This window comes from Leuresthes tenuis, unplaced genomic scaffold (assembly GCF_036924035.1).
Source record: "Leuresthes tenuis unplaced genomic scaffold, fLeuTen1.0.hap1 SCAF_11, whole genome shotgun sequence".
Taxonomy (NCBI): domain Eukaryota; kingdom Metazoa; phylum Chordata; class Actinopteri; order Atheriniformes; family Atherinopsidae; genus Leuresthes; species Leuresthes tenuis.
The window spans coordinates 28,226,679-28,283,129 of record NW_027325365.1 but is presented as its reverse complement, the minus strand read 5'-3'; the positions used below and the strand labels follow the sequence as shown (position 1 = coordinate 28,283,129).

Sequence of the window (56,451 nt, the reverse complement as noted above, 5' to 3'; positions counted from 1 at the left end):
ATTCTAATCAAGTGTGGTTACTGCCAGGCATAGATTTTTTCTTCTTTAACTGGGAAGGGAAAGTTCATATTACTATTTTCTCCCTGTAAAGTTCAAGTCATTCCACATGAAGAAATAATAATAATAATAAAAAAAAGCCTTTTCTCAAAGTTTTTTCTTTGCACTTCACATTAAATGTGTAAATTCCCTGGACTGAAGAAAGTTTGTTAGTTTCCATCAAATGTACAACGGATCAAACTCTCCACTCAGCTGCAGAAAGAAAATGTCCCTTTAGACAAAGTAAATGTGTTATTCAAGATCAAAGCTCTGCAAAAATGGTGTTTCTATGGTGAGTTTTCAGTTCAGGAAGACTGGTTAGTGTAGTTGAATGGAAAGTTTAGTTATACAAAAACCTTTAGAAAATCCATCCAACATTTCAGATAATTTGTACTTTATTTTTATCGTTTCACTCCTAACTTCAAAGTTGAGAAGCACAGTACATGACTCAGAGGACCTGACAATAAAAAGGTATCACACAGTCATGTCATCGAAGTGGTGGATCTACAGTGCCGAGCCTTACCTGCGCTGCATGCAGCCGCCTCATTCTCATGAGACTTGATGAGGTGACAGTCTTCAGCATGAGGGACAAGATTACAATCCAAAATGCATTGCTTCAAGACCATCGGAAATCACGTACAGAACAGTGCCAGGCTAAATGCACTTTGTGTTACCTGCTTATGCTGGCTGTGACATCATCAGCTCAGTTGTTGCCAGGTAACAAACTCTCTACAACGCTTTCCAACAGTTTGTCAACTTTTGTTTATGCTTTTTCATTTTATTAGTCCTTGATAACCCCTACAGCCACTGTCCAACCTCCCTCTGAGGATTGATCAAGTATCATTTATTCCATACAGCCACTTCCCTTGCAGAGGCAGACAGCCTCTGGGCAAAGATCTATTCACAAATATGACTTGCAGACTACCTGCTGCACATATCTGCCACCTTGGGCTCTTGTACCTCAGCTTGAATCAGTGTGTACTCTGTAATATTCACTTAGCAAGAACATCCAACTGCTGCAGATCAAATCTGTGGCAAACCTACAACTAAATGTGGAAGAAAAACTGAAAAGACCACAAATCAGTCATGGCTGGTGCTTCGTGTTCTGCTTCACCCCCACAGCTGGACGATAAAAACTTGGGCTTGATGGTCCAAGTTAAGTAACGTTTTTATTGGCATTTTTGGAGAAGACCATAGGTTTTACAACAGATTTAGTTATTTAGAGCTCTAGACAGAGGGAGAGAGCAAAAGTATCATTCTACCATTGGCTCCTTATATTATCAACAGGCAGACTCTTAATCACCATAAGAAAACAAAAACAAGAAAAAAGTCCAACAGTTTTCGTTTTGTAAATAAACATCCAGGGTTGAATCATTCAATCATTTAAGAAACAAAAAGAATAGGTTTTTAAGTTTACATGTTTTACCATTTACTTGGTAAAGGAGTGAAATAATTAAGGAGTGAGGAGGGAAAGATGATCTGAGATGTTTCCACTGGGAGAGTAGAACAGAAGCTCAGCTGACTATCTTAACCAGTCTCCAAAGAAACCTCAAAAAGAAAAAAAAAGTCAATGCAGAGGACAAACAGATGGGGAGGGGATGTCTGGGGTGGGGGAAGGCGGCTACAGCCTCCACATCCTACAAAAAGAAAAAAAAAAAAAAAATCCCCAGTGGAATTTTATGATTTATACACATATGAAAATATAGATGACACAACTGACAAAGGCTTGTGTAAATCTATATATTTCCATTACATAGATACTTATGAAGGAAGAAAAGACGCAGACTTTCTGTTTGTCGCTTGTCCAGGAAGAGAGACTTGTTGGTCCTGGTCTCCAACAACAGCTCTGGTCAGGGATGAGATCAGAACCCTGCAGACACAAACAAAGGCGGCTTCATTACAACAGGTGGTGCTACAGGCTGATGTCTCAAAGCAGTGAGCAGACAACAGGAAACGGATTTAAGAATGAGCAAAAAACACAGACAGAATGTGTATGCTGGAGGGACGACATCCTCTCTTATCTTTAAGATTAGGCTTAAAACTTTCCTTTTCGACAAAAATCTTATCGCTAGGGATGGCTCAGGTGACCCTGAAACATCCCATAGTTATGCTGCTGGGGGACCTCCCATGATGCACCTCTCCTCACTCTGCTCTCTTTACTCTCCATGACATTAATGTTGACATTAACTTGTGTTTCTCTTTCTCAGCAGGTATCCCTGATCTGGTGCTTGTCCCCTCTTTTCCGTCCTCTCAAACTCCAGCTGGTCAGTCAGATAGCCGCCCTTCCTGGTTCTGATGGCCAGCTGATGTATTTTTTTGCATCCACAAATCACTGGAAAGCGTGGCTGATGGAAGGCTGTGATATGCACCGAATGCATGAATTTGTATAGAATAAGTTTTTATTTTCTCTGATGGAGCAGTTCACAGTTTGTGGTGTAGTCGAGAGGGAGACTTGGTTGAAATCTCCACAAATGTAGTACAGTGATGTGTTTGTAGCCTGGCAAAGACAGAAGATGACATCACAGACACCGCCACATAATATATACATCACTACCAGATTAACACAGACTCTTTTGGTCGATAATATGGATGTAAACTCACAGCTATCAGTTCAATGTTCTGGGTGCAGATTTTACCTTCACAGTAAAATGTCCAGGATTACACCATCTGTTAACACTGTGATACCTCCACTTTTTCTGTTCGTGTCCAGTATATAAGACTATAAGACTTGCAATACTATGTTCTTGGTATGCCCACAGTGAGCACTCCAAGCCTGTCCATTTTATTTGCCAGCAATCTCACATTACCCATCAACATTGAAGGCAGAGCTGGCTTAAACTTCCTCCACTTCTCTATGGGTCTTTCTCCTGGCTGACATCCATTACATTTCCTCTGTAATCAGTCTGGGATTTATGGTCTTTTTTGGGCATTACTTGACATTTGGAAAGCACAATCACCTGCTCCTGTCTGTGTACAACTCTTCTGTTGGCATGGTAACTCATCTTAACCCTAACCGTAAGTGCTCAAAAGTCTCATCTGCTTGGGTGATTTTGCCTCATACTTCTGAGCTTCCTAATCACTGGGGACCATCTTCCTGATGTATTCCTGAATCTTTGTCATCGTGTCCTGGACACGCTCTCAAACTCAATGGTCAAGTTTATTTGTAAAAAAAAAAAAAAAAAAAAATGCAAATGCTGTAGACCAACTAACGTTACGGCAGAACAAATACCAAAAAAACAAAAAAAACAATTGAAAGCCAAGCCATAAAGAGGTTTTAAGACAAGACTTGAACTTGTGTTCACAAGTTATCACAAGTATCGACTGGGCTGTCATAAAAGCTTTCTTCTACTTTGTCAGGGATTCCTGCTCAGCTTTGGCATGTAAAGGTCCACCACCTGAGAGAAGGTGTCCTAAACACAGGGGAAAGCATACCTTTTGATGTAAATAAAGTGGATTTTAAGTGGTTACTATGCATTCATCAACTAGTTATGATTAATAATGTTCTACTTTTTAAAAAAATATATAATTTTTTTAACCTTTGTTCAGAAAGCCTAACCTTGACACTGCAAACCTCAAATTATAGACCCACTTTAAACTCCCCATTCTCTTAAAAAAATTATAGTATTTCTGCTATTGTAAGCTTCATTACATGCACAACATTAGAGAAGTACTTTGTTGTGGTTTTAATAACACTGAAGCAGCACTTTTAACAGCTTAAAACCACCTTTAAATTAGACCTAACAACAGCAATAGACATGGTTTACTACAGCGTCACGCACAGATATTCAGCCAAATTCATTAATATTTTATTACTCCCTTACAGGATATTACATCATTTCAGTATTATTATTAAATATATGCTTTTGCTGCAGATAGATGACAAAATAAAATAAGATGACAAACATGTAAAAAAGTTGTACTGTAGTAGAGGAAGCTGTGTTGGAAATCTTCAGAGATCTCCATCAGTGGGTGGGGTGTTGCTTTTGTAGCTTGGCAACAATTTAGCTGAGTTGGCAGTTAACACAGGTGAACTCTCTTTGTAGAAAACATGGACAGAAACTCACAGCCAACAGTTCAACATCTGGGCTGCAGAGATGCTCCTTCTCAATAACATGTCCAGGATTACACAGGATTACAAGCTCTAATCATCCTGCTCCCTCTCTGGCTGCAGTCTGTCTGCCCGTATAGTCTTATAGCTGAGCAGAGAGCTCTTAGAGTTCTTCCTGCAAGAAAGACTTTTCCTGATCTTCGTGCTGTGTCCTCATCAGGGGTCCAAGCTTGCCAGCGATTTCGCACTTCCCATGATGATCCCATTCTCCCCACTCTGTTCTAGCTCTCCATCCAAGACATCTCATCTTCAGCTCATCTTGATTTGGGGTCTTATTCCTGGCATTACGTTGGCTTTGGAAAGCTCAGTTGCTCCAATAGGTTAACAACTTTACTGTTGCCATGGTTATGCATCATAACAAATGTAAAAAAACTGCCAGTTACCAGCAGAAATTCTAAACCAGCATAGAAAAATGTTTCAGAAATCAGGAAAAAGCTCAATAGAAAATCTCAAGATATCGAGAGATGTTGAGAATAACGGATGATACCCAAACACATACACGACCTGTAAACATACTGTTAACGCAAACACATGGATGTCAATTAAACTTACATTAACTGGCAAGTTTAGTATGTCTCTGGCCTTGCTGTAGACTACAAGGTCCTGTTTCAGTTTTGTAGTCACTTGCGTGTTTGCTTCTTAAGTTTTTCTGATACATTTGTCATCACACCCCATTTCCAGATTCAGTCCGACATGGGGTATGTTACATGCACTGCAATATTCCGATGTTAATCTATTACTGCTATTGGGAAAATGTATGGTGCCTTAGACTTGACTTCACAGCAACCTTTGTATTCAGTAATGTACAACTCCAACAAGAATAATGGATTCACCACACCTGGAGGATGTTCAGTTTTAGTTTATCAAAAATGTATTTTTTCCTTAATAAATTAGAGGGGGAAAAAAATGATGGAATCATTAACTAAAAGAATCCCAGTCAGTTCTTAGTTTCTTAGCTCCACTGACTTTCTGCCAGCTTGAATTCTTGGATGACTTCACTTATAAAAAAAAAAAACAATATTCTTCATCAGTCAGGTTCCATCTTTCTTTCAGCAGCTGACAGATCAGCTGTGCAGGACGGAGCAATGTTTTCAGTGTCCACCATAAATTTGAACTCAGACTGAGATCCGGACTCTTTGCTAGCCATGTCATTGAGCTGATAGGTCTTTCATGAAGAAAAATCTGAACTCTTTACTCTGTGAAGAGATGCATCATCATCCTGAAAAATGAGCTCAGCATCATCAAACCTCCTTTTGATTGATGGAATGAGAAGAGTCCATTGTGAATTTCCACTAGACGTAATGGCTGTCACCCCCCCCCCCCCCCCTTGGCCTTTCAATCCCATATCATAAATGATGGTGGAAATGTGTTTGTTTTCTTCAGCCAGTCCTTTTTCAAGGTTCCATTGGACCTGCACCAAACTAAAGTTTCAGCATCATCTCCTTGTCCGAAGCAGATTCATCTTCGAATATTCACTTTCATCCAACCATCCACAGTCCATGAATGCTTCACTTCAGCCCACTGTAACCTTGTTTTCTTCTCTTCAGGTGTTAGTAGTGATGGTTTAATTTAGGCTCTTCTGCATACATGGAATATCTGGACCTAACTGGAGGTAATGTAAATTACAAACTCGTTTTTGTCAGGGGTTGTATGTAAAGTGACATCAAAACTAATACCTTTTTTTTTTTTTAACCATCCTGACAAATATCTCATCATTACTTGCAAGCCACACCTGGTCTCTAACAACTTGACACAGAGTGTATATCATTAATGTCACCATCAAATGGAACAGAGAGATTAATGCAAAGTAAGGAGGGAAAAGCAAAAACTTTACACTAATGACTATGGAAAGGGAAGGTTAATGAAAAAGAAAGTGCAGTAGAATCAAGAGGTGTGTGATAAGAGCCAGTTTATCAGCAACATAATAACATCAGTGTGGAAAAAGCCCATTGTCCAGCCCCAACACAGGAACAGAATAGCACGGCAGCAAAGTTAGTAGTCAAATTCCCCAAGGACGTCTTTGCTTCTGCAAGACAGACCAATTGTTTTTTTGTTTTTATTTATTTTGGATTGTCTGATGTTTTAGGGTGCCTCCAAAGAAAACATTTCCAATTTGATGCTCTTATTGCTATTATTAGATATTTGTAAAGGGGCACTGGGGTATGGGTTAGGAAATAAAACAATATCTAACTTCTACTAGATACAATACTGAATGAATATATGAGCAATTGGTGTCTGTAAAAAACGTCACTTGGCTGTTTGCTACTAACCTTTCATGTTAGGCTTGGGTTTGTCAGTTTGCTTGCCTGTGGGCGTTTGTGCCTGCTGGCCCTGGCCCCCTGAGGAGGCCCCCTGCTGAGCTGCTTTCTGTTTCAGCATGGTCCAGTCAAATGTGTAGTCATACTGGTGGTTCAGAGTCCTAGAACACACAGAAACACATTAACATTGTCTGCACTTTCCCTACAATTGTTCAAGCCTGGTGGGCAAGTCTAAAAAGAATCACCACTAAGCCATGCTGAGGAAAAAAAGATGACATTTCAAGTAACAAGTATATGTTGGCTTTGGGAGACTGAGTCCTGTGGTATTGATATAAAAAAAAAAGTCAATTTATGCCATTTACCTAAATGATGTGCACTCAATACACTGCAGCTCAGTTTTGGAGTCTCAACTACCTTTTGGTGTTATTGACAGCTAATTTCTCTTCTCTTGCAGACTGCTGCATCATGTTTGTGTGTAATGGAACGCAGCAGTGCATAGATGGGCACGAGTACTACTACACTTAACCAATTATGCTACTGTAAGTGCGACAAAAACTTACCAACTGATGTTAACTAGTCTAAAACCAAAGATAAATGGTAGAAGTTAGTCCTAAACATCTGAAAATATGTCTTTATCCAAGACCGATATCAGTCTTCAAGGATGAAAATGAACTATGATGCAGCTCATGACAGGGAAGCTAGTTTCTAGTAGAGTCCTTGCACACAAACATGAGCTACAGCTGAATAAAGATGACTGACAACGGCAGCATCAGAAGACTTCCAGGCCAGAGCTGTCGATTTCAAAATACATACTGACAATTGACTATTTGAAATATTGTGGAAGGACAGCAAAGAAGAAAAAAATAGAAATATTGTCGCATGGCGACAGCATGGATGTCAGTATGCATCTTAAAGGTTGCTTTGTTACAGCATTTATTTTTATAGCACAACTGTACCAACATGAAGCATGTAAGATAATGACCTATCAGCAGCAATTCAGAACCAAAAAAATACCAACTCTTCAGCACTCAACAGTTCTTTGTTATCCTCCATTAGTTAATAAGGACAACCATAATTTTAGCCAACATGATTAACTTAAGCAGCCTATGACTGTCCTACTTATAAAACTTTTCCATCCAATTGAAATTGGCTGTTTCTCTTTCCTTTTGTGTTTACCTGAAAAGAATGCGAAACAGCTGGCGCAGATACATGTAGTCTGGAGCCTCTTCAAAGCGCAAGCCACGGCAGTAGTTCAGATACATGGCAAACTCTGCTGGGAAACCCTGGAGATGTACATTTATATAAGTGAGCTGTGTGGATGTGAGGTTAGAGAAGTGGAAGCATTTGAAAACATGAAATAAACATCTGACATTTGTGAAATATAAACCCATTTTCATGCATTTATTCTTTTACATAATACATTGTGTCATTCCTTTTTTTGAAGATGTACTGTTAACTTTTTCAGGTTTTATCTCCAAGGTCCATCCATAAGTTTGTCAGGTTGTGCATCTTTGTTGTGTCACCTCACTTCTCCTTCCCTCTGACCCCACCCACTCAGGGTAAAAAAAAATAAGTATTATTGAAACCACATGTCAGTATAACAGCATTGTCTCCAAAGCATTTATGGAAGGCAAGTGCATGCTACCAAGAGTTGCTGCATCAGCCTATTCTACTGACTTGCATGTTGCTCTATGTTTTTATGTGGCTATCAATAACAAATGTATTTTGGAGTACCTGAAATATCAGTCACCACGGAGCCTTAAATGCGATTCAACATTTTGTATACAAAATGCTGTTTTCCACAGCATATATTTAGCATCATATCCTAAAATTTAGACCACACCATAATATTTCCTGTGATATTCACTGCAGATTTACCAGTGGATCTGTGTTACAACCCTCACAGAGGGTCGTAAACTGTGGGCCCTGTCAAAAGAATGAGATCACATGCACAACCAGCAGAAATTAACTTCCTGTCTTGGAGTATCCCTAAAAGAGCTGGAGGTGGTGACTAGGACAGGGAGGTCTGGAGATCTGTGCCAAGTCACAGTCACTGCAACCTGGGAGTTTCAGGATCCAAGACAAAGGATCTTCCAGGTAATATAATGGGATTACAGCAGGAACAGTATAATTGCCAGAACATGAGCTCTGAGGGACAGCAGCATCGATAGAACCTGGAGAGTACTGACTCTCCAGAGCTAATGCCTGTTTGAAGGTGGGGGCAGCCAGCAGGCAACCAGCAGCAGAAGCAACAGCTGATACAGTGGGATGTTTAGAGCCTGCTTCAGCTGTTTGATACTGACTGGTAGCTGTGAGTATGTTGGGAAGCAGAACCCACACACAACACGGCCATGAATAAGTATAATCATCTACTGGACTAAATTGACCTGCACTCTCAATTCAAAGCAAATAGTCTACTCCACTTTGTAGCACTTTCATAATGGATATCATTTCTATTACACAGTAGATGCTTTATTTCTAACTCCGATATCACAGTTAATGTCAATACTACATAATGTGCATTGTGAAAGCCTTCAGAATAGAAAGTATATGTCAGTTGTAAAAGATCAAGTCATTGCAGTGGGTGACTTTAATATTCACGTAGATGTTGAAAATGACCTTAATATTAACTGTAATTCTATATTAGATTCAAGGGGATTTTCTCAAAGTGTTCACAGACCTACTCACTTTCTTAATCATAGCATTTATCACAACTTTTGAGTTTACATTACTTGGCTATACAGCTTCGGAGAAGAAACTTTATTTACAAAAGGTGTCTATCAGAGAATGCTGTAATCAGATTTAAAGAATTAATTCCACCACCATTTTCTTCACTGCCATGAGCACCAACAGACGACGGCTTTACTCCAGTAGAACTTGACTCTCTTGTTAACAGCACCACAATTTCAATGCGTACCACACTGGACAATGTTGCCCCTCTGAAAAGGAAGGTAATCAGTCAGAAGAGGTCGGCTCCTTGGTATAATTCACAGCTGTGTGCTTTAAAGCAGACTGCAAGAAAGCTGGAAGGAAAATGGTGTTCCTCTAATTTAGAAGAGTCTCGATTAGTCTGGAAAGAGAGTTTAATAACTGTTTGTTGTTCATCATTGATAGAAGAGAATAAGAACACTCCCAGGTTTCTTATCAGCACTGTAGCCAGGCTGACAAAGAGTCTGAGCTCTGTTGAGTTAGGGATGGGAATTGTTAAGAATTTAGCAATTCCGGTTCCATTATCGATATCGCTTATCGATTCGGTTCTCTTAACGATTCTCATCCAGTTATACATAGTATAAATGGCTTTGGTTGCAGTAACACTTTAACTTCAAGTATGCACCAACATTTTATCTATTTTCACCTCTGTCATTTTACTTTTCCCTGCCTTGATGAAAGGGGTAGCTACAGGTATGCGGGAGCCTACCTCACTCTTGAAGTCCTCGTCAACTCAATGCTAATATCAGACGGAAATTATTCATACAATGTCGCTAACACTATTACAATCAAGGACCTGGAAGTTTTACGTTAAAGGGCTCTCAAGTTTTGAATGCAGGCAAAAGTGACATCTCTCCTGCTAAAGCTAAAACTGCTCTGCTAAGACTCACAGGAGACATGCTTGTTTCCTGCCGTTTCCATAGCGATGTGCCAGAGAAATCTATATGATAATTTATCATTTTTCAGTGTGAGAAATACAATGTGTCGCGGGAGTGCGTGACAAAAGACTGAAAAGCGAGACTGTCACGCTCAATGCGTGAGACTTGAGAACCCTGCGTTACCTGGGACTTTAGAGACGGAAGACGCTGTTCCACAAGCACAACTGGTTCTCGATTCCCATCCCTATGTTGAACCATGTATTACTTTCAGCAGTGATGATTTCATGTGCCTCTTTGCCAATAAAATTATTTATATAGGAGAGAAGATTCATGGAATCCTTCCCACTAGCATCACTGATGTTTCATCAAGTACAGCAGCTTTAGAAGTATCTAGAGAACCTGATTTGTATTTAGATTGTGTCTGTCCAGTTGATCTCACTGAGCTAACAACAGCAATAGTTTCTTCTAAACCATCAACTTGTATTTTAGACCCAATCCCAACCAGACTGTTCAAGGAGGTTTTCCCCTTAATTGACACTTCCATATTGGATTTGATCAATCTGTCTTTGTTGACAGGATATGTACCTCAGACTTTTAAGATTGCTGTAATTAAACCTTTACTTAAAAAACCTACTCTTGATTCAGAAGTGTTGGCTAATTATCAACCTATATCCAATCTCCCTTTTTTGCCTAAAGCTCTTGAAAAAATAGTTGCAGCTCAACTTTGTGATCATTTACACAGAAATGGTACGTTTGAAGAGATTCAGTCAGGATTCAGAGTGCATCATAGCACAGAAATGGAAATGGTGAAAGTTACCAATGATCTCCTCTTAGCCTCTGATAGCGGACTTGAGTCTGTGCTCGTCCTGTTGGATCTCAGTGAACGATCTTTTCAACAAGTTATTGGAATTAAAAGAACTGCATTAGGTGGGTTTAAGTCGCATTTATCTGACAGATTCCAGTTTGTTCTTGTATTCGAAGAATGTTCCTTACACAACCAGAGTAAGTCATGAAGTTCCACATGGTTCTGTGCTTGGACCAATTCTTTTCACTCTCCACATGCTACAATTAGGTAATCTTATTAGACAGTATGGCATAAATTTCCATTGGGCTTAAAACTTTCCTTTTTGACAAATTTTATAGTTAGGGATGACTTAGGTGACCCTGAAACATCCCATAGTTATGCTGCTATAGGTTTATACTGCTGGGGGACCTCCCATGATGCACCTCTCCTCACTCTGCTCTCTTTACTCTCCATGACAATGTTGTCATTAACTTGTGTTTCTCTTTCTCAGCAGGTATCCCAAGCACCATAACACCTGGTCTGGTGATCTGGTGGAGGTATTTTACTGTTAAAAGGGAGTTTTTCCACAGTTGCCTCATATATGCAAAGGACGGGGGATTGAATCATGGAGAAGTTTCAGTTCAAACCGTTGATTTCCTTAGGCAATTTTTTTTTCTATTTGGCTCCGTGTGAATTGGACTAATTTGTAATTTAAAGAATCGGATTTGATTGGATTATGACTGTATAATAATGAATTGGATTCTAATTGGCTTGAACCGGACTGCATCTTTGAAGTGCCTTGAGATGACATTTGTTGTAATTTGGCACTTTATAAATGAAACTGAAACTTGTATACAAGCTGTTCCACATGTCATCGTAGTAACTAACGCTCGGAATATATATATATATAATAACATAATAACAGTGGGGTGCATTTTTACCTTACAGAGGACCTCAACAGGGGTGGACATTTTCTTTTCTGAGATCTTCTCATACTTCTGCTTCTTTGTGGCAGCCTGGCCAACACAAAAACATGAGTAATGTCATCAATAACACAATGTCAGTAAAATGTCTTAAGTTTAAAAACAAACCACATTAGCTTTTGCAGATGTGATAAAAAGCCATTTTTGTATTTCCAGTTGCTCTTCATTTGCTGGAACACAAGGTGGGCTTTACAAAGCTTGTTTGAATCGGTCATGCTTTCATACCTTTAATCCTTGCCATGGCAGACTGGTTCTGTTGAAGTACATCAGCACATAACCGAGCGACTCCATGTCATCACGGCGACTGGAGACAACAAAAATGTTGATTGTTGACTAGAAAAGTAGAACATCACTGTCTCTGACATGGTACAAATGTTGATTACTCCTGTCTTGCTGTGATGGATGTTGGACAACAAATAAAAGGCTGCAACAGTGAGATCAGAATAAACTTACATCTGTATTGTGCTCAGGTTGTTCTGCTTTGCAAAAAGGGTTTGTGCCACAAGGAAGGACTTGTTACTAAACTTGTAAAAACTTTAGTTTTTAAAGCATTTGCTTTAAGAAGTTTTATTAATAGACAACACAAATATTAATCTTAATCTCTTCCTTTACAGAGTTTTCATTAATTACTGGACTATATATTAGCAAAAGTCAAAGCTACAACAACAAAAAGAATGTCTAGGATTGCATGTTGACTAAAACTAAATGCAAATACTGTTTTTGTACAGTCTAATGAACACTATCAAAGTTTTGCCCCCTAAAATGAAAGAGAACATCTGAATGAAGAGATCGGGAGAAAAAGTGAGTAAGGTACTGGCATTGCAATTAAAAGTAATAGGACAGTTAAGAGCACTAAAGTAGTAAGTGGGAGAGTCTCTAAAGATCCTAAAATGTTATATTGACCTAGATACTACTCAGCCAAGTTGTGACATGTCACCAACATACTCTTCTCCATATACCTGATCATCCATGAATAAACCTTTTTCAATTGTTACCTTAAATGAATGGTAAATGGACTGTACCTATTAGCACTTTTCTAGTTTAGTTGACCATTCAAAGCTCTTTTACACAACAAGCCACATTCACACACACACACAGATATTTAGTTTTTAGAGTGTTGCAGGCTCCAGGGTAATAACTTCAGTCACTGCAGTTGCTTGGCTGAGTCCAGAGAATTATATATTATGGTTTTATTAAACTTGCTTTGGAATACAGGCCTCATGTTTCAAATGCCAAGAAGTTAGAAACAGAAGAAGAAACATCCCAGACTAGAGTCAAAAAGGTTAAAGACGACTTTGAAAGCTTTCGATGAGAAGGAGGTATTATATGTTGGCAGACAAACCTCTGTTCAATGCCCAGATGTGCGTTGATGGAGGCATAACGTGCTGTTCCAGTCAGATTCTTGTCTTCTCTGTAGGGGATGTGTTGTCGTGTTCGGTTATCTCTGTACTTCTTCGCCAAACCAAAGTCAATAAGGAACAACTGACAGAGAGAGAGAGAGAGAACAGATTGTGCATCAGTCAGTGACTATGGTCCAAAATTAATTAGAAAAAAAAAATTACTATGCACAAAATAGAAAACAAATCATTTCATTTTAAACACTGTATAGAAATCTATAAAGTCATTAATATCATTGTATTATGGAGATAACTTGGTGAATGTGTTATTATGAACTGGACATGAGGTGTCATACATACATCTAAAAAAATATGAAATCACCTTGAACAACTTCAATACAGTAATCTTTTACCAAGGTCAACTGTTGAATCTCAGCAACAGTCCACTGGTGAATATTACCCTAGCATGCCACTGAAATTGCATCCAAAACTGTCAGTGACAAATGTTTACTGTACACTGACTTCTAGATGCAAGAGACTAAGCAGGTGAGTATGGTATGTTGCTGCACTGATCAATTATATCAATCTCTTTGCTCCTTTTTCTACCTAGGTCATCCACATCAAACTGTGGCTTCACTTCCGCTCACAGTAAAGAGTGGCTGCTTTCCTGGAAATATGACCCTTGTACAACTTTGTTCCGCTCAAATATTGATCAGTTGTGATTGCAACAGAATCCAGTTTTCTTTCCATCCAGGGTGTGTTTCTGCACATTTCAGGACATAGCTCACTACAAAACACTACGCAGACAAAAAGCACATCATTGTTACAGAAAAGAGCTACTTTAAACAACTGTCACAAAAACAGCTCTTTGTTGCTTTTCCTGGCCCCACAAAAAGATTTATGCTGGGGACCACTAGTAAGAGCACGTTTTAGTGAGGACACAAAACAATCGGCTGAAAGCTCAGCTTTGATGTTGTTCTCTGCTGGCTTATTCAACTGAACACACAACTGATTTCTAAAGACACTGCCTGGACCATCGATACTGTAACAACGCAGGGCACTCTGTTGCAATGGAAATCTGATTCTGTTCCAAAGGCCATGACACAAACCAACAGCGATGTAGGAGATCGTCCAGAGGAGGCACTGTCCTAAGACCAAGCCTGTTGATTCTGCACCAACCACATAAACAGACAGTAAATGCCTTTGCAAACCAAGTTGGTATTTGTCGTACAATGCCATCATACATTGGGGGGAGAAAAAAAAAAAAAAAAAAAAACACGTCACATTATGTCTGCCCTTTTTACACACCGACCAAAGTTTTTGTCAATCATTACAGTTTTTGGAACCGGTTTGATTTTCTGTGTTTTTTCGCTTCAGTCAAACACTTTTTGAGAGATGTTTGGCTGCTCTGAACTCAGCACACAGCATCTAATAAACCGATTCATTTAAATTCCCAGCACATGAGAAGCGTACAGAGACCCAGAATTTAAAGACAGGTTATGACAGATTATTATGGAACAGCTTGGAATTGGACATGCTAAGTAAGCTATTGATCACAAGGCAAAGCATGGACGAAAGAGTCGACAGAGACTTTGCTACTGGCAGCTATTCGATAGCTACTTCTTTCTCTTGTTCTGTATGACGCCAGTTGAAACCGTGAAGAAATTGTGGCATAACCTGGACACATATTCGCAACATGCAAGACGAACAGGGCAGGAGTTGACATGGAGCCACCAAGAAGAAGAGGTGGAAATATATGGATGCAACGTCATCCTTAAAATCATCCACAACAAAGAGAAGGTTGTGTAGCCTTGAGACGCAAAACAGATGGTAAAAGCATGCGTGGCCTCTCAACTTTTATCAAAATCAAACAAATCCCGTATTTTCTTCATCTCTTAAGAAGTGTAAGGACCACATAATTATACCCACTGCTTGGCAACTATTTTGCCCCGTACTGCGAATATGCGATATGTCGAATGAAAAAAAACATCAGAAAAATACCAACTTGGCATTGGCAAAGGCATTAAGACATTATTCATAACGCCGGTAATGACACCCGGTTACACCAATGGGAGATCACTAAAATCAATGTTGCATCGGTGTGTAATTTCACCAAAACAATGTGGGACTCTGTAGTTTTCTCTAGACCCCTGCTAAATCTGACCAGTGGTTACATGTTTAGCCTCATGTCATCTTTTAATCGCTGGTTGTCCAGATGGTGTCCAGCAAACAACGTGGGCTACATAGATAATTGGCAATCTTTCTGGGGAAAGCCTGATCTGATGAGGAGAGACGGCATCCATCCCACTTTGGAAATATTGGTCACCTGAGCCTATGACAACAAAGGGTTGAGACCAGGATGAAGAATCGCAGTGTTAAGCCCTTTGCAGACATGAAATGTGTAACATGAATGACATACATCATACTATTAAAGTGATGACATTCAGTTATTCAGAAACTGGTTACTTTTCATTAATATTCCTCATCTAGACAGTGACAGAAAGAGCCACGCTTCACACACTACATGCCATTTGCTCCTGATTAGACAGAACATTCATAAAAGGTCTTTTTTTTTTTTTTTTTTTTTTTTAAATGATTCCCCCTTTGTTTGTGGTAATATGTTAGTTAGAAAGTCAGGCTACTTAGCGTGAATTGGCATTTCAGGTTTACTATTTTGAGCTGGACTTAAGTGGATTACAGTGAACTTAAATGATCCGTTTGCAACTAGGCTTTATTAAATTTGTTAACTCTCTATTAAATGCTTTTGAGATGGCGGTTGTTCTGAATGGGCACAATGTACTGTAAATGCTGTACTGAATCTACATGTTGAATCAGTGTGGGGTCTGGGATCCAAGTGAATGAGCTCTACAGTATGTTACTGTGACATTAACGTGTTAGTTTTTGATGCATGAGGCGTTTCTTTTTCTTTCATAGTTAGAAAAAGAAACACAAAACAATCGATATTACTGAAACCAAGTGTTTTGCGCTTTCGACATATGAAAGCACACCTTACTGATAGGAACTAAAATGTGAACAAATAAAGACCTTACTTTAGGCAAACATTTTCTGAACGTCCAAGGCTTTCACCTATGTACAATTTTCAACCCAAAAGATCTAAGTCAAAGACTATCCATGCATTCGTAAGCCTACTCTGTGAACGAAAGAGTAACCAATAATTCCTTAAGCAACTGTTTGAAGCACTGTGTACAACCTCATCACCCTGGAAAGACTGACTGAAAATAAGTACAACACAGCAGCGTGACTGGTGCTTTCTGACAGCTCCTCTTCACTCAGTCTTTCAGTGTGTCCCTTTGTATTAACTGTAAGAGCATTTGACTTTTGACATACGACAGTGTACCTAAAAAATAATTATCATGGTTTGGACAACGCTTTTTTCCTCTGGCATATGGAAAACAAACATGTCAGAAGTAGAAGACAATGATTCATTATTTGGCCGTTTTAATCAAACCAGCCCCGACTGGTTGGTTAATAAACTACAGGGGAAGGTGGAATTTGGCTTATGGCTGCTCAGCCTGTGCCAGTCATGCATATGATGCAAAGGTCATTGTAGCGGTGGGTTGTGGTTTAGGGGGAGAAGTAGAGCCGAGTGGTTCAGGAAGCAGTATCCAGGTGACCCTCACAAGCAAAGCAGGGTGTTTCTGAGCGGACTGATTTTCACTTCAAATGAAGCAGTCCTACATATGACTGTAAGTTTAGTATGTGCACACTCAATGTGTTCCACTCTAAAAAAGCACCAACTCTGGCGTGCAGATGGATCCACGGTGAGTAAAATAAGTGTGTGATCTACACCAAAAACACTGTGGATCTACACCAGGAAATAACAAACAAGTAAGAGAAACACTGCTACACTGGAGCCTGAACAAATTCTTGACACAAATTACATGTCCACAGCTGCAGCAGGTGGCGATGCTGCGGGCCAGATGCTGGTGGCCAGGTGAGGGAAGCAGTCAGATATGAATGGGCAGCATCTGCTCCAGGCTCAGACCGAGAAACAGACAGACCATACTGGGAGAACTGCTGTACCCTCTCCACCCTGTGTGTTTATCAGAACCCATGAGCCACTTTCCTGTACTCTAACCCTGGCCACACAATACAATTTCCAGCATTTTATGTTGCAGGTGTGTGTATTCAATTCAATTTAGTTCAGTTTTATTTACACAGCATCAAATCACAACAAATGTCATACATCTACAGTCATAATCCAGGTAATTAAATTCCAGACTAGTCCAATTCATACAGAACAAATTAAAAAACAGAGTTGCTTAGCCAAGCTATATAGATAACAGATTCAATTGTCCATGGCATAAAAAGGAGCAGAGCTGCATTAAACCAAGCAAAGATCTTCTACTCTGTACCTGAAGGAGTCATGCCATTTTGTGTCACTCTACAAAACTCCAGTTTCTTTATTGGATTTCAGTCTAGAAACAGTTTGCTTCATTTGCGTACAAACTGATTTGAATTGTTCCTCTTCTGCAAAGCTTCTGGAGACTGAATCATCTGGTCAGTCAGTACATTGGTATAGCCAAAGGTAGACATGATGCCATCTTTTAGATCGCATCACGGTGCTAGTTCTAGCTAAATATGATGACTCCATGTGATCACAATTCTTTGGTGTCATCCAACCAAAGAGGCATTGCCCTTTTGTTTTTACAGGTCGACCGTACAGATAAAATCATCATTAGGAGGGCTCCGATTAGCAGTTCTACGGCTCCTTTCATACCTCCTGACAACTGCTGCAGCCATGTTTCACAAACTTTTTTTTTTTTTAAAATTCCAAGGGCTTTTTGTTTACACATGAAGCCTTGATGTTGAAGAACCCAGAGATCACAATATGAACAGTTAACGTTTTCACAGCTAATTATGCAGCCCTACTCGTGCAATCAGGCCAACAAGAAAAAAGTGCACTCGATTTTGTTCCTTTAACCCGTGTGATCACAGATGTACTAACTTATGCATGGTTCTTATTTTCAATAACTAATTTTCTCTAACTAGTAACATATCAGGCAGTTCTAATTTTTGAGAGGTAATACAACTTAGAATCATAATATGTTTCAGTGATATTGCACAGAGACCTAAGCTGTGATCTAATACTACGATTTTTCAGGTGAAATCAAAATTAGGACCAGCTTAGCTCTTAAAGTTTATTTCATATCATTAATGTCAAACTTAATTACTGCTGGTTAGTCATCAGAGCAGACACAAACTAACTTTTGAAGAAGACAAGAAGCCTATAGAGCCATGATTACAGGAACTGGAACCTTGTGGGGATCAAAGCTACACACTGGACAAAGCTAATGGGAATCTGTAGACCTCTCCCACTGTAACAATGTGCATATTGGGTAATTGAGTGCATACTTTATGTATTATGCAAGTGCAAGATGGGTGCTACTGGATTGATTCACGTCAAACCAATGTAGTTAGGTATGATTGCAAAGCAACAAATGCTGTTGTGAGGCAGCTGGTGTTGTGGTAAAGGTCACACCTGGTTTAATCCTGAGAAAGATGGGTCCTGAGAAGAGCTAACAGCCAAGCTTCTTTTCCTCTTCCCCACTGACGAGTCTAAACACTAGAGCAGACAGTAGAGGGGCAGGGGTCAAAATTACACAGCCTCTATCCACCTTTAGTCAAAATCAACATGAGTACAACAGCATCTTCTGTTTGCACCCACATGGTTTTTATCCTTCATGAGCAACTACCAGTGTCTTACACCTCTAGAAAAGCACAAGCTTTTGTACACATGTACCTACACAGGCCAACAAAAACACAGTGATACAGATGGTGATACAGATATGATCCTTCTGGCCATCAGTCTAGAAGAAACCACATGACTGTGATTTTCCTCTGTCAGGACAACCTCGAAAAGATCATCCCTGTACAGCAAAAAAGGGTCTGTAAATGGGAGAGATGCTTCATATCAAGTCTGACAGGGATCATAAAAATCTGTGCAGACAGGCAATACTATGTCTTAGAAAGGTCTGGGGGAAAAAAAACAGGGACTGCGAAAGCAAATGATAAAAGACCAAAGGTTGGCCATTTAGAGAGGAAAAATGCATATAAAATTTCTACAACATTTTTTCTTTTATCAGGTTCCACAGAAACATACAGTTTAACAAAGTAAAGTTGGTAATGGGCAATCAGTAACTGTTAAGATGTTCTCCGATGTAGCGCAGAACTGTTGTTACAGTTGTAGCACTGTGCATTAATTGTGAAAAAATACATTTCTTTTACTAAAAAACAGAAGCTTATATTACACAACAATGGCAACCAAACAGTCCATATTCAACAAGCAAGCTTGTGCACTGCAGTTAATTTGAAAAAAAAAAAAAAAAAAAGGTCCTACTGTTTGGAACTAATTCCAGAACTATATTTACCAAGCGACATTAACTGGATTTCTATTACCTTTTTTGATGTGCATTTAGAAGATGTGAACAAGAACAAGTTAATGGAAACTGTATATATTGCAAAAGCTTTCACTACTAAAAGTTCATATGATCACTTGAGATATATCATGTTTTTTTTTCTTGTTTCAGAGAAGACTTCTTACGGGGAATTAAAACATTACGATTTGTGTCTGACCTGCAAAAATGAAAATAACGTGACTCACCAGCTCTTCAGCAGTTTCCGGACTGAGCTAGCAAACAATTAATTCATGTGTCTGACCGGCTTCTTCCCAAATATAATATCCCAAATATTCCCTGGGATGAAAGTAATTATTGAAGAGGAGTTCTTCAGACTTTCATCTTAAGGATGTCCACCACAGCAGTTGTTTCCAACTTGGGCAACTACTCATTCAACTGAATGACAGCCACTAGCAGTGTAGCCAACCTCTGGCTTACATTCTGTAAACAGCATTGGTTTATGCATTGGTTATAAGCAAAGTCAGATTTTTTTTAATTTATTTTTTTGGTCATCTCTGATTCACCCTAATTGAACACATAATAACCTAGGCCGGAAAAACATACACCATCAGCACCGTCCCCACTGTGCACTGACATTTCCAAAATGGTACTCATCTCTCGCCAGCTGTTCTCATAAGCATATTTGTCATGAAAGTTATGGCTGACTTTCTATTTATGCTTTTTTTATCTAAACTTCCCACCATTTTACAAAAGTCGATCCTATGATCCAACATCCGGACAAATTTGCCAATTGCAGCTTGCAAACAACGCTCCAAACAAACTCACATTGTATTGTCACATCAGTCCCACCAGCTGCCACTGATCCAGTTCCTTTGAAAAAGTTGTTACATGCTACATGAATTTATATTACCAGTAATAGTTAACAATATTAGTTTTGCAGGTATGGCGAAATCTAAGAGCAGTAAATTTATTACAAAACGAGTGCGAGAACAGGAGACAAGACAGGTGAAGGAGTGTAGACACTGAAGACAGGCAGGTAAAACACAATCTGTGTTGATGAGATGTGGTAAATTAGTCAAATACAAAAGTAATACAGCTCAGCAGATGTTGAGGCTATTCTCTGCACTCAAGATTGTAAGATATAATTGAGAACACTATCACAATTCATATCTACACCAGAATAATGCAGAGTTTATAATGCATGAATTTTATATTTTAAAGGATTAAAAACACACCCCTGCGCAAACAACTTAAGGAGAGGCACCTGGATGTATGCTGTAAGGTGGCCATTGATGGTCCAAACCAGGAGGTCTTAGATAGAATAAAGACTGCATCAGGAGGTTCTACAGGATGAAACCAAGGAGGGCCAAATGTTCTGCCACTGGCTGTGCCTTGTGCGAGTAAATGGTGGTTAAGTTGACATGTAACTGAACTGAATGTTAAACAAAGCACATAAAAAAAAAAGAATGAATATGCTTTAAAATAATACTTTTTTTTCTTAAATTCACCTAATTTTAAGCCAGGAAAAACCCTGTATCATTTACCTTAAGTTACTGTAAAGTTACTGCTGATTGCAGGAACGAGACCACTAACATCATTTGTTGCAGTGAAGCTGTAGAAGCCGCTGACCTCATTGTTTCATCACTATTAAGTAGAGTATGAGCATTCAATACATCCATCCATTTTGTATGTCAGGGCATTAGTCCAACGCAGGGCAAACACAGAAACAAGACAAACAGCCATTCATACTCACTCTGAGGGTCCATTCAGAATCACCAGTGAAAGCATCACTTTCTATTAGGCTATTTTTTGGCTTTTTGGTGCCCCTTAAAGTTGTGGCCTGCATGTGCACAGAATTTGTATTTCATGTTTTAGGGGCTGACAAAACACCTCCAGAAGCCACCAAATATATCAAGAGACAAGATAAAGTAATGTTACAGTACTGAACAAACATAAGACTGCCATGCATCTATATACCATGATATAAATCATAAACATGCTCGCAAAAAGATTTTTAAAAAATTCTAGTTTTTCTGTAATATAGTTTTCAACTTGTTCAGATTTACATTTTTGGGATCTGAATGTGGCTTGTGTGTGAAATCAATACATGTGCAACATAATGCACATTGTATGTTGTACAGTATCATGTATTTTTTTGGACAGGCTGCAAACTTCCAAGATTTTAGAGTGAAATTTGTTAAAACTGAGCGAACATTTTTACGAACTACCGAGTCGGGAATCAGAACTGAGGGACGTTCTGGCTATGAGGCAACAGTTCTGACCATCAAACCACTATGCAGCCCCAGGAGTATTGTGCAGCTTTGTTCATTATCTTGAGCAGCTGTAAGAGCATTCCTCTGTGCATAATCAACTGCAGAGAAGTCCCCAGCACAGAGCCAGCCTTCTTTATCAGTTTGTTCAGTTTCTAAGAGTCTTTGCTCTGATGCTGCTGCTCCAATAGATGCTGCAAAGCAAATTGAACTCTTCACCACAGACGAGTATAGAAGATATACAGCATCTTAAGACATTAAAGGAACCATTTCTTTTTGGGTTTCTGATACACAAACACTTACAAATGGCTTATTACAGCCATGTGTAACAGCTCCTACAAAAACAGCTGCTGACAACACGATGACGCCGAGTTTATTTACTACAAACCAGGTAAAGGAAGCAATTGTTGTGTATTTTCAAAGAAGAAACAAGTTAAAGCCATAGAAGTTGGGAAAATTACAGTATATTTTGATGCCTTTGAAGTGAGATAGATATGGGTAATTTTAAGCCACTTAGAGATTATTTTCTCCTTCACCTTGAAAATCATCTGATGCATATTGAGAAGGTAGGTGGTCACTTGACTCATGAATAAGATTTCTAAAAGCTCTCAAAGCATTCATATCTGAGTGTGGAAATGCACCTAAACTAAAAAGATTGGCAAATTAAGAATTCGACATTGAAAGGTCAACATCATTACAATATTTTGAAGTAATTATGTCAAAGCAGCAAGTTATAACTACTTACTCTTTACTTCCATTTGTTCACACCGTTACTCATTAAAAAAAGTAAAAAAAAAATCAGCAACAAAGTGTTGCTCAACATTTTAGCTTTCTGAAGCTTTCCGATTCATCTTTTCTGAAGTTGCTAGTTTGCTTGGTTAAGCAACAAATTATAAAAAAGAATTTTGAGAAGTTTATGGGCCATTCTGATAAGACTAATATAATGTGAGGAGGGGTACAATGATTAATGTGTAGCTATGTGAGACTAGCTCTAACCAGCTATGTATGTGCATATGTGCTTTGTCTTAAAAAAAAAAAAATAAAATAAAATAAATAAATAAACAGCTGTTAGCTGTACATAAACAGAAAAGAATCTCACAGAACCAGTGTCACCACTTGGCCGCAGGTCTTCTGCTTGACGGGTTTGTGTTGTGCCGAAATCTTTGTCAGTTTCCCCATGCCACACATTTATAAGGTGTGGCTTGTAAGTATTATTCTACGCGCCAAATGCACCGTAAATATGAAATTCTACTCCGTGTTTTACGCTTGTTATGCCTGTATATTGCAGAGTGGGTTGACCAACATGACAAGTTCCATCGCGCAGTCACAGAAAGGAAAAAAGCTTTGGAAAAAAAAAAAGGGACATTGCAAACTGATGGATTCCTTTAATATTTATGTAATCACTTAGTTCAGTGCTGCTAAAAACATCCGCATTGAGTGTGGACAGCATAAACTAATTTAGGGGAGACATGACAGCACATACATTTGCTACAGTTTCTGAAAACAGGGTAACTTTGCAAATAACTACTGGTCATTGTTGGCTTTGAGTAGAAGCCCAGCAGTGTTGTGAATAAAAAGGAAATGAGGTGACGAATTCGTCTCCTGTTGCGGAGCTGTAGACTATACATGAGGGAGTTGGTGCTTCGTCAGCTCAGTTCCATGGATGACAGATCTTAGCTAGCTGCAGTTGTCTACCTCAGTGGGTTTCTGGCACAAGGCCCAGTATTTATGAAAACAAGATAAAAAATATACATCTGTGTGTTGGATTTGGAAGCAGATGAGCAGAAATGTTAGCTACTCTGCTCTATAGAGCTATTTATTGTTAACATAAAATAAGTCATGAATGATGGAATTATTTAATATACAAAGTGTATAAAAAGCAGGAATAATCATAAACAAGCCTTATGACTGTAGGTGTAATCAAATAACTGAAGGCAATTGTATTTTTTTTTTTTTTAAATCAAATCACAATATCAAACAAAGAGATTAAATAAGACTTTGGTTGGTATGTGATCACATCTTTTTTATGATGAGACTGGATCAGAGAGGAGGACCAGAAATACAGAGAGGAGAGGAGACTGACAGATGAGAGAAAGAGCAGCAGAAGAAAGTATAAAAGGTAGATGAAGGCGATAACACTGAAATGTCACAGTTCAAAGTGTTCTAACGGTTTCACAAAGAGCAGTTATTCATTTTTAAGGAGAAGTAAGAGTCACTCTAGTTCAGTCATTTAAGCCTATAATCTATTTTATCATTTTGGTATTCAGAGCAGTGCTGGCTGTGCAGTCTGAATAAGAGAACAGATGACAAGTTGGTTAGTCTGACAAAGGCCTTGATGTTGGACGATAGTGGCACACCTGCCTATTTCACTGGTTGGTTGTGTGGGTTTCTGCTTGAATGGAGATGCTTGCCTACTTCTGTTCTGTTTAAGTCTAGCATAATGGCAGTTTCACTCTAGAATGATTTGAAGACTGCTGACTACACAAATTCTTGCGTGAGTTGTAGTGGTTTTGATCTGTCACCATCATCTACAGACTGCAGACAGTCTGTACGTGAAGCAAGATACTCACTGACAATTTGGCGGAATTAATATACTGTACATGTGGGTACAGGGAGGAGAGAAGAAACTTGTAAGGGCAAGGACAAAGGAGAATGTAAGAGCCATGACGATACTCTATGTATGGGCAGAACAAGTGGTAGTGGTTGCTAACACAACAGATCATCATTAGAACCATAGTTGTTTTTTTGTTGTTTTTTTTTTTAAACAATGTCTTTGACATTTTTGCATTTTATAAACACAGGCAACAGAATAATAGACACATACTGAATCAGTCATACTTACACATTCACACATACCTTGCTTCAATCTAAGTCACAATTGTGGAGCTTTAGCAAATAAAGACATGAGTGCAAAACAAATGGGTTAAAAACATTCTTAGTATGAGGGACTTTTCAAGCAAAGTTCCGCAAAGTTCTCTATGATGTTCATATATAGTACCCAGAGATTAAAGAAGTCTTTCGCTTACCCATAGCGATTTATGTTAGCCTTTCCAAGTCAATACAATTTGCAAATTCTCAAATCCACACTTGTAATGAAGGTGCATCCATACTTTTCCAACACATGGCTATCACCCTCCTGGTCTGAAGAAGTCCAAAGTCCAGGGGTTTACTTGTTTTTAATGTACATGCAAATTCCTGTGGATATTTTCCCAGCATAAAGACTTTGGCATTAGATGGTAAACTAGCTTTACACATGTCTGACAGACATTTAACAACATCGTTCCAGAAGATTTGGATCTTTGAGCATTCCCACAGACAATGAATCAGTGTTCCTTTTTCATTCAATAATTTTGTGCATATATCTGGGATATGGTGGAATTGTTCAGGTGTCACATAATTCTAGTTAACCATTTGTATTGAAGTATGTTAAGTCTTGTGCTAATGGTTTGTTTTTGAGCTTTAAAACTAGCGTTATTCCATTCTATCTCATCTATGTCCTCTTGAATATCTATTTTCCAAGCATTTAATTTCTCCACTGTAGACAGAATGCTGTCATCAACCAGCAAATTATAGTATTTAGAGAGAAGTTCCTTACTTTCTAAATTTGAAAGTGTTATTTCCTCCAATTTTAAAAAAGGTGGTACATACATAATTTGTTTGTATCTGGAGGACATTAAGCTTTATAGTTTAGTTATAGTTATAGTAAGTATCTAAATAAATGCTTTCTTGGTATATTATACTTCAGAGACAGCTGGACAAAGGTAAGTAAAACTCCATCAACATATAGATCCATTATTTTTCCAACTCCCTTTCTACTCCAAAGCCTGAATCCACCATCTTTTTTTCCCCAGGGGTAAACTGTTCATTTCCCCAGATAGAAATGTACAGAATACTGATGCTGTATCAACTTAATGTTTATGTGCAGCATACCATGCTCTTACTTTGTTTTTAAGAAATGGGTTATTTGTGTGTCTTTGCAATATTTTAATTTTGGCAGAATATAAATCTAGTTTTATTGGTGAGTCAGGAACAGATTCTTGCTCCATGTTAACCCAGGATGGGGGTGTTTTACAGAAATAGTATGATGCACTGGTCAGTTGTGTAGCCATGTAATACCATCTAAGGCTGGGGAGTTGAAGTCCACCTCTCTCATATGGCAAGTATAGAAGTTTAAGACGAAGCCTGGCTTTTCTATTGTTCCAAATTAATTGGCCAATTAGTTTATTAAGTTTAGCATAGAATGAATTTGGCAGCAGCAGGGGAATTGCCTGGAAGTAATACAGGAATTTTGTTAGGCTTGATATTTTTAATATATTTATACGTCCAATCATGGAAATAGGTCATGTAGACCATTGGTTTAGTAATTTGCTAACCTAATCCACCAGGGGATCATAATGTTCTGTTATTAACTTCTTAAGGTCAGGGGTGATTTTAATTCCCAGGTACTTATAACCTCCCTTTGATATAATAAATAGATTGTCAACTGTAGAGGTTCATTTCTAATCTTTATTAAGAGGTGTAAACACTGATTTAGAGTTGTTGTAGCCAGAGGAAGATCCAAATTTTTCAATTAAAATAAGGTTAGGGATACTAGCTGTTAAATTGGTTAGAAAAACAAGATATCATCTGCAAAAAGGTAAATATGGTGTTGCATCCCTGCAAGATTGATACCCGATAGACCCTGGATAGGCTATGGCAAGGGGTTCAATTGTTAATATGAATAACATTGGATTTGGGGGCAGCCCTGGCGGGTTGATCTCTGTAGATTAAAAGGATTTGAGATATTGTTATTTGTCAGGATTTTAACAGTTGGGTCGGTATATAATAACTGGATCCATTTAAGAAAAGTCCCACTAATTCTGAATCTTGGAAGCACCTGAAATAAATAGTCCCACTAAATTCGGTCAAAGGTTCGACTTGCGTCCACTGATAGTATTGTAATATCCTTAGCATTATGCTTTTCATAGAGAATGTTTAAAACTAATGTTATGATACCCTCGTCTTTTCTGTATAAAACCTTGCTGGTCATCAATTATCAATTGGGGGAGGCGTTTATCTAATCTTCAGGATAGCACTTTATAGAAGATCTATATTGGGATGTGATATATTATAGAGGCATCACATCCCATCAAACTGATTGGTCTATACAACGGACACTATTGGGGGTTTAATCAGGTTTTAGTATTAAAATTATTCGGGCTAAGAACCATAGTAAGCATTTCTTTTTTTTTTTTTTTAAGACGCCCTGAATGAAAAGGTCTCATTTCAACCTTTCTTTTATGTTGACTGCTGCGACAGCTAACGTTAGCTGTTGACAGCTCACTTGCTATTTGCTGCACAGGAAGGTAAAGTGATGAAAGGGTAAAAAAGTCACTGTTCTGTCAAACAGTTAGTTGAAAACAGACTCGCATAGCACAGTCTTTGAGTTCAGATAGCTTTAAAAAAAAAAAAAAAAATTGGGGGTGAGATTTTGGGTGTCGTCAAGTTGCTTGCTGATATTCTAATTGTAGCTATGCACATTTTCTGTAGATAGCTGACACAGACACTAAATGCAAAGTTTATTCCGTTTGGGATTTCGCATAGCACTGATGCTGAAAACCTGTGTTGTTTTTTTCTCAATAAAGGAAACTATAAATAAGTGGGTAAATAAGAAGTGAATTATACCATCAATAATGGTATAAAGAGTCACAATCTTATCAATTTCCAACACAAAAAGGAACAGGATGTCTTCCACAGTACTGGAAAATTCTCCTTACTTGGGCTAAGGTTTAATAGCCGTTCCACACAGGCCTTCAGGATCCTGGGCTGACACCATCTGGACCTGCACTTATTCTCGTTCAGTCTATCCTGTTAACTTTTCACATGATTCGGTCCTGTCCTCTCACCTCTACATGCATGTCAACATTCTGTCATCTCTTTTCCATCAGCCTCCCATTTCTCTTGTTTTTGGGGCAGTACATGTCTGTGGTTACTGGCCCCTGCAGCCATACCAACTTTATCAAACGGTGTCTTTTCTCAGAAAACATTTTCTCTCCAGCTGCTCCTCCTCTCACCCTAAATGGTGGAGGGAGATGGCTGCTCACCCTGATGCAAACTTCACTACAACTGTGTGGCATGTGTCAGTGTGCATTGGTGAACTGAAATTGTATGCATGGCACTGACCTCCGCCTTGTGGTGCTGCTGCGATACAGCTCCTGCCTGCACAGTCCTTTGCCTTTGGTTATAACCAGGTTAACTAGATAACCGAAGGGCTTTTTAACCTTTGATCAAGGAGAGCAACTGAAGAACTTGCATTAATTCTGTCAGTTTGCCAACTGTTACATCTCACAATGGGGTTCCAGATACATTAAAGGAGCAGTGTGTAATATTTATGGTTAAAGAAATAAATATATAAAAGAAAGGAATATGATACATAACTATGGTGTTAGTGCTATATAGTCACCCTATGAAACGAGTCATTGCGTTTTTATTACTTTAGATTTCACCTTTTTATTTACATAAATCGCAGTCTGCTCTACACAAAGGCTTACATAGAAGGACACACTTGCATCGCCTTATTGATTACAGTGGCCTAAAAGGGACAAAGGGTAACGCAAGCGTGATTCGCCGCTACTTTGCAGACGAAGAAGCCGGATGTGATGTTGTAGAAAAAGAGGAAGGAGAAAGCGGTCGGATAATATATTTTGGAAGTTTTTCAATTTTGTGAAGTTATCTGAATAGACATGGCGGACCAAACTTACTGTTCTGCAAAACAAACCTCTAAAGACCACGAGTCGTCATCAAAGAAAAGAAAACATGACTAGTCCAAAAGGATTAGAGACAAAAGACAAGTAAATATCGGGGTCGCCTTTCCCAAATGGAGCATTAAAAGTGACGCCAAAGTTGCCTCTTTTCTGCTGGAAAGATAATTCAGCTCAGTGTTACTAATGTAAATAATAAATGTTGTTTGGTGGTTGTACCCTGTGCATGTTACGGAGATGAGCTGATCTGGTTAAACAAACCTAACGTTTTCTCCGTGTCCCTGTTGATTCACGTGAGTTTATGCACCAAAACTACTAAGTAGCTTTGTTAGCTGGGCAGAAATAACTCTGCGTCATGTTACGGAGATAATCTTCAAACCTCTTCATGTGAGGCAGCAGCTGTGTTCGTCCTGCCTCGCCCTGTCTGCTCAAGCAGCTCTGCCTCCTCGTCCTCTACCTCATCCACTTCCTCTCTCCTCCATCTCCCATTCCAGTGTTACACACTTCGAATGGTGAGAAAAAAAACGTGTTGCCTGCTAATGCTATCCCTCTATCAGACTAAATACAAACAGTATTTAGCCTTACATAGCAAATTTTAGCTTTTATTACCACACACCTGGGGTCTACAAAACACTAATATAATGCAGAACAACTAACAGTGACATTCACTGTAAGTTATCTTTTCACAGAATATCTAACCAAATGTGACATCTATTTGTAATTTATATCTCTAAAAGTAGCCTCGGAACTTGAGAAGGTGATTTCACTCGATGGAGAAGACATCGTAACAAATTTAAGTGATGGCGGCGTTAGGTAGTGTATGCTGCACGCAGCATCAGGTCACCGTAGTTTCCCCCAAGCGTGAAGTGTTGCGAAAATGACAGAATCTAGCAAATACCGTTCAAACGCACTTGGAAATTACAGAATCTGGCTCTTACACACTGCTTCTTTAATAATAAGTCTACTTATATTGACATTTTTACCTTTAATGATAGTTGCATTATTTATAAAATTAAAATTATATTTTTTTTTTACCATATTAATGGGCAATTTCTTTTTTTCTGACATATTGGCTACACCCTGAAATTACAGTTAAAGGTATATTGTTGCTTATATAATGTGAGTACAATGACCAACGAATGTTTTAGCAGTGTTTTTGCCCAGAACTGCTACCCTGACACTTCATGATGAAAAATCAGCCCCAAGCTGAAGCTCTACATGGCACACAGCGGCATCATGGTTCAAGTTACGCAAGCGACACAAGTTACACAGCTAGTGTGCATGCTCAAATCTGTTAGCATGTGAGCGGAAATGACAATCATAACATGTCTCAACAGCCCACAACTGATAGGAGTCCAGCTCTGAGGAATGTGCTTATCAAGTTTAAGTACCGCTTGATATCCTGGATAAATATACAATCAATTTCCAAATAACCATCTACACCCTAACCCCCTGGACTCTGGATCCTGGAGGTGACGCCTTTGCCTTCCTAGAATAAAACAAAATTAAATAAACTTACTTGCAGCCCACTAATGAACTGGGAAGGGAACTGAACAAATGTAACAAAACATCACAATGGAACACCTCTGAACTTATCAATTCTTTTACCGAAGAAGCTGGAGCTGCGGCAATGCAGACTGGAAACCAACATCATCATACAGGTGTGGTGCAGAGAGGAAGAGACGGTCCACAGCACAGCTGTAAAACTATTCATGCACCAGCAACACAATGAAATTTCTTTAATTTCCAGCAGGGTTGTGTATCATGAAGACAAGGGCTGTTGCTACCTTTTACCAACACAGCAGAGCATGTGTAACAGACTGTAAATATCTTTAGTCTTAACATCGGGGCCGTGTTTAGCTCAGTCTTCTTGAAGAAGAAAGTCACAATGAAAACAGTATTACTTAATTTCCTCAGTTTTTCCGACGACATCAGCTCTCAGCTAAAGCCCTTCACACTTACTGTACAGGCAGCGAAAGTGATGGGAGGGTGAACTGTGCAATCACTTAACAAGTTTTAAAAGATTTGTACCCTAGTTTTCTGAGATGAGGGTCTAAAATGTTTTCCAACTGTCCAGTTAATTAGTTTAGATTTTTATTCACATCAGATAGCACAGCATCAGATAGGTTTCAGTTTGTTCACATTGGAAACCTTCTCATCACTGCGAAAGACTAATAAATGGTAGGCTGTAGACCTTTTCCATTGCAAACATTTTAACATGGAAAAATAGGACAAGCACAGGTGTATCAATGAGGGCCACATTCCACCTAGGATTATTTTTTTTTTACTCTTCTGCATGTTTTACAACTAACCAGCATGCCAGTGGCAGAAGTGGAATGCTGCCCCCATTGACACACCTGAGCTGAATACCAAAGTATTTATTCATATATTACAAGTTACATTTTTCAACATAATATACAACACTGATACTGCTCATTGAATTTTTTTTCTAATATTGCACTGCCCGGTGAAAACTTGTGAAGTGTGCATGTTTCCTCAATAGAAAATGGACAATGGCAGGTGCCGCTATACCACAGTAGACTTTATTCACCAACAAATTTGTACTTAAGTTCTTACTTTCTTTGGTAAGAACAAATCTTCTGAATACTAAGAGTACTCTTACACATTATAGTGCTGACATGTTTGAACAACATGTGTCTTCTGTTGTCAAGTTCAATAAAATACAATAAAGTATACAGTAATAACTGCCAGATTTTTAAATAACTTTTGGTCATTCACAAACATGTTATTTTAAAATTAATCAAGTATTAATTTACATTAAGTTAACTGGAAACTGTGCTAAACAAAATAGCATATTTACTGTTGCTGCTCTTTCATGTCAAGGGTGATTTATTTGTATAGAGTTATAAATACATATCTGTATGCTTAAGACTACCAAAAGCTGTCTTCAGGACCAATGCAATCCTTTGAAGTCAGCACTGTAGAGCCATACGCAACAATCCAACCTTATTCCATCACATGAGCAGGTTCTCTCAACCAGAAACATTTCAGTGGGAACTGGTAACGGGGTGGTGGGGGCTGTGGGTACAATAAATCAGCTGGCCACACAATACACAAAGTTTCCAAATACAGCTAAATAACAAGTTGCAGTCAAGAGGGGATTTAATTCTACTGCTGGTCTTCCTTACACCATTGGTGCAATAGACTGCATATACGTACGTTAAAGCCCCCTTGCCAGATCCATTTCTATACCTCAACCCCAAGCATAGATCACTCTATAAATGTTCAACTCATTTGCGACTCCCAGAACCACCTGATGAATGTGGTCTCCTCCTTCCCATGAGGAACACATGGCTACTTTATCTTACAAAACAGCTCTGTGCGCATGTACCTAAAACAAGGAGCAACTGGTGACGCATGGCATGGTGGTACATATCTATTAACAATTAACTTTCCTAAGAGAGAGGCTTTTTAATCATGATTTGTTTTCTTAGGAGACTATAGGTTAATAACACCACTGACCAACCCTCAGACTCACCAGAATGCTGGATGTGTCTGCACACGACCCTTTAGTCTCATGCCCTTTTATGGGCATTTTACGGCATTTACCTATACAAATTAGACAGCTGGCATGTTCTTTCAGTTTATGAAAAGACTGGCATTCATCAATCTAAGAGCAAAGAAGAGAATAATTTTTGCAGTTTAAGAACATGTTAATGAAGCTGACGTTTTCTTTAGAAATTTTTGACATTTAAAAAATTTAAGAAAATTCTTAAGAATATGTTGGTGGATGAGCCCAAGTGTCCGGAGCCCCCCTTGCTTGTCTTCTTCTCATAGTGCATCCAGTGGTTAACTCTTCCCCTGCACATTGGGTTGTTCCCATGATTAAAAGACGATATGATTGATAAGACTACATTCATCCCTGGTCTAGTTCTGACATTTACTTACCCTTTGTGGACACGTTTGACTGTGAACTGCAGAGACCAGTTTGCACCAGAACTGTTTTCCATGCGAAATAAGCTGATATTAACCCTGCGCTCCGATAACTTTCAAACATAGCCAGCATTAGAATCTTTAGTAAAATGTGCTGAAGTAGCTGTCCAGTGGTATGGTACACCAAACAGCCCTCACTCACCTGGCACATTAAGGAGCCCTGGGAGCACTTTACCATATTTTTGCTGCCTTACATCCCAACCCTAGGCAGGTGCCATTATAACAAGATGTGCTTTACCTCACTCACTGGTTTTTAATGATGTTGTAACCAATAGGTGCAGCATCAAAATACCACTATAACACTATTATATGACGTACAGCTGTTTATTACTTACTGTATAGGGCCCTTCTATAAGCCATGCAGCAAGTATAAGACCTGCAGTACCCTTACCTTGTTACAGTGACGGCCAATCCCCATGAGAAAGTTGTCTGGTTTGATGTCTCTATGGATGAAGTTCTTTGTGTGTACATACTCAATTCTGCTGATCATCTGAAGAAGGGAAAGAGAAGAACAGAAAGAGGGAACAGGCATAGTTAAACATTTTGGTAAATTGCTCACTATCCCATCACTTACCTACTGCTACGAGAGTGCAAAGGTAAAATATGAAAGATTTCGATCTCAAGCAACTCTTCTTTTTCAGGGATGTGTCAGGACAACTGGCACATATTCCAGTTTTTCACTTGATGGATTTTAACACGTTATCTTCTCTCAGCCAAAAGCCAAGACAAGAACATGACACCATCAACATCAAGGCAATGCATTATTAATTAACTTATTCTTTCTTGCAATTACATGATAAAATGGCACGATTACCACACACAGACTATAATCCTGCATGTTGGCACCAGTACCTTGTTGCTGTGTTTCTGCATCATCCCAATAACAGCTTTTAACAGATAGTCTTTCACAATCAAAGAGGTAGCTGTGTGTATGTCATTGTTACCTGGTCTGCCAGCATAAGGACTGTTTTCATTGTGAAGCGGCGAGAGCAGAAGTTAAACAGATCCTCCAGACTGGGTCCCAGCAGATCCATGACTAGGACATTGTAGTCTTTCTCTTGGCCATACCACCTGATGACAAGAGCAACATAAAGAACGCTTTTGTCTTTAAAAGGTGATCTCAGTCACAGGTTATATCAACACATCAACAGATTGGGCTCTTTATGCTCTGGGACTGCGGGAAAGAAAATCTGACACACAAACTGATTTTTTTAGTTTAGCAGATGTTGGACACAATTAAGGTTGGGTATCAGACATGTACTTTAACAGGTAGTGGGTAAATTATGTCAATACTATCATGATTCATATTCCCTTAATTTATGTCATATAAAGGTAGCTCAAAAATGTGGGCGAGTGTGCGACTGTAGCTTCTTTCACACAATCCATTTCAAGTCCTCACTGATGTGTTTTTGTTCTACATCAGTACCCTGTGTACAAGCACAGAGGCAGGATGGGAGGTGGAAAATTTGCCTCTGAGGCACCAGAGGTAGTCGCAGAGCTGAAAATGAAATGTATATGAAGGGGAGCAAGAATTACAGAATGTGCGACTCTTAGCACGACTCCAACTAACAAATTGCATTTGTTAATAGAGACGCACCAGAGTTTTACAACAATGAAAATACTGAATGTGTTGTCAAAGTACTTTAGTAGGACTGGGTTATCAGAGGATAACTAGTCCATTAAGTCTCATTGATCAGGGTTCCTCATAAGCACTGGATATTTTTTTCCCTCAAAGTGGTTTACGAAGATCAGATGTCAGATATTTATAAAAAAAACCATAGCTTTATCTGAGGACATAATATGCATATCTTTATGGAATGTAGTACTACCAGTAACAAGAAGATAAGTTATTCTACTCAAGACAAGATGCCACACTAGCAAGGCTCACACTGTCACTATACATCCATCTAGATTTTATAAAACTGGTTAACATAAGATTTAGGCATATGATATTGTATCCCTCCCTCTTTGCTCTGCTTTTACCCAATTGAAATCGTAGCTCCTCTAGGATCAGTGAACATCCCTAACTTCATTTGTATGCGACATATTTAAACAGACCAATGTTCCACTCAGTCTTCTTTAAATCTTTTGGTACATACAGTTATTCCATTTGTAGAACTAAGATCCACTTGCTTAGCATAGCCTCCACTCTCCCTCCATCTTCTACTTTGATTTGCTCACTGTGTAAGGTAATTAGTTACTCCTCAGCCTCCTAACAAGTAAAAGGACCCACCAAAGGACCCAACAAGTAAACATTCACAAGACAAATGATACTTAACAATCTGCCACTTGTACCAGAACTTTCACATACTGTAAACCTACAGTAACAGACGAGTGTGACAGCAGCTCAGTCAGGGACAGAGGCTGGAACACATTACACGGTTAGGTTGGGCCATGCAGGTTATATCAATTAAAGAGAAATGACTAGATCCTCACGAAAATTTTGAAAACAGATTTTTCAGAGTGTACCACTGCATTGCAAGTTAATCTGCATGCATAGGAATTCTCAGACATATCCAAGTGATCTCTGTATTGTTACAAGATAGCCTTACTGGATCAGTTTTCCATTAAGGCAGGAATTGTGCGCAGATGGATTAAAGGAGCCATAAAAGACTGGATCGAGTTTGCATGCCAATGAGTCTTTTGCACAGACTAAAGTTTATTACCGAGTTCCACAGGGTTTTGTGTCAGGACCTCAAAAGATGCCAAGAGCACCTCTCATCACACTGCTCATTTAAATCTCCATATATGTTTATATGTTGCTTGTTGTTCCCTCTGTTCTGTCCTTTCAACCTCCAACCAGTCAAGGCACACGGCTGCCATTCTTGGTTCTGTTGGAGGTTGTTTCTTTTTGAAAAGGGAGGTTTTTTTTCTTCTTCTTTCCACCGTCACCTCATCCATGCTCAGGACAGGCATTTAATCAAAGACAAGTTTATGTGTGATCCGTTGATCTCCAAAGCCAGACAAGTTTTTTTTATGATTTGGCATTTTATGAATTAGGTTAATTTGACAGAATTGTTGTATTACAATGAACTGGAATAGAATTGCCTTGAATTGGACTACATCTTTGAAGAAGAAGAAAGACAAAAAAAAACATACAACCCCCAGCAAAAATGATGGAAACATCACGCTTAAAATAGTTTGAAACAGATTTTGTTAAAAATGTAATAAACAAATCACAGTTATGACAAAAACTATTAAATAGCTGATCTTTCTGGCTTCACCAAAAAAAATAGCAAAAAAGGTTTTGATAAAATTATTTTAAAATGGATAACAGATGATAGACTCACATTGTATTTTGTATCTGTATAACAAAGATGTGTAAATGTGTAAATGAGTGTCTAGTTTAAGAGTTCTTGTTGAACTTCAGGAGCTGCTGACTGACATAAAGCATGGCCCTAAAAAAAAAAAAAAAAAAAAAAGAGTTGTCAGTGGAAACAATCGACAGGATAATAAAATTCCTTCAAGAAGGTAATTTAACTCAGGATGTACCAAAAGATGCTGGTTGTTCCCGGTCAGCTGTGTCTGAAATTTGGAGCAAGTCCAAACAAAAAGAGAAAGTTGTAAAAGGGGAAACTGACAGGTCGACCAAGGCAGACATCAAAGAGTCAGAACAGAAAAGTCAAAGCAATTTGTCTGAAAATGTACAACATTAAAACAACTATTGTTCTGCACTGACTTTTAGTCAGTTCCCCTTTCTTTATATGAACCACTAGGGTGGAGTCAATGTGAGCAAACAACAAAAACTATGAGGGGAAAAAAGAATGAGGAAAACACTGAAACTGTGATGGGTGGTGACTGGATAAAAAATAATCCAGGATGTAAGAGTAGAGGAGTGGCAGCAAGACTAACAGGTTGGACAAGCTCCAACAAGACTATGTTGCAACATCAAGGCAGCATGAGTACAATTCTACAAGCAACGGAAAAGTCTACTGAAAAAATATAAAAAACATAGAACCTTTGCCTTCAGCTATGAGGCGAAACTCCCAGGAACTTTGAAGTTATGTGGTTGAAACCTTCCAAACCCAAATCCAGCTCATTATTCCATTGGGCTGTGTGTTTGCAATAGTAACTGCTACAGCGTGTGAAGAACAGGCTGCTCAACAAACATGAAATTGTTGGACAGTTGACATCAAGTATCACGGATAATCACTGACAGGTTTCAACAAGGAAAAATAAATTAAGGCATCACATTAGCTGTTTTTCCGTTGGCCAAATCAGAGAACTGCATGATCATTTCCATCAGTCCAAATCCCAAGAAAGAGCGTGAATGTCAATGTCGTGCTCTGCTTTATCTGGACTTTAATAATCTGCAACAAGATTAGCTGACAAGAAAGAAACAAAAGAATGTCTTCAAAAACTCAGAGTTTTCTCTAAAACTGCTTTGTGAAATGGACCCCAGGTCTAACCACAACATGGTAATACTAACAACAACAAAGGATATATTTGGGCGGCTACTTGAGTTCGCACTGAGCTCCAATCTGTGTGGCTCTTCGCTGCTGGGAAGGTCTACAGCGTCAGTCGCGGTGTGTAACGCATCATCAGCTCTGTCAGACTCGTCTGGGCATTTTTTTCAGCCGATTTAAAATGTTAAATCGGCATCGGATTGGGCAGTGAAAGTGGGGAACTCTGATTGGCTGTAGAGTATAGTGAACAAACTCTGTAACAAGTTTGTGCCACTTTAACTTTTGTTTTGGTGCATAAAACTTAAATCCTTAAAAACATCCATGAACAAAACAGTTTCAATCTAAATGCAGGTTTTTGAGTCTGAACACATTAAAAAAAACTATCTGAACTGCAACCATTTTAAATGATAAAGACTGAACTAATAATCACCCAACTTCAGACAGATGTTTTGTTTGTTTTTTTTTTTGTTTTTTTTTATTAATTTTCACTTTCCTAAATATTTTGTAGACTTCTGCTCTATTCTGCATGACAAAATTGTGTCCTTTGGCACACATGTACGTTGTCCAGTAGGAGGTTGTCTTTGCAGGGAGCTGAGGAGCAATTTTAATCAGTTGCTAAAAAGAATAATAGATCAGGTTAGTAGACAGTTCTGTTTTACCTTGGACAATCAGCTGCAGCACACACAGAGTTGTCTTTGTCTGAGCCAAATGAACAAGAGAAAATGGTTTCAAAGTGTTTGAGATGAGGCTTCTGCTCGCTGTCCGATTATAGATCAATAGTTTAATGTTAACACTAACTGTTAAAAGTATTATGACAAAACCAAGGATTGGTGATTTACCTCACTTGTTTTAATGTCCAATTAAATATTAAATAACACTCAAGCACTGTGGTTCTTTCCATTACTTTCACTGGCATGTAAAAGTGTGACTAATGCCATCACTTTCACAGACTGACCAAGATTTGAATGTGACACATCTAATGCAAATAAAAGAGCTTTAGTGTGTCCAGGACGCTTCATTTCAACTCTGGTTGATCTGGAATTTTAGAATTGGAAAACTGGAGTTATGGATGTCTTTAAAAGCCCAGATGAGCTTTTGACAATAAAGCAGTATCCTTTTTCATTTGTGTTTCGCCTTTTGGCACAAATAAAGATACCTTTGCTAACCCAACACTGCTTGTTCTCATAATTGACACATGTCAAACTAAGATGGCTCAGCCCAACATCACCGTGTTGTTACACACATCAAGTCAGAGTCGCAAAATCGCCAGAGTACAAAAACTCCATTGGTTAGAGTGGAGAGGTTGGTGTGTACCAGCTTGGTGTGTGTAGATGCACAGGAGGCAGGATTGTTTAAACTCTGTTACTAACTCCCGAACCAATTCAGAGCATATCAGCGGGGGATAAACTTTGACCCACCTACTGCTTTTATACTTTCATACCTGACATAATGAACAACAAAGGTGCATCTGTCCTGGCTTAAAAGGAAGATGTGGAAGGTGTATGTGAGGCTGTGATACAAGAATAGTGGTGTTGCTGCTATGAACTACAGTCATTAAATTTGCTGTAAAATTACAGATTGGACAAAATTTTGAGCTCACACCTAAATTCAGAGTTGAATTTGCCAGAGCTTGGGAGTAGCTCTCTCCACATTAACACAGGATTAAAACATTAAATAATAACAATAATAAAAAAAAACATAAATAAACTACAGTTTTAACTCAGAGATTCAATCTTAATCTTTACATTTTTTAAATATCAGACCTTCACCAGATTAGATTAAAAGGGTTTGTTGCTGGATTTAACTACATAACATCACTGCTCTAAAGTACCAACTCTAGTGTTTGAATGATTTACAACAATAATTAATAGTTTTATTATCAACATCCTTGCCAAATAAAAATCTACATGCAGCCCAATCACAAATTTTTTTGTTAAAGCCACACTTCAATTAACAGTTAGCAATTAGCTTATTATGGAAGCTTTAATCGGTTGCAGATTAGTTGTCACTATCTCTTGGAAGCCAATTATGTATGTTATACTGTCCACAAAATGTTGTTATAGATGTTAACTGAAACAGTGTCTGTGCACAGCTCAATTCTCGCCATTTGAGGCTACACTTCACCCTCAATAGTTACTTCAACAGCACATATTCGGCCACATCGTTATAGAGTGAAGCTATGCCATGTAACGATTGAAATCACCCCGTGAAAACGTACTTTCACCGTGGAGCTTAGCCTGTTGTGCCCGCTCCTTAGCTCCGCCGCCATTTTCTAGCAGGGAGAGGAAGACATGTTGGGAGCTAGCACAACAAAAGAGGAGCGGCCATTTCCATCTACATAGCTTTTCCTCGCTCTGGCAGCTGTTATTCTGGATCAAAGTGTACAACTGAGGCCTGCACGGGGTTGACAGCAAGAAACTCGAGTAAAGTGGAAACCCTATGAGATTCTATTCTTGTGAGGAGATTAAGTAATGTTAGGCTGATTAGCAACCTTAATGCCAACGAGACTGCTACCACTTCACGGTGGCACTAGGTGTCCCAAAGGAAACGATATCACACGAACATAATGAGACACTTTACCTCCATAGTCGGAAAAGGACACAGAGAAAAAGATTTTCTTTTTACCTGATGTGTGGAATCCCGACACCTCCTTGTAAGATCTTGTACAGCTTGCTTTCATATAACAACTGTGGGTGTCTGGCTTTTTGTGATTCCAATTTAACAGCTACCTCCTGAAAATGAGAAAAAGATAGCATGTATTTCTGGATGTGAACAGCTCTTGCTATCACTGCGACGATTAATCGGCTACTAATATTTTAGCACACACAATGTGAATTTAATGCCTATTAAGAGACCTTTGACTCCAGAACCTTTAGACAAATAATTTTAAAGATTATCAGCAGTGGCCTTGCTAACCTCAATAGCCAAGTTGAGATATGCCGAAAATACTTTAAACATAGCCACCAACGTATCAGCTGGCCCATTAAGTCCCATGCAACAACACAGATACAGTATTAAATTTACCTCTCCATTTGTGATGTTGATCGCCAGATATATGTCGCCGAAAGATCCCGATCCAATTTTTCTGACGAGCTTGTATTTTCCACCGACTATGAATTCGGCTTTGGAGCCACTGCTGCTCGCCATAATATCCACCAAAGGACAAACTTCAACTGATCAGCTTTTCGAAACGTATGTCAGCGTAGCCCGATTATCAGCAGGACATACAGAGTGGTGAATGGCGTTATTAAGAGTACTTATGGACTAGCTTTTACTTCAAACAATGTTCTCGACAAAGAAGAAACAAGGAAAATTTCATAAGATGACTTTTAGTTTTAGTCATAAGTTACCGACTACAAGGGTCTTCAATATAGTCCCTGGAGAAACAAGAAATGTCGTGTGAATGTCACAGTTTATACATCCAAAACTAAATCCGAACAAGCTTAAGGCCTCAAACAACAACCGAGGTTAGCAGCTAATGTTAGTCAGATCTAACGTTAGCATCAAGCTAACGCTGTCACAAGGACCGCCGCTGAAAAAAAAAGTCCAGACCTCCTCCCACCCGAGAAGCAAAAAACACTCTTCTGATGGTATTGTTGATCTTACAATCCTTAAAGACCGTTTTCGCTCAACTTTAAGGGTTGCAACCGTTCTTACAAAGCGCAACCCACTCACTCCGCCATCTTGTCTTCTCTACCCTTTCTCAGCTGGTTTCCGTTGAAGGCGATTAGCTAAGGTTAGATATCTCATGACGTGTTCAGGGAATATCGAAAGTCTTAGTACTGACAGCGATGAAGCGCATGAAAGCCAAAGCAGAGGAATGCCTTTTCGTAATAAGCCCTCACAAGTCATCAGCCGCAAAATTAGATGGTGGAATGGTTATAAAGTCCTCACAATTTTGAATTTTTCACGTGCTTTGAAATAACTCTATAAAGTTTCATATAAACAACACGACCACCAAAGACGTTTGTGATTATTGATTATTGTTTTTCCACCCCAGGGGCATTGAACGCGCCCAGAGATGGATTTTATTTATTTGACAGCGATGTTTTTTAATTTATTTATTTAAATCATTCACTTAAAGTACAGCAGGATTACAATGATTATTTATTCATCATTGTTAAAAGGTGCACAGACACCAATCAAGTTTTATTTTCAGGTGAACAACCTCTCTGGTGTGTATCTCTGGTGAGATATCTCTGGTATCTCTGGTGATATTGTATTTGTTATAAAATATTATAACAAGCGATTCTCCTAAATGTCAATATTTTCCATGTCTTTCAGGAAAACCGACACAGATATGTATTTTGGGAAAACTGTACATTTATCATTAAGAAAGTTATGAGACCAGACATTTATTGTGTAGGTGCAGGTCCACCTGATATGTATTAAACCTTGTGACTAAATACACAAAACGTTCCCATTCTTGTTTATTTATTCTGCTTTAGGTATTTTTCAGTTTAAAAAAAAAAAAATCAGATATTTTCTTTGCCACAAACAAGACCATCAGCAATTAAAACTGACTCTTTTAAAGTGTTATTTTACAGAGCAAGGCAGGACAGCAATGACAGTGTTTCTCTGATGCTTTTAATAACCACATTTAACTCTTAGTAGTTGATGAAAGACTAGTCAGTGAAAGTATGAATAGTGCTTGAATGAAAGAATGGTACAAAGCAGTATCTATCTTTGGGAGAAGATCATGAATGTCTGAGCATTTAGAACTGCATCAGAAACAATTGCGAATTATTTGGGTGATACAGGAAATATAGTAATATATTAGTAATAAAGTGTGTAAGTGTTCACCAGAGAGAAAGAGTGGACTCATAACCAATGATCCCACATCAAACCAATTTCTTTTGAAAGTTTTTTTGGGTCAATATTATTTTCATTCCACATATCGTATTTGCTAAGAAATGTATTTTCTAATTTTCATCCTTTGGAAAATGTACTGTGAAAACATACAGCTTTATTATTTTTATTGTGTTGTTTGTTTGTGATTTGCAATAATAATAACAACAACAATAATAACATTATCAAATTTGGGTTAGGGTAAGGCTGGGTACTCTGAACTGTTATTGGGTTCATTAAGGTCCAAATCAACAATTCACCAGATCATTATGCTGCCTCCTGGGTCGACAGGAGGGTGGTCTCATGTATCTTTTTTTGGCTGTGCCTGACTGGACACCATATGAGAGGGTCCGATCACCAGGCGCTCGCCGTCAAGCCTCTTACCAAGGCCTGGCTCCAGAGTGAAGCCCAAGTCTCCCTAACATGAGCAAAGAGCTTCATACTGTATATTTATCATCATGAGGGAATTTGAATGCCTTGAATGCATATTAATTTTATTTGCTTTAGAGGTGTACTAGTTATTCTTTTAACATTATAATGTTCTTTCCATTTCTCCTTTTTTTGGTACTTTTATCAGATTCAGTTTAATCAACAACTTTCTGAGATCATATTTCTATAATCCAATATTTCAAAACTAAAATAATTATGAACGTAGGATGTTTTAAATAATGTACAAATGTCTTTTAAATTATTTCTTTTTTCTAGATATTTGAATTAGTAAAAATTAGTTGTTCACTTTTTGTGTTTTTCTTCATCTGACACTGGGCAGTTTTATTGAGAACAAAACACTTGATGTGACAAATGTGCTCTCAAAGGTTTATTTGTTGTAGTAACTTGGTCACTTTCACGGAAACAATAAAAGCAGTTAAGCAACTCTTAGCAGTTAACATTCACTCACGGTGCATATGATTCATAGTGCCAAAACATTCAAACAAATAAACAAACTCTTTACAGAATCATTAAACTGCATGTGTCACAAAGTGGTGGCGAAGGAGCAGAACCTATGTGCAGGCTCATGAGCAGATTGGGGCAGTAAAGGATTTACTTCAAAACAAACATAAGGTGCATAAGGTAATAGCAGGGGATCTAACAAAATAAAAAATTAAACACTCGAAACAGATCTGAAGCAAAGATGCAGGACTGGCTAACACTGGTAACATATGAAGAAAATTTCTAACAATAATCTGGCTATGAAAAAGGAAACCAAGGAATATCTATATGAGGGAGCAAATGACTGACAAAAGACAAGTGGCGGGGATTAGCTAAAAAGGTGTAAAACAAGAATATGAAGTTATCTTAACAGCAAACACAAGGGACCAGACTCTACAAAATGAAACAAGAAGTAAGACTAACTTCAAGATTGACTAAACCAGAACATGAGATAGAGAACTGAACAACAAAAATCAACAAACAATGAGCAATGACATACAGAATCATCAAGAAATAACTTGATATCTGGTGAGGTAGAACAGGACATTTTCAATGGTGGCCTGGAAAAAAAAAAATCAAAATCTGAATATTTTTATTGTCAATGTAAGTTAATACTACAAAATCTAAATGCAGTGTTTGATGCAAAACAATAAAAACTGTATCTAAAACCTCCAAAATAATAAATAAAAAAAGATTTTTAAAAAGCAACAGTCACTATCGTGAACATTCAAGCACACATATTACAGCAGATAATATTGCAGGAAGTGAAATTATGCATTTTTTAATGCCCTTATGGTGCTGGCATTAAAAATATTCTCAAACCTGTTTGTTTTGTCTCTAAATGTCCTGAAACATCAGGGCAACTGTTCAAACTCAGAGTGACTGAGGTGAGATGAGTCTGATAATGTGTTTCAAATATTATTGTGAATCAAACAGCAGAGTAATACAGCTTTCTTTGAAACAGACCATGCCTCATTTCAAATATCAAATACAGCATTATCAAGTGCATGTAAATCATACAAACACAATATGAAACTTGTAACGTGAATAATAAAATAAAACAATAATTGGGGAGATAAACTAGAATAAAAAGGAGATAAAACCTGAACCTCACCATCAAACAGTAATTCCAAATGATTGGAAAAATTACAATCATTTTTAAAAACAGGTTTTACAGAGAAATATCGGTAGATTTTGAAAGAGGTATAGTAACTTAGGGAGACAAACCATTTTAACTGCATTTAGTCTACTTATGAAGGAAATAGGGAGGGCTTTCCAGAACTCTACTTTATTTCTAACCTTGGTTAATATGGCCATAAAGTTAGCCTCAAATAACCTATTATATTTCTTTGTAAATTCTAACACCAAATATATGAATTTTTCCAATACCAATTTGAATGGGGTCCATTCCAGCAAAACTGCATCTTGGCATCGAACCAGCATTAGTTGAACTTTTTTAAATATGTTATTAATATTGTTGTGTGAAATAACATGGGTGCCAGTGTCTGATTTTGTCTTATGAATCTCTGATTTAATGATATGTCCAAACAGGTATCTAAGACCAAATAGAAGTCACTGCTAATAATCAAATTTGTATCAGAAATATCTGGGATCAGACTAAAAGTTTTCCTAAAAAAATTCTGAATCATCTACACACATGGTCTATACACATTCAGTAATGTAACTGGAATGGAGTGTATCTCTCCTGTGACCAAAATATATCTCCCTTCTTGGACTGGTATGGTAGACTTGTGTAAAAAGGAATATTTTTGCTGATTATTATGGCCACTACCCTCACCTTTGCTGTAAACCGGGAGTGGTATACTTGATTTAACTATCTGGCTCTAATTTTATTATGCGCTTCATTTTTCAAATGTTTCTCTTTAAAAAAAAAAACCAACACATTTGCTTACATCTGTCTCAAGTAAATTAGTTCCTTTCTATGTTTTACTGGCTCAGTAATGCACTTCACGTTCCACGTAAAAAAAAGTTAGAGTTCACCCTGTACCTATGCCTCCTACGGTCATTTTTTATATTCATAATGACAGATCATTCCCGATTGATAATCCCTGTAAAATCTTTACCCGTTATATGTTGTGATCTAAGTGCCTCGTTTTCCCATCCTATCCTTGTCTCAATACCCACCCCAATAGAATCCATAACAGAAGAAAAAGTCCCATCTCCCCCTGAACCATTTTACAGTCATAACCCTTGAAGTGGAAGCTGCCCTCCTTCACAGAGATGCGATCTCCCACCTAAAAAAAAAAAAAACCTGTTCTTAATCCTTGCTATCCTAATCCTACACGTGTCGCTCTGCAGTTATGTAAACAGCCCAAAATCTAAATAAACTGTGGCTATAATGATTCAAACACTGAAGGCTGATGTTTATAATAAAGTACTAAACAACAAACCTTAGGACAGAATGTGGTTTCTCTGTGAGAGCAGTCACAGATAGTGGAACAATAATACTAATGGGACACAGAACAGTTATCTTTCATTAATATATACTTTCATACTGTGGCAAGGAGCAGGGTAGCATAAGGAATTGTATGGGCCAACAACGTCACCTGGGGACTTGCACCCCAAGATATAACAACTGGAATACAAATATGTATACGGACACAGGGTCGTGACTGAAGAGGCAGAGGCAGTGCACGTAAATAAAACAAATCTATTCATTGAAAATGCTGACAAATAAAGCAAAAGTAAAACTGCTCCTGCATAAAAAGAAAAAAGGTTAAACACAAGATACGTTTGTAAAATGATTTTTATTAACAAAAAGGAAGCTAAAAAGCAGACTATAACAATGCTAAAATCCAAACAACAGAAAAATAAAATCAGTGTACTGGAGCCTCAGTGGGAAGCATACTACTGGGTGAGTGTGTCCCTCCTTCTTAACCTGGGATGCAACACTACAAAAAGAAACCACTACAACCACACTAGAAGTGCCCCAGTGTCTACTTGCATGCAAAATGGGAAGTGAGGCCCTCACCACGGTGCCTAGCCTCCCACCTGATGACAATCAGGCCACATTGAAACTCAAAAGAACAACAAACAAAGAGGGTTAACAAAACCAGCAACTTAATCCATAAAACAATATTACAAATGTAAATGGGACAAAAACACTTAAACTAACCAAACTGGATAAACAAAGAAATACACAAAACAGAACAAAGGGAAACAAACCAAAAACTGTATGACAGAACTGTACAAAACAAACTAACAAAACAGCACAGCAGCAAGTAAACCTAAAAGACAAAACAACACATGTTAGTGAAAAGCCAGATTTTAATTACAGACAGACAGGCAGGCAGACAGGAAGGGGACCTTACTCACCACCTTGATCAGTTAACCGCACCAGCTCAGCAAGAGGCTGAATGGAACCATTTTGAGCCTTTATATAGTCACCCCACACAACATGGGGAGGAGCTAAGGGAGGTGCCAAAGAGGTGGCCACCTGAGTTGCATTATACATCCCTTAGGTCCACTACAATACAATGAACTTTTATGATAGTACAAGCTGAAGTAAGTTGTCTTGTTTGGTTCTGTAGAGACTTGTGTATTGTGTGCATTGGAAAGGTGAATGATGTAGTTGATGTGCAACAGGCGCAGTAGAGCAGACAAGCGAACTACATATCTGTACATGGGTCTGTGCAACACCCAAAATCAGGAATGAGCTCAAGCGGTCCAGGCTGTAAACATCCACCGTCAGTTACCTACCTCCACTGTCAGGCCCAGAAATGCAAGGGATACATTTCAAAATAAAATCACAAATGCACTTCCGGTTTGATAGTTTTCCTCACAAATTAATTAATTAGTAAACAATATGACATCAAATCTATCAATTCTCCATCTATTGTATAGTAAACTTTTGTTTGGTCAGTGCACACATTTTCTCTTAAGCTATTACTCATAGTCACAAGCCAACATCTCATAAGATGTCATAGGCCTATACATTTTTTGTGTACTATACAGAGTACTTCACTGCCGTTTCATTATCATTTAATTTTGACTTTATTGCACTGCTCTTTTTCTATACATTTGTTTCATCATTTTTTTTGTCCATTATTTCGTCACAAAATCTTCACATGTTGTTAGGGTTGTGAAATGTGAATATGAATGGCTCTCTTTCATTCTCGTCCAGTTTTTCTTTCCAAAACTGTCACAGGGGCTTCAGCCAAAACAGGAAAAGGACTCAAAAGTGAGATTCACTTAGGAACAAATTTTTTTTTATTCTTTGTGACCAACAGAAGTTGGGGTAACAGGAACACGTTGGTTCTGGAACCAGGTGAATGGTGAGTAACCGGACAGCACTGGAGTCTATGAGGCAGGCGTAACTGGATGAGGAGATGATAGTTAACTTGAAAATCCAAACAGGAAAAATTATCCAAAAACAGGTATGAAGACAGTCTTTCTGTAAGCTGGTGGAATTATGACTGGAAGGTGGGGCAGTGTATGAATGGCTGGAGGGTGTATTCCAGAGTGGGCAGTGGGTGCGCAGGCAGGTATAGGACAGTGGACCATCCATAGTGGTGAGGAGGACTCAGAGGTGGATCCGAACACGGAACACATGTAGGTTGGTTGAGAAAGGAAACCAGTGAGTCCGACAGAGTTCTCGGAAGGATCGTAGCTGAAACGAGGGAAGGTAAGAACACACTCAACTTTTTGATTTAGCTCAGAGAGAATTGTACTTCCACGGCCCATGTAACACCTAAAACACAGGAACGAGGCAGGACGAGGCAGGGGTGTCCGGAGAACTTGGAGAGAACTGCAGAGAGAGGGCATCTGGTTTCACATTACGGGTGCTGGGATGGTAGGTGATGGAAAAATTGAAACGCCCAAAAAACAGCGCCCAGCGTGCTTGTCTGGAATTTAGCCTCTTGGCATCTCAGATATATTTGCTTTTTATGGCCGGTCCAAACCAAGAAAGGCTGTTTAGCACCCTCCAGCCAATGTCTCCTTTCCTCTTAGGCCAGTTTTACGGCCAAGAGTTCCCTGTTGCCAACATCGTAATTACATTCTGCAGGACACAGCGCGAAGAGAAAGCACACAGATGAATCTTCCCTTCCTTTTCAGCTCTTTGTGATAAAACCGCCCCTACTCCTGAATCAGATGCATCCATCTCCACAACATACTGTCGCTCAGGATCCGGTTGAACCAGGGTGGGAGCTGAAGTGAAACGGTTCTTCAGGGTTGCTAATTGTGCTTCAGCCTTGGAAGACCACTGGAAAGACAGTTTAGTGGAAGTCAGGCGGTGAAGGTAGGACCCAGATGCAGTCTTTCAAAATCAAAAAGGTTTATTCCAAAAACAAAACAGGGAGCAAGGCAAAAACAAAGCGCGGCTGAGCCGGATTATCAAAATACTCAAACGGTGAATTAACAAGACTATGAAAACAAAACAAGACTATTGAAAAAACAAGGCTATGGAATAAATAACTTTGAAACAAGACTAGGACTATGAACTATGGCAAGGCTATGAGGCAGGAAACCAGACTTAACTTCTGTGGCAAGGCATGAAGGGTTAGTGAGGATTCTGCAATGAATGAAAGGAAACCAGGAGACTAAATGCTGTGAAGGGAGTGAATACTGAGTGCGTGCAGCTGATGACAGGGAAACAGGTGACGTGAGTGAAGCCGATGGCAGGGGAGAAACATGACAAGAACAGAATCTAAAAACATGACAAAGTACCTGAAAACATAATTATCAAAACATAAACTGTGACAGAAAAACAAACTGTGACAACAATAAAGATTGGCCAATACCAAGTACCGTCGCAGGTCCTTGCGGGAGGATGGAACCGGCCACTCAGCTGCAGCTTCGATCTTTTAGGGGTCCGTCCTCACCTACCCACCATCGAAAACATAGCCCAGAAACAAAACAGAAGATGTATGGAATTCACATTTTTCAACTTTTAATTAAAGGCAGTTCTAACAATCTCTGCAACACAGCCCGCACGTGACGTTAATTTTCTTCCAGGGAACGTGAAAAAAATGAGAATATCGTACAAATAGACAAACACAAATTTGTGAAGAAAATCCCTCAGAACGTCGTTAACTAGGGCTTGAAAAACTGCCGGAGCATTGGTTAAACCAAAAGGCATCACCAGGTACTAAAAGTGTCCCAACGGAGTGTTAAAGGCAGTTTTCCACTTGTCTCCATCACGTATGCGCACCAGATGGTAAGCATTCTTGAGGTCCAGCTTGGTAAAGATCATGGAGCCCTGTATGGACTCAAAAGCTGAGGAGATGAGTGGTAAGGGGTATTTGTTCTTGATCGTGATTTTGTTTAACCCATGGTAGTCTGTACAGGGATGAAGCGATTTATTTTCTTGTCGAAAAAAAAAAATCCTGCTCCTACGGTTGACGAAGAGAGGTGGATGATACCACCGGCTAAGGAGTCCTGTATATAGGTCTCCATAGACAATCTTTTGGGGCGAGACAAACTATAAAGACAGCTGGAGGGTAACGGAACCCCAGGATGCAGATAGATGGCACAGTCATAAGGTCTATGAGGTGGTAAGGAGAGAGCCTTATCTTTACTAAACACGGAACTCAAATCATGATATTCCAAAGGAATGACCAAAAGATCGACTGGATCATCCAGCCACGAATTAGACTGACTGGCAATAGGAGATGCGTATCGAAGGCAGGAGGACAAACAATGCAAGCTCCAACTCTCAATTGTTTGACTAGCCCAGTGGATATGAGGGTTATGGATGGCAAGTCAAGGGAAACCTAGAATTACGGCAGCATTAGCTACAGGGAACAAATAGAACTCCAAGAACTCACGATGGTTGCCTGAAACAATAAGGTTTATAGGCTTAGTTTTATGCGTGATGGTGGCAAGAGAAACCCCATCCAGGGCTGAAAGGGAGATGTGTGTGGGTAATTGAATGATAGGAAAACCTAGGTGAGTGGCGAGATTCAGATCTAATAGATTTTTTTCAGAACCAAAATCAATAAGCACATGAGTTGAATGAGCAACCCTCTCAAACATCAATATAACTGGTAAAGTAAGGCGAGGAAGATTGGATCCATCCACCAGTACCCTCGCATTTACTCGTGGGCGTGTTCTTTTGGCTGAACCGGACAAGTAGGAATGAAATGACTGGATGAGCAACAATAAATGCATTCTTTATTGCGCATTCGCCTTGATCTCTCCTCAGGGGACAACCGTGTATGTCCTAACTAAATTATTAGCGGGATGACGGTTGTGAAAACGGCTTATGGGAGTTAGAATTCTTTTCCTTCCTACGCTCTCTGATACGATTGTCTATACACATGGCCACTGACTAATTCTTCAAATGAAGATGGTTCATCACAGAATGCTAGTTGATCCTTAATTTGTTCATTAAAGGAATTCAATAGAATTCAATTTCCCTTAAAGCATCAGAAGCTCAACCGGTCTTAGAAGCAAGGATTCGAAACTCGATTAAGAAGTCTGCTGCGTCTACTGAGTACCCTGTCATAAATTTAATAACCGTTTGGTGGTGTTATCATGGCCAAGTGGGTGATCAAAAGTATTACGGAACTCTTTAATAAACTCCACAAAAGGAGAGGTCTCAAGCGCGTTGGTTTTAAAAAAGGCTAGAGCCCATGCTAAGGTTATGCCCTTGAGTAGCCCGAGAACAAATGCTGTTTTGGCTGAATCACAGGAAAACGAGCGAGTGGACTGAGTTATCACTAGGATACACTGGAGTAAAAACCCTTCGCACTCCCCAACCTCACCATCATAGGAGTCAGGAGTGGGAAAGGAGATGTTCTGAAACTGCAGGAGGTGCAGGGAGCACTGGGACTTGAGGTGGTACTAGGGGAATACTGTCAGCAGGCGTAACTGTAGAGAGAGCAGACAAACAATCATCAATTTTCCCCATCATCTCAAAAACCCGCTCCAGACATTGGTTACAATATCCCTGCTGATTGTTAAGCGATCTGAGTACCTTGTCGTGTTCTTCTAAGAGAGGGAAGTAAGGTAAAAACACACTAAACTCTTGTATTCAACTCAGACAGAATTGTACGGCCCGATTACCACAGAAATGGTAAAACAATCTGGTAAAGACTGGTGCTCCTGCTGCTCTTTAAGTAGGAGTCTTGATGACTGCAGATGGCAAACAGGTGTGAGAGCAGGCAGCAAACAGACTCTGCCCTGGTGTCCAAGGAAACCTGCTCACCCAGCCTGAAACTCAGAAGTACCTCATCAGAAATACCTCTGCCTGTTCCTCCTCCCCCATGCCCAGAACGTCAGAGGAATGCAATCTTCAACCGAGTCCTATGGAAAAGACAGAAAGAAAGATGTCTGTACCATAGCTGCCACACCAACAGTATCTGACCAATAGACACTGTGAAAAAGCTTACACCTTCCACTGGTGTGTTCACATCCGCAAGTCTGACTGAGACCTCTGCCTGCTGCTCTTCTTCCTGAAAATATATAGATAAGCAAAATGATCAGTTGTAATATTCAAAACACAAGCAAAAAGAAGAAAAAGAAAAGATCCCATCATTGATCATTGCCCTCCTCTGATAGGTCTACCTAGACATATTGGAGAACTCAACAAATGTTAATTTTTTTTAATCCAATCTTGTATTATCTGGACACTTTATTTTTTAATTGCAGACAGCAGGTCTGACCTTATCTTGTGAATGGCATATTATTTAAAGTGACCCCACAATTTCAGTAAAAAAAATTGTTTCTGACCTGAAACAAAAGAAAAACTCAGACGGAACAAACAAAAATAAAAATCTGACCTCAGTAATGTCATCCACCTTCCTTTTCAACAGCCTAAACACTGGTGGCACCTCACCTCGCAGAAGGGTTTTGATGCATCTGTCCAGTGGGCGAACAGCTGTCCATGGCTCAAAAAATTATTAAACTTCTTCTAAAGTTCTGGTAACAAAATCAAGTCAAATTGCAGCGGCAGATCTTATCTAAAAACAAGTTAAGAAAATGTTTAAGTTAGACAATGACAAACAAGTCACATGAACACACGTGTGCGCACGTATGTATCTTTAATGTAAAATGCAATGGCATTACCTTCAAATGTAATGGCATTTTTGATGTGGACCTCCAAATGCTGCTGAACTCTGCCTGGTTTGCTCGGTTTAAAGAGGTGTTTGGGACACAGGGGGCTGTGGAACTGACTGCAGCATGTTCTGGAGCATTCCACTGCAGGTATTCCATCTGATGAGATAACTGAAAGATGCATCTAAAAAAGCACATTAAATATATCATGTGTTAGAGTTATACTACATGAACTTCAATTCAAATGAATGTATGCAGCCTGCAAACTTAGACTGTCTTTGCTTACAGGTAAAATGGCCACTTGCACCAGGTAGTGTAAATGAGGCCATATTCAATTCAATCCAGTTAATTTCAATTCAGTTTTATTTATATAGTGTCAAATTACAACAAATGTCATCTCAAGGCGCTTAAATAATATAGTACAATTTAAGCCAATTGGAGTTCAATTAATTGTAATCATAATCAAATTAAATTGAAATTACCATATTTTGCGCACTATAAGGCTCACCTGATTGTAAGGCGTACGTATTACCTAATGTTCTCTGATTGGTTTATTGCTTGCAGCACACGTAGTGTATGTATCTAACCTGTGTCAGCGTGAAATGGTCCGACAGTCAAGGACAACGTCGTTGGTCGTTTTTGCACTTATAAACTTATAAACTGCACATCGGTCTGCATCACCCATCTCAGACTTAAGAACAGGCACTCACTGGGACATGGGCAAAAGCATTAATGATGACATGATTCAATCGCTAAGTACGAGCTCGATACAATCTTCGCCCCATTCAGAGTGAATGGCTGGGATCCGCCTGACCCTGGATTCACACCGAAGGCAAAGTGAGCGGCGGAAGTGGCCAGTTGCCATTAATTTCCAATGTACAAGAGCGAAGAGGCGCGGCAAAAACGAACGTGGCGGTGAGCGGTGCGGAGGGAGATTAATGCCCCATGAATGCTCGGCGCTCCCTGCGGTAAATTTGAAATGGCAGTATCCGTGACAGATTTTGGAGCACACATAAAGCGCACCGGATTATATGGCGCACGGCAGGTTTTTTTTTGAAAATGTAAGGCTTTTAGGTGCACCTTGGTGCGGAAATTACGGTAAATTAAATTTGAATTAATTTAAAAATAATCCAATTCATTCATATAGAGCCAATTCAAAAACAATATCCTAGCTAAGGAAACCAACAGATTGCACCGAAACTTGTCTTCAGTCCAATCTCCCGTCCTGAGCATGCCTGTGGCGACTGTGGAAAGGAATGACTCCCTTTTAACAGGAAGAAACCTCTGGCAGAACCAGACTCAGGAAAGGTGGCCATCCGCCTCGACCAGCTGGGGTTTGAGAAGACAGACAGAAAAGAGGGGCAAAACAAAACACTGTAACACCATTTAAAGGATACCTGTTGGAACAGGGAAACACGAGTTAATGACCACCACAATACTGTATATAAGGTATTTTCTCCATCAACTTAAGCGAAAGTGTATAAAACAAGACACTTAAGTAATTTAATACCTTATGTTATAATGAAGAAAATACATCCTGACATATAGAAATGTATGTCTGGGCCCAACTTGTAACCCCTGGTGGGATGGTCCCTTGATCAAGGTAATTTTTTTGTTTGTAACTTTGTGACTATGCCCAACTAATGCACGTTTACAAAGAGTTTACAAAAATGTTTCATAACCTTACATATATACAAATACAAACAGTTACTTTACGTTATGCACTAAAAATTTAAGATGCAAACCACCATTGGTTAAAGTAAACTTTGAAGTCATCTAACTTAGCTTCAAAACGACAACCCAAACCGAAATGTAACATTTGGTCATTTGCGTCATTAATGAGTTCTATAACGACTACTACAATGGCACCTATATTGATGAAAAACACAAGAAACCATGCATTTACTTTCTGTGGATAATAAAAATCAGAAACTCAGAGAATAAGCTCACTCTCCTTCTTCTTTTCGTACATATGCTCTCTTTTTCTTTCTCGAATTTAAAGGGCAGGTGAAAATGACCCTCTCAAAATGTCCTCCCCACCCCCCAAAAACGTCCTCACCTGACAGTGGAGGTCTGCAGCCAGGTGCCTCTCGGAATTAGAGTATATGACAGAAACAGTTGACATGCTGTTTATAACAGCATCAATGGTGACATAAGGAAGCACATCTAATGAAGTAGTATCAGCTGACACATGTCTGTGATGGATAGTCTAATGTTGACTCTGGCTCTGCCTGAGTTGCGGGCATACTCCTCAGCTAAGCTGCATTCTGTTATTTTAGAAACTGTCACTCTATGTTATTTTGATCGAGGTGGACTTTTTTGTATAATCCATTTAATGTAAAAAGAGACAATGAGTTAAAGTTTTGGACCAAACGCTCACTCTTTGCAAATGTCTTGATGGACACATACACTTTTTTTTTAAAGTAAGCCCCCAGGTTCAGATGAGAGAGTAAGATTAAATAAATGAAACATAATCTATTTTTTATGTTTGCCTTTTGGCTGACAGCACACGGGGGGAGAAAGTAAGATGGAGAGGGAGAGGAAGAGAAAGACAGGAAGTCAATAGAAAAAGAGAGCTGGATAGAACAAGTCAGAAGGTGGACAGAAAGATGGTGTAATGCCAAGGCAGCTTATCTTCTCACAAGGAACTGTACTGAAATATTGTTTTTCTTGATGATCTGAATTAAGTGATTCATCCAGCGCTGCCGACCCTGAGCATGCACGCTGACTTTTACACTAGGACAGACATGGTTTTCGCCATAATGTTCCTTCATTTCAGATTTTTGTCAAAACTTTCACATTTAGTGTTGCAGCATTAGAGTTCTGGGTGGCTGTAGCTCAGGAGGAAGAGCAGTCGCCCACCAATCGGAAGGTCGGTGGTTCGACTCTGGCTTCCCCAGGATACATGTCGAAGCGTCCTTGGGCAAGACACTGAACCCCACGTTGCTCCCCCAGTGTATAATTGGGGGTATGAATGTGTGTGAATGCTTAGAAAGCACGTAGTTATATCTTAAGACGTGCTGTATGAATGTGTGTGAGTGGGGCATGTAGTGAAGCGCTTTGAGTGGTCAGCTAGACTAGAAAAGCGCTATACAAGTACAAGTCCATTTACCATTATTTTCATGACGTCTCCGCAGAATGCCACCTTAATGTGATAGAGGGGTTTGATCCTGTGTTGTCGGGGGCGTTAGCCCCCAATAGGGTCTCCCATGGCAAATTGGTCTCAGGGGAGGGGCCAGACTAAGAGTGATTCAAAGATCTTGATGGAGCGGCGCCAGAGGAATTTAGTCATATTGCCCAGAGAAGAGAAACCGGGACACCGCCCTGGAGCCTGGGAGGAGAGCTCACCGGCGAGCTCCTGGTGAGCCTTTGTCCCTGGGGCTTGGTTGAAAAATCAAATCAAATCAAATCAAAAATCAAAGAAAAATCTGGAAGCCACTTCCACGGAAATTCGAGGTCAAGTGCAATGTGAGCTGTGCAGCAGGCAAAGGTGGGGACCTGGGCATACCAATCCCCGGCTATGCAAACTGGCTGTAGGGATGTCGCTGGCAGGGGAAGAGCCTGAGCTGGCGTGTCAGGTGAAGCTATAGCCACTAGATATAGTTGGGCTCACCTCCACATTCAGTGTGGGCTCTAGAACCAAACTCCGGGAGAAGGGCTGGACTTTCTCATACTCTGTAGTTGCCCATGGAGAGAGGTGTCATGAGGGGGTGAAGATACTCACAAGCCCTCGGTTGAACGCCTTCACGTAGGAGTTTTCCCTGGTGAGCAAGAGGGTCGCTTCACAGTCTCCGTGAGAGGTTGCTGTTCCTGAGCACTCTCAGGAAGTGCAGTCTCTGCTGTGTCTTCTTTATGATGGTTATGGTGTTAATGCATCAGGACAGGTCATCCTGAATGTGGACGCCCAGAAACTGGGGTTCTGAGACCCTCTTTATGCAGTTTCCTTTAATAAATAGAGGTGGGATGTATGATTTCTTCTTGATCAGCTCCTTACTCTTAGTGGTGTTTAAGACCCGGTTATCATATGCATACAGAAATTAGCCCAGCCACAGTTGTGTCATCAGCAGACTTGATGATAATATTGTGGGTGTAGAGGATGTAAAGTAGGAGGCTCAGCACACAGCTGATTTAGGGGCCTACTCTCACTCTCTAGAAGTGCTCAGTTAGGAGGTTCTTAATCTAATAACATATAGTGCGGGATATTCCAAGATTTGTGAGTTTTGTCAACAGTCTGTTCGGCAAGATGGTAATAAATGCGGAACTGAAGTCCACAAAGAGCAACCAACATGGCTCCCTGGCTGCTCATGATGGGAAAATGTAAAGTGAAGTGCTGTTGTTATTGTGTCTTCTGTGGACCTGGTGGGTGTATAGGCAAACTTTTGAAGGTCAAACCAGGGTTGGAGCTGTGAAATGATATTGGTCCAAATGATGCTTTCCCGCCTGATGTGAGATACATCTGTATCATTTGAGATCAGTGAACTCCCAGGTATTTAAATTAATCCACCCTCTCTACCTCCCCTCCACTGATACAGAGGGCTGAGTGCTCAACTTGCATTCATTTTCTGAAGTCTATTATAGTTTCTTTTTCCTTTTTGGTAGTTATGGGAACTCTACTGTCACAGATGTTTGATTTCCTCTTTGTGGGCTATCTAATTGTTGTGAGTTACCAGTTGTATTATGACAGTATCTCATGTGATTCTGTAGTCTCATCAACTGTGGTCTGTTTGTTAGGTAGTCAATAATCCAGGCAGTTGTAAAGGCATCCATTTGCATTTTCTGGAGCTTCTTACATAAGGGTGCAGACTGATTTGT

The 56,451-nt window shown here is 39.2% G+C and overlaps 1 protein-coding gene across 4 annotated transcripts; it reads right to left on the bottom strand.

Annotated features, from left to right (window-relative positions):
* Positions 1 to 1,186: 1,186 nt before the first annotated feature.
* csnk1a1 (casein kinase 1, alpha 1) lies at positions 1,187 to 40,565 on the bottom strand. Of its 4 annotated transcripts, none has more exons than XM_072396259.1 (11): positions 39,868 to 40,565; positions 39,469 to 39,575; positions 33,382 to 33,508; positions 32,829 to 32,927; positions 18,597 to 18,680; positions 13,099 to 13,238; positions 11,982 to 12,060; positions 11,715 to 11,789; positions 7,579 to 7,685; positions 6,415 to 6,563; positions 1,187 to 1,906 (listed from the first exon to the last, which is right to left on the bottom strand). In XM_072396259.1, exons 1-11 carry the CDS (start codon positions 39,988 to 39,990, stop codon positions 1,899 to 1,901), a joined length of 1,098 nt encoding a protein of 365 aa, XP_072252360.1. In that variant the 5' UTR covers positions 39,991 to 40,565; the 3' UTR covers positions 1,187 to 1,898. The 4 variants fall into 4 exon arrangements, with proteins under 4 accessions (XP_072252360.1, XP_072252362.1, XP_072252363.1 ...); XM_072396261.1 differs by having other exon boundaries at positions 6,451 to 6,563; XM_072396262.1 differs by lacking the exon at positions 18,597 to 18,680.
* Positions 40,566 to 56,451: the final 15,886 nt, after the last annotated feature.

Excerpts from the sequence above, each read along its gene's own strand:
- csnk1a1 (XM_072396259.1), bottom strand. The coding sequence starts at position 39,990 with ATGGCGAGCAGCAGTGGCTCCAAAGCCGAATTCATAGTCGGTGGAAAA. Across the intron at positions 39,576-39,867 it reads TCAACATCACAAATGGAGAG|GAGGTAGCTGTTAAATTGGA; the intron begins GTAAATTTAATA and ends TCTCATTTTCAG. Across the intron at positions 13,239-18,596 it reads CTTTCTCAGGATTAAACCAG|TTGTTCCTTATTGACTTTGG; the intron begins GTGTGACCTTTA and ends TCTCTCTGTCAG.